The following is a 72,089-nucleotide window of genomic DNA, read 5'->3' as shown; positions in this document are numbered from 1 at the left end:
ACCTATTATATGGTGTCTCTTGGAGAATTTTTTAGGTGCTGATGAAAATAATGTATATTCTACAGTTGTTGGGTAGAATTTTCTGTAAATATCTGTTCAGTCCATTTGCTCTACAGTATTGTTTAAGTCCATTGTTTGTTTATTGATTTTTTTTTTGTCTTGATGACCTGTCTAGTGTTGTCAATGGAGTATTGAAGTCCCCCACTATTATTGTGTTGCTGGCTACCTCATTTCTTAGGTCTAATAGTAATTATTTTATATATTTGGGAGCTTCATTGTTAGGTGCATACATATTTGGGATTGCCATATTTTCCTGTTGGACTAATCCTTTTATCATTATTAATGTCCCTCTGAGGGAAGGTGTTCTCTTTCCCAGTCCACAAGGGGGTGTAGTTTTAAGGGCAAGAACTTCCTAGTGCCATGCCCACCTCCCATCTCTCCCCATCTGGGAGATTTAACGGTCTATATTTAAATTTCATGAGCACGGGAAGAAACTAAGTGTCAATCACTCTAGCGTAAGTTCTATGGAACCCCTTTCATTGGCCTGGGGTCTTAGAGAAGGTGGGGGTTCCTCCCAGGTTAAAAGTCCCCTTCTTCCACACCCTTTTGGACTCTATGTTTGGGTCCCCTTTCACAAACACTCCCTTCGTGGAAGCCGTCTTTCTCTCTACTGGATTTTCCCTCTGGAGTCCCCTTCCACATTATCTCATGGAAGCCTGTCTTCCTCTCCTAAACTCCATCTCTCTCTATTCCCTAACACTCATGGAAGCTGCTTTCCTCTCCTGGATTCCATCTTTCTGGATTCTCTCACTCAGTGTGAAAGTTAGCTGTTTATTTCTCTCTCCTTCTCCTGTTTCTCTCTCTCTTTAAATAAATCACTTTCTACAAACACTTTTGAGTCCAGCATTTATTGCGCACTGCGCCGTGGTCCCCTCTCTCGTTCTTGAGAGGGCAGGAGACCAAGAACCTGGAGAAACGTCCTCTTGGGGGAGCTAAGGGCACCCTGAACACCAATATTATATTCTTTATCTTTTTTTACTGTTGTTGCTTTGAAGTCTATTTTGTTTCATATAGGAATAGCTACTCCTGTTCACTTTTGATTTCCATTTGCATGAAATCTCTTTTTCCATCCTTTTACCTTAAGCTTATGTGAGTCCTTATGCATTAGATGAGTTCCTTGATGATAGCAAATACTTGGTTGTTGGAATTTATCCACTCTGTCATTCTGTATCTTTTAAGTGGGGCATTTAGGTCATTTACATTTAATGTTAGTATTGAGATGTGTGTTCTTTTCATCATGTTAGTTGTTGCCTGAATACCTTGTGGTGGTGTTTTTTTTTCCATTGTGTTACTGTTTTATAGGCCCTGTGAAATTTTATGCTTTGAGGAGGTTCCATTTTGGTGTATTTCCTTTTTTTTTTTTTTTTTTTTNTTTATGCTTTAGGGAAGTTCTATTTAGGTGTATATTGAGGTTTTTTTTCAAGATTTAGGACTCCTTTTAGCATTGCTTGTATAGTGCTGGCTTGGTAGTAGCAAATTCTCTCAGCATCTGTCTGAAAAAGACTTTATCTCTCCTTCATTGAAGTGTAGTTTTTCTGCATACAAAATTCTTGGCTGGCAATTATTTTGTTTGAGGAGGTTAAAGATTGGACTCCAACCTATTCTGGCTTGAGGGTTTCTACTGAGAAATCTACTGTTAATCAGATACGTTTTCCTTTGTAAGTTACCTGATGCTTTCGCCTCACAGATCTTAAGATTTTCTCCCTTGTCTTGACTTTGGATAACCTGATGATTATGTGCCCAGGTGATGTTCTTTTTGTGATGAATTTCCTGAGTATTCTTTGAGCTTGTATTTGGATGTCTAGATCTCTAGCAAGCACAGGGAAGTTTTCCTCAAATAAATTTTTCTGAACTTGTAGGTTTTTTTCGTCCTCATGAACACCAATTATTCTTATGTTTGGTCATTTAACGTAATCTCATATTTCTTGGAGGTTTTGTTCATTTTTAAAAATTTTTTTCTTGTCTGTATTGTATTGGGTTAATTCAAGAGGTTTGCCTTTGAGCTCTGAAGTTCTTATTTTACTTGTTCAATTCTATTATTGAAAATTTCCAGTGTATTTTGAATTTCTCTAAGTGTGTCTTTCATTTATAGAAGTTATGACTGTCTTTCCTTTATATTTATTTCTCTAAAGACTTTTTCAATCATATCCTATATTGTTTTTTAAATTTCTTTAAGCTTATTTTCACCTTTCTCTATTACCTCCTTGAGTAGCTTAATATTCAACCTCCTAAATTCTTCATCTGGCAATTCAGAATTCTTGGTTTGGATCACATAGCTAGTGTGATCTTTTGGGGTGTTATAGACCTTGTTTTTTTCATATTACCAGAATTACTTTTTTAGTTCTTTCTCATTTGGTTAGACTGTTTCAATAAAAGGATTTGGAACTCAAGGCCACTGTTCAGATTTTTATGTCCTAAGCAGTGATACCTTAATGTGGCACTCTCTCCCTTCCCCTAGGAATGATGCTTCCTGAGAGCTGGACTACAGTGGTTGTTATTATCCTTCTGAGTCTAGACACCCAGTGGGGCGATTGGGCTCTGGGCTGCTGCTGGGGAATGTCTGCAAAGAATCCTGTTACATGATTCATGTTTGGGTCTTCCCGTCATGAATACCAGCACCTGCTCCAGTGGAGGTGAGTGAAGTTGACTCTTTGGAATTCCTTGGTTGTAGTTTTGTTCAGTGTGCTGGGTTTCTCAAATGCTGGTTATGCTAGCAGTCAAGTTGTCACATGGACAGACTCAGGACCTCTGATTAGCCAGGATGTTGTAAGCCCTGAAATTAGCTGTTGTTTTCTTCCTTGGGGCAGGGTTGTTCTATTATGAGTTGTTCTAATGGCTTCAGTTGGTTGGCCTCTAGCCAGGAGATGGTGCTTTCGAGAGCACCAGCTGCCGTAGTAGAAAGGAGATACAAGCTTGCCCTACCTTGGCTAGAATAAGTGCTTGAGTTTCTTTGGTGATGAGCAGGGCTGTAGAGCTCCCAGGAGTTTATATCTTTTGTCTTCATCTACCAGGGCAGTAAACCATCAAGTTGGGGCAGGGTTAGGTGGGTCTGAACTCAAAGGCTCCTTGGACATGGCTTGCTGTGGCCACTGTAGGGGATGAGGGCTACTTCTCAGGCCAATGAAGTTATGTTCCAGTGAGGATTATCTCTGCTTCTGCTGCATCATAAAGATCACCAAGGAAATATGAGAAAGCCAGCAATGACAGTCCTCACCCTGCTCCCACATAGCCAGCAAGGCCAGTCTCCCTTCTGCCTGTGCCCCACCAGGCAGCTGTCCTGGGCTGAGATCTTGCCCCAGGCTACAAGCTTCCCTGCTGAGAAAGCAAGCAGGACTCTCAGGCCTTATCCCCTCTACCTTCCCACACTGTTAGCTGTGGCTTCTGCAGTCCTATCTGCACTTCCCTGGATTCCGCTGGGAAAACTTTGTACTCTGTCAAAATTATTAAAGTTTGGCTAGAAGCTTCCTTTACCCTGTGGCCCTCATCTCTTCTGCTGGCTACCTTCCCTTCCCTAAGAGCTGCTGTGACATAAAGCCAGGGATGGCTTCCCTGGGCTAGAGCTCGGGACCAGGAGTGCCTACAGGGCTCTTCCCGCTGCTTCTTCTACTTTTGTATTTTGCTTGGCTCCCTAAATCTGTTTCATCTCTAAGTAAGGTTACATCTTTCTTTCATGATCTGGATTTTTAGGTTCCCCAGTAGGGATGTGTGTTCAGAGGCAGACTTTTCCACCTCTCACACTTTGAGAACTCATAGCTTTTCAGCTGTCTTGAAGTTTGCAGCAGCAAGCCTCTTCTATCAAAGGGTGTGTGAATTATTTCAGTTTTCCTGGTATGTTCCTGCTGTAGTTCTTGGAGCAAAAGTTCATGATGTGAGCCTCCACATGCTGTTCTGTTCATCCAAGTGGGAGCTGCACATTAGTCCTGTCTCCTATCTGCCATTTTCCTCTCTTCCTTTTTGAATACCAGCCTTAACTCATTTTTATGTACTGATCTAATTCTGTTGGATAAGTGAACTTCTACTCTACAAATAATGGCTCAATATCATCATTTACCAACAAGTTTTTAAAAAGCACAGCTTATTAAATTTGTTAGCAAGGCCAATGTTATCTACAAAATAAAAAATTTGGATTAGATAATTTATCAGGTCCTTTTTAACTCATATACTCATATGTTTTGTAGTCACATATGTTTAGCTTGAGTGGCTTTGCTAGCTTTACTTTGCTTTATGACCACAGGTGTATACAGTATTGACCTTGCCTATCTATTTAACAATTGGAAAACAGAGAAAGAAGTAAGTTAAATAGACACAAACCATCTCCACTATTGGCACACCAACTGTTGATAAGTCATTTTCTCTTGTGAAGGAGAAAAATCTCTCTTTTTTATTCTTAGTTTTTTAATTAAGGAGTAATTTATATACAGTGAAATGCTCAGATCTTAAGAAAACAGTTCTGTGAGTTTTGTAAATATACACACCCATGTAACCTACACTTCAATCAAAATATTTGTATCATTTTCGTCACCTTAAAAAGTTCTTTTGTGCCCATTTAGTCAATTTCCTTTCCACCCTACAGGCAACCAATTTCCTGATTTTTTTTTTTTGTATGGATGAGTTTTTTTCTGAACACATTTGTTTTTTAAATTGCCATGCAATATTGTACAGAATATCAGAAAAACAAATAGTATTGCTTTTGGAGTTGAAGATTTAGGTCTAATTTGATAACACTTGGATTCATCTTTCAATGTAAAATCTAACTACTAGTCAAATAATACTATGCCAATTTCATGCATCTGTTGAATACTGATTTTTAAAATATCTTCTGAGAGAGGTAAACATGAGTCCAAAGACCTGGGGTTTCCAGGTTTTTTCACAAGATTTGCATGAATTTCCGTAAATAAAGAATTTCTAATGCCCTTTCTCTCTTATTCCTCATGTGCAAATTGAGAGAATCAGACTAATGGCTTCTGAGAAAGGCTTCTTCCAATTTAACACTCTTTGATGCTGTATTGTTTTCTCAGAGCAGTACATCTAAAACACATTATAAATCCAAAATAAAAGTCATTACATTTTTTAATGTCCTTTGGATTATGTGGAAGTTTATGTGGATGTTGTAGAATATGATACCTATGAAAGAAAAAAAATTAATTTCAGAGTCATTTGTTCAGTTAGTATGCATTTATTCATGTTTTTAATGGTATCACATGCCTTTAAACAATAACGGATGTTCTGATTATCTATTGCTGTGTAAGAAACTTCCCCTAAACTTGATGGCATCAAACAGTAATTTTTTAATATCTCAGTTCTGTGGGTTGACTGGATTCAGCAGGAAAGACTTCACTAGGGATTTCTTATGTGGTTGCCATCAAATAGCAGCTAGAGGTGGCTGGATTTAGAATAATCTGAAGGTGTCTTCACTCACACGTCTTGTGTTGGGGCTTGGCATGGCTGGAATAGCTGGAAAAAGTTGGGTATTTGTCCTCATGCAGCTTCCCTGTGTGGCTCACTGATCTTCCTCATGGCATGGGGTTTCAAAATGCTTAGACATTTTTTTGTTTTGTTTACGTAGTGGCTGGCTTTTCCCCAGAGTGAGTGATCTTAGCTAGAAAGAATCCTGCTGCTAGGCTACTGTGGGGCTAGCCTACAAAGAAGCCTAGTCATGAAATATCACCATCTCAACACTTCATTTATAATTTAGTCACTACATCGACCCAGATATAAAAGGATGGGAATTAGACTTCACTTTTGGATAGAAGGAGTAATAAAAAAAAATTACAGCCATTTTTAATCTAACATAAGGAAGTTTTTATTTTTAGATCTGTAGCCTGAGTCTCTCTCTTTTGTATGCTTAACAAACTTTAATCTCTAATTAATCATTTAATAGTTAACTCATCTATAAGTCAAAATTCTCATGATTTTTAGACATCGAATATTGACCAAGTTATCCCACCTATTTTAAATGTGAACTTTTTATCTGTAAAACCTGTCCTCTTTCCCTTTCAAAAGAATTATATGAGTCAGATGTGATAACATATATAAAAGTATAAAACTATGAAAAATCAAATGAATGAAATGTAAGTTATCATGAAATATAAGTTATCATCTTGGTTATTATTAAAATAATTTTGACTCCATTATTTTCCTGGAAAACAATGAAACAAAATAAATGTCTTCTTAAAGAAATTTCTCAAATCTGTTCTAGATACAGAACCTTTTTCCTTTGCCATGAAGACCATGCTTACAGAGCCCTTTCCTGACTTTGTGCTTAAAATGGACTCTGAGGCTAGGTTCAGTGGTTCACCCTTGCAGTTCAAGCACTTTGAGAGGCTGAGGCAGAAGGATCGCTTGAGGCTGGGGGTTCAAGACCAGCCCGGGCAACATAGTGAGACCCCCATCTCTAAATTTTTTTTTTTTTTAATTAGCCAGATGTGGTGGCATGAGTCCGTCGTTTCAGCTACTTGGGAGGCTGATGTGGGAGGATGGTTTGAGCCCAGGAGATTGAGGCTTCAATGAGCCATGATCATGCCTTATGCCACTGCACTCCAGCTTGGTGACAGTACAAGACTCGGCCTCAAAAAAAATAAAAATTAAAAATTAAAATAGCTTCTGACTCACTGTTGAGCCTACAATACTTAAAAAACATAATACTAGCTGGGCGCGGTGGCTCACGCCTGTAATCCCAGCACTTTGGGAGGCTGAGGCAGGTGGACCACGAGGTCAAGAGATTGAGACCATCCTGGCCATGGTGAAACCCTGTCTCTACTAAAAAATACAAAAATTAGCTGGGTTTGGTGGCATGCGCCTGTGGTCCCAGCTACTCAGGAGGCTGAGGTGAAAGAATCGCTTGAACCCAGGAGGCAGAGGCTGCAGTGAGCCAGGATTGCGCCACTGCACTCCAGCCTGGCCACAGAGCAAGACTCCATCTCAAAACAAACAAACAAACAAACAAACAAACAAACAAAAACAAAACACTCACTCTAATCTCCACCTGAAAAAATATTATATGTTCATTCATCTACTTATTTGTTTTCCATCTCTTCTGAACATGAGATCCTGTGGACAGAGACCCAGAGTTTCCTCAATGCTGATAAGAAACTGGCATATACAGGTAATAGATAATTAACAAACATTTTTGAATAAATGACTGGTATTGCTGTTGATCCATCTGGCATCCTAGTTTTGAAGTTTTTTTCCCTTTATAGCTCTTACAGCTTTTACTTATGTTTGCCCTTCAACAATATTATTACAGTTCATCTTGACGCTCGTCACTTCCTAAAGTGACTCCTTTTCTTAGTCTCCCCTCTCTAAGTATGGCCTCTTACAGCTAAGATAAAACCTTGGCAATCCTCTGAAATCGCTCTCTCTCTTTCCATGTTACTACTATTGTCTCAGGCCAGGGATTTATCAAAATCTCTTATCTAGTTTTCTTCTTCACTATTTTCTATAAGCATTAGTATCCTAAAATGTTGATTTTTGTAATATTATTCTGCTCTTGACAAAACTTTGGGTGGTTTATCCATGTCTATGGGACGAACTTCAGGCTCCTAAATCCTGTAGTCTTGTTGTGTCCCTGTCTAGTTTCTGTCCACCTTTTCCAGTTGCATGCACTTCCAACACTCCAACAATGAAAGCCCTCTAAACTGGTGTGTTTTCATCTTGAGTGGGCATATGAATTACCTAGAAATATCGTTAAAATGTAGATCCTGATTCAGAAGTTCAAGGATGGAGCTTGAGAGTCTGCATTTCTAGCAAGCTCCCAGGTGATGCCAGTGCCTCCACTCAAGCTTCTGTTGGGGTAGCAAGGCTCCATCACTGAGTGTAGATGCCACCTGCTTCCATCTGTCTGCCTCATGCTGTTTCCCGGCTTAGATGTTCGTCACTCACCTCCTGTCTCGTGAATTCCTATATTCTGCAGATCTAAATCAAACACTGTCTTCTTAAAGCCTGTTTTTTAAACCTTCTTCAGGAATAATTAATCATGTGTTTTCTTTTAATATTTTTAATTTTTGTGGGTACATAGTAGGTGTATATATTTATGGGGTATATGAGATGTTTTGATACAATCATGCAATGTGAGATAATCACATCATGGAGAATGGGGTGTCTATCTCCTCAAGCATTTATCCTTTGTCTTACAAACAATCAAATTATACTCTTTTAGTTATTTTAAAATGTAAAATTAAGTTATTATTGACTATAGTCACCCTGTGAAATCATCTGCCTTCTTATAGTATTTTGTTGACATTTGGTTGTATACATGCTTTTCTTCTTAAATTGTGCATTCCCTAGAGGCAGTGATGGTACCATCACAGTTTAGTTGGGAATAAAAACCTCATACTCAAAGAAGTTATTATATCATGCATAGAGCATATATTATATAAAGTATAAAATATATCTACAAAATCCCCTGGAAATATAGGAGTACCTGAAACAATTGCCATATGTCAATTATGTACTAGTTTACCACATTATTCTTAGTGCATAGCAGGTGTGCAATACAGATTCGTTGAAATGGTTTTGAAGAATTAAGTCCAAAAATGAACTACAAAAAAATACAACTCTTCTTGTCAGACATTTTGATTCTCTGTTGAAAAATTTGTTAGGCCATAAATTATCTTCCTGAAAATGTGTAATATTTACTATCTTATTTAATGATCCAAAAGTCTGTACTGAATCAGAAGTAGAAATGTTAAAGTAATTACATTGAGAAGTCAATTTAATGAATGCCCAGTATGTGAAAGCATTATTTATGTAATCTTTTTTATGGCCTAATTTATCACTTTTATTGTTCATTTACTTATGTTATCTAGTTCCGGAATGAATTATAATATCTATTCCCCTCCCCCATTTTTTCAAATATGAGTCCTTACAAAGCAACAAAAAGCTTTTATTTGAACAGAGTTTTTATACTTGTTAAAGTGAATCTATTTGATTCTTATATGCTTTGGATCATTTCCCTAGAGTCTTTCCTTAATTATATTACACATGTGTTAAACAAGCATTTGCTTTCTTGAAGCCCAACTTCTTTCAACTTGATCCTCCAGAGTGGCCACAGGACTCAAATTGTGCTGTTTACCATCACTTAATGCCTGTGGTCTTCAAAGCACAGAATTCTGAGTAGAAAAGCAAAGCCTTTGCATGGTGTAAATAATCGTATCTCACAAATAGCAGGGATAAGGTACAGCATGGTTGGCACCGGTCATGACGTGACATTGGCCAACCCCACCCTCTCTTCAGATGCAAAACAGGAAATAACAAATATCATTTGTTACTATCACAATGAAGCGTTCTTTCCTGTCAGAATATACAGAGAAAACTCTCCAAGGATGGAGTGTATGATTAAAACAACGAGAAATCTGATTTAGCTTTAGCTTCAAACTCTGTTAAGAACTTCCTGCACAATTTTGGCCTAAATTTTAGTACATTACATACTCAGTATGAAAACCTTTAACTGAAGCTTTGCAAAATGCTTCAAAATAGGCTTAGATCATCAACAAATCATACATGCCAACAGAATAATGACAGTTTCTAGTTCCAAGTTTATTGTGTTATAGAACTTTAGGGATCAAATGAATAAAAATTTACAAAGACACTACCAATTTTCTACTTGGAGTATGAACTGAATAATTTAAAAAGAAATATAATGGTAATCCAAATATTGCCCAAGGTGTTCTTAAACCTATTAAACAGAGATGAGTAAGAATGATTGATGATATTAAAGAGGAAGGGAGTCTTTTAAAGTAAACTCCAGCAAAGAAACATTAAAAAATAAATCAATCCTTTGGATTACGTGAATTTGTTTTCCAGCTTAGTTTATACTACAAGAAATTTTATTTCTTAAAAAATTAATATATTACTTAAAATAATGTCTGATATGCTACTTTATTTTAGAATTTGGGGTGGGTGTTGGGGATGAGGTGAGGTTGTCGTTTTTAATGGGGAAAAAATTCTCCTGGAGGCTTTAGTTTCCAAATGGATTTTGATTGAGAAGGACTTTGACTGCCTTACTCCCCAGTATAAACTGCTAATGTATCGATTTGGTTGGAAGAGATCTGGAATATCAAGCAAACTCTACTTTGTAAGCTTATGTTATGTCATGATGGCAACTGCGAATTATAGATCAGACAAGTTTGCATTTCCATAGGTAAATGGAAATTTTCCTTCATGAATTTGGACAGTGTGAGCCAGAGTCAATTCAACCCTGTCTGTGAATAAGTAGCTCAGTTTATTGAAGCATGATTCTTTAGTTTAGCCATAGTGATGGCTACTATCTATGCTGTGTGGGTAGCCAGCTAGCTTTGGTGTTTTTCATGGTAATGGGGCTCCCCATTCATGAACAACCATCCTAAAATTGTCCACAGTTGTTCTTTGCAAGGAACCAACAAAGAGAATTGTGGGCTGATTTGCATAACACATCTAGGCTTCTGTCTCTTGAGAATAAAAGCGTGTTCCCCTTTTAAATGGTGAATTTGAGGCTTTATCTTTGCATCTAAGGGATGGTAATAGTGAATATTATTATTATACATGGAAATCATTGGATTTTGTTTCTCCTGCTTAGATTTTTATTTGGATAATATGTTAAGGGTAAAGTACCCTAAAGCGAAGAAGAATGTGTGTTTCTGCTCTCCAGCCAAAGGGTGGTAAAGAGAAGGGCTTCTGGACCTGCAATAGAAATAACATAGAAAATTGCAGTTTCCCTTGGGACTGGGGGTGGTGATTAGCCCCTGAGACTAGTAACAGGAAGGCAGAAGAGAATAATGCCCTGCTTGGGAGTGGTTTTGTTTTTTGTTTGTTTTATTAATTCATTTACTAATGTAACTGCAGTTTAGGAAATACAGAGCTATTTGCTTTGTTAAGATTAAAAGTTTTCAATGAAAACACTGCAGCCACCTAAGAAAGTAAAAGCAGAGAAGGTAAAAGCAGCGGAACAAGAAATGAGCATGGCACAAGGCCATGTAATGCACCGGGAGAGTTTTCCGTGTCAGCAGGTAGAAGCAAGTGTCACACATCAGAGGCATCACTAATGCAGGGAGAAGAATATTCTGTCACCTCTCGTCACTTAGAGACCCAAGAGACTGAGATATCATGAGATATTTACACAGCATATTTGGACTGCATGGTTAATGCTTGTTGCTTTCAGTTAAATTTCTTCTTAAAGTACTGCATTGCGTTCTTTTCAGTAGAAGTTTTGGCCTATCCTACAGAAATTATTTTGCAGTTGCTGAGTGGAGGCTTCATATGAAAATAAAAGCCGCTTGAAAAAATCACCCAGTCCTTTGGGCCAAAGTCATCTTAACACTAGAATTAAATTATGCTAATATTAAGTGAAATTCAAGGTGTTTGTCCTATGTAATCCACTCATCTCTACTTCACTTTGCCTGCAGAAACAGTAGGACAGTAATTTTTATTAAAGAACAAACTAAAATGTAGGGTTCACTATAAAATCAATGAGATTACAGAAGATATCTTATGACCAATACAAACAAGTTGGTCTTTGAACCTTTTTCATTATGAATAGAAATGCTGAGTTCAAATTTCCCTGAGGTGGAATTTTGCTAGATTGATCTTTTCTTTATTTCTTTTGTCTTCTCTTCCTGTCCCTTTCAGTTCCTTCTTTCCTTCCTTTCTCTCCCTTTTTATTTTTTGTTTTCATTCTTTTTATTCTAATGTCAAGGTAAACATCCATTTTTGGTGATTTTTAAAATATATATATATATATTTTTTTCCTAAATAAGACATAAGCAATTTGATTCCTCACAATACATCCAGTCCTAACTTGTATTGAAAAGCTAGTTCTGAGGCTGGTGTTTTATATATTTGGTGAGCCTAATACCACGGATAGCCTCTGTGTGGATGCAGGGACCCTATTCTGAAAGTTTTGCTATAAATAGCCAATGAAATGATTGAACACTAAATGATGATAGATTCTTGATTAGCTTATTTTGTGGGAGGGGAGTGGAAGAGAGGAAAAATGATTTCTTTTTATGCCTACCCAGAGTATGCAATAACTATGTAATAACTGCAAGGCATTGCTTAAGGCTATTGAATTAAAATAACCGAAAAACACATGAAACGCCAGCGATGTTATGAGTCAGCAGTAGAAATGTTCCTTGTCAGTCATGGGAAGAATGCTGAACTTCAACCATCTCAAACTCATATAACCTCATTGGTGGTTCTTTTTGGCAGTGTTGGTCGAAAAAAAAAAAACAAAAAAATCTTGAAACATTGATCATGCTAGGTTAGATTTTACCAGGGATTTAATGTCACCACCACCTTCCACAGTGTTCATTCATGCTCAGCTGGGACAAATAATGGCCTAGCATGAATTGGTTTACAATCCTGGTGGACTCCTACAGAGATAATAAATCCAGAAATACTACTTGGATGGAAACATAGGATAATCACATGATGATTTTTTAATACATTCCATGGTCTCATGTATAAAAATAAAAAATGTGCAGGGCTTAGATATTCCTTTCTTGTATCAAATTAAATTGGATTTAATGCCTGGTTGTGTGTCATCCAGCTCAGACCCATTTGTTCAAGGCTGTGGAGTGCAGAGCTGGTGCAGATGAATGAATAGCTTTCTCATGACTTCACTCCCACTCTGCTGTCTCTTTTCCTGTCCTTTGTATTGTAATGGAGGACAGCTGTGGCAGTGAAGTGAATATTAACTAACCCCAGTGCCTCAGCAGATTGTGACTTTAATCCTGGCAAATACCACTAAAATCAAAATTTAATTACACTCAGAGTAGCTCTGTTAATGCCTAAAAAATATTTAGCAATTAGTGGTTGGCTTAATTAAGCAAACTGCCTTTCACAAAGCAACCTGAAAAGTCCTCCCAAGCCCTTCCCCCATCCCCTTTTTTTTATCCCTTAGACTAATTAGTCTGATGTAAACTCACAGCATTTCATTTACTGTTACTGAGTGTGCTGTTTAGCTGATCTAGGCTCTGAACTTAACAGCTTGTAATAGAAGGGAAGTTGTAAAAAGAAAGAAATTAGGTTCACTGCACACAGCTACTTAATAAAAAAAAATCCTTTTAATAAACACTAATCATTGCTAGTCATTTCCTCATTCATATATGTGTGTGTATATATATATATCAGAATGGCTTATTTCAGTTACAATATAAGTTATGGGAGGAAAACCAAATAACAAATATATTAATGAAGAATCATTTCTATCAAAATCATTACTCTGTGTCCATATAGACTGAAAAATATCATTTACTTATAAATTTGGAAGAGGCAGATACCTTTTTGTAAATGAAACAACCAAAGAAACAAAAAGCAAATGAAGAATGATGGAAAAGTCATTAAAATTTAAATTCCATTCTCTGATTGATGCATGATACCACCTGACCTAGTCTGTTACATGTTCATTCACTCATTCAAGCATCAGATATTTATTAATGATAAAATGTGACTTGGTGGGATGATACAAATATGTTATTGTAAATCTTTACATTGACACCTACAGAATGTCTTAAAATGCCACAACAGGATTATATATAATAATATAACCTATCTGTTGAGTATCATTTTCTACTTGAATTCTTAGAAAAGACCTTGCCACTAAATAATTGCAAGAATAAAACACAGTAACACTTCAAAAGGTCCCTTATTCAGCAAACTAAGAAAAGAAACAAGAATCATAAAATAACAACAAAAATATTGCCATTGAGAACCAAAACAGGTCCCAGAGCTATTAAGGAGCTTAAAGACCACCAAGTTCAACTCCATATTTTACAAAAGAAAAAACTGAAATTTAGAGAGTTTAAGTGATTTTCCAAAGCTATATGAAGAACTATTATCAAGTTCATCAGAAGGTCATCTGAGGCCCCTCTAGGCCCCCATTCCAGACATATTCCCTTTTATCTGATATTGGATACAATTATAGCAAGATGCATTATTTGATTTCCCAAACTGCAGCAGATTAGAAGCCACAAATTAGAGGCTGAAAGAGAATTTCTAGAGGCTTAGTGTTCAGATACTGTGAAATATGAGAACGCATGATAAAATTTGGAACCTGCTAAGCAAAAATTAATCTGGAAAGATGGTCTCTTGGTAACACTCAAATCCAGGGGACAAATAAATGTCACAAAAAAGTCTTAATTTTGCAGTGCAGAACTGCGCTGCCTTTGATCATCTTACTGAGTATGTGTAGGGGTGTTTGTGTGTGTGTGTGTGTGTGTGTGTGAGTGTGTGTGAGTGAGAGAGAGAGAGGAGAGAGATTTCCTTCTTCAGGGCTTTTAAGATAATACGAAAAAGATTGAGATAATAAGCTAATTTAGTTATTTTCTTTTTGAGGCTATCAAAAGAATATTTTTCTCTGCTCCTAGAAAGTGACCACTGAGAGTTTTAATGTAAGTGATATGTTCATTTTTCAATCTAGAAAATAAAAACCTGTAATCTCACCCATATGAGATGGTTTCACCTGTATGGAGTTCTTTAGACCTTCCTATTATTTCATATTTAAAGCTAATTTTTGAGAATTTTCATTGTTGCTTTAATTCAACAATTAGAGAGAAATGAAGACAGGAAGTATCACTTGTGTGTATGTGTCTAAAAGGATGTTAGGTACACCCACGCCTAACTGTCAGCAGTCTGCAACCTGGCACAATTCTGTACATTTCCATTTAATTGGCAGGCTATGTTTCAAGTCTCATGGTTGGCTGAGGATGAAGATGAAATTGCAGTTCATAGTACAGAAGAGGAAGTACATATGTGTTGTGATTGAGATACTTGTATTTTGACTGAAGAATTGTGCAGCATCTGGCAGGTGTATAAATCCTTCAGTGGCAGCAATTTAACTTTTTAATACTAGAGGAAATAGCATATTATATTTCAAAATTGATAGCTTTGAAAAAATGGGTATTAATATGATGATATAAGTGGATACAAAATCCTCTTATGGGTTTTCCAGGAATAATTGTACCTTAATGGTATATGCAACTTATGTTTCAAATTCTTTTGTCTATTAGTCACATACATATATCTTTATTTCTCCTTGAATGTATGCTGCATAACTATTAGCCAAATGTTCATTCACCATCAAATTCTGTTTCTTCAGTGTTTTTTCTCATTCAAAAGCACATAACAATTCTCCTTAATGATACAAATAACCCACTTCTAATGGACTATTATGCCTCTTTTCCATTCTTGAAAAGCATTATTGCTTTCAGGTTTTTAGTTAAATGCTATACAATTTCAAAATAGTATAATACACTTAAATGATCTTTAAGTTTCTCTTTAAAAGAACAGTAAGTATTAAAAGCCAAACAGAAAAATTGTCAAAGTCAATTCACCTCAATTCAATTGTCAAAACTTTTCATGTGGAAAATAAATGGAAATGTTCTTCTATTTCAAGGAAGCAAATTTGTGAGTACAGCATTCTCCTTTGACTCTGAAAATCATTTGTAAACAAAGAAGCTTGTCCAAGCTTGTTTTAAATTTGCAAAAAGTCAGCTGCATCCGTGAAATAGGCACTGAGCCTCAATATATTGGCTAATAGAGAAAGAACTGCCCTCTCTTGGAAGGTGTAATAAATCTTTCATGTTCTTAAGAATCGCTTCATGTTCATCAGCAAGAATTTATCTAATATGTGCTACTGACATAAATATATAACGTCACGTCTTCCCTACCTCGCATATTGCCTACCCCTGCAAACACACGCACATTCACATTCACACTCGTGTGCACACACACTGTCTCACCCCCAACCCTCTACCACTAATGCCCTAAGAATGAGAAGAGAGGCCAGACATGGTGGCTCATGCTTGTAATCCCAGCACTGTGGAGGCCAAGTTGATCACTTGAGATCAGGAGTTCCAGACCAGCCTGGCCAACATGGTGAAACCCCATCTCTACAAAAAATATAAAAAGTTAGCTGGGTGTGGTGGCATGCACCTGTAATCCCAACTACTTGGGAGGCCAAGGCAGGAGAATCACTTGAACCTGGGAGGCGGAGGTTGCAGTGAGCTGAGATCATGCCACTGTACTCCAGCCTGGGCAACAGAGTGAGACTCCATCTCTCTCTCTCACACCCACACACGCACGCATGCACACGCGTGCACACACACACACACAGAATGAGAAGAGACACTCTTAACTAAGTTCAGTATTTATTTCAATTTAAATTGCAAGATCATCTTGTTTATCTGTATGAATTTATTTCATATTTGATCGTAGCACAGGTAAAAGATCTTAATAGATGCCTGTAGTTGCCTAAAGTAAATGAAACTTCAACTTCTGCTCTTTAAGATCTGTAGAATAATAACTTTGGAAGGATACAAAGATCTCAACTTCTCATTCAGACAGATGAATTTTACCAATCAGAACAAGTAATTTTCAACCTTTCTTAAAGAATTAACATGATAATTATACCTAGTTGTTTCTTGTATCCATTTGGAACTGTTTCTATTTCCTTCTATGAGATTGTCCAGATAGTCAAGAACAGCTGGACACTCCCTATACAATAGTGATTGAGTTACCCCTTCTCTCTTGTTGGGTGAGTGGCCAGGGTTCATGTAATTCTTCCTTTTGGAACTTGAATGCTTTCCAAATCAGCTGTCCCCAACTGTCCTTTTAGGAGTCATCCTTCCCTGTAATGACCAAATAGTGTTTTGAGTGCCGATTCATAAAATACAGGAAGTATGATTGTTTACCAAGTCTCCTTCCCTGCTGAATTCCTGGGTCTCTCTGAGGAAAAGTTCCATTAACTGAATCTGAGTGATTACTAGTAATTTTTAAAAGCTTCCTAGCTCTGGTCACTGCCTTCTGAAGCACAGTAGCCTCCTTCTTCCAGGCTGCTAGACTTCATCCAACAACTTTTCACTCTCTAAGTAGAATTTAGGTAATATTTCCAAATTCCTGACATCGTAATTTTTAGGATTCTGGAACTAGAAATAAAAATTCCTGGAAATTCTCAGACAGTCTTAAAATAATAAGTTTTTTCCATTTTTCATAATATTTTTTCCTGTGCTTATGAGTGGTAACAATAAATTATGAACCATTTTCATATAAAAATTTAAGAGTTTTTATATAAAATATAATAATAAAAGCATGGATTTCACAGCATTGTATCTTTCAGTAACATAAAAATGATCTCCACGTGGGATGGAAATTCAAAATGATAGAAACATTAAAGAAAATAACACTTATATGAAATAAGTGCAAAAGCCAGTTAAATAATTGAAATGCCACATGTATTTAATAATTAGAAGTTATCTTTCTTAAGGTAAAATTTTAAAACTCACAAAGCATTAATTGCCTATTTACAGTCTTGGTCTTTTTTCATCTTTCCATTGTCAATTTTCACAAATATTCCAGTCCAGAAAAGTTTCATGTATTTTTCAAAGATGCTGGACAAATTTGTTAAGAATATGTCCACAAACTACATTAAGCATTAGGATATATGTTGCTTCATTAATCTCATTTTTTAATGATGCAAACATCTTGTTTGCTTGATATTGATTTGGATTTTGTCATTTAAATTAATAATGCTTTTGTCAATAGAGATTTTAGATCGATTTCTGAATTCCTGTTGTAATATTGCACAATAACATCTTTTTCTATGTGCATTCTTTTCTGTTTAAGTATTTACAAAAAACTCGACCATAGCACATTTCTGGGGAATGACAGAGAACATGTTTAAGTAGTATTCAAATAATACAACACTTAGATCTTCTAGCAAGGCTAATAGTAACACATAGAATGGTATGTCAAAATTACTAATTTAAGGACTTGCTTTGGTTCTAAACTTATTTCTTAGACCGCCATTGATAGGATTTGTATAAGATATGTTATGGAAATGAGCTCATTAATATTCATATTATTTGTGAAAATGACTCACGGTTTGCAACAGTCAGAGCCAGGAATGCACAACTACAAGTAAGAGTGACCAGATGAGAACTACCTCTCTCTAATGTGCTCCTCTTCTGGTTCCTGAAAATGTCAACCTTAACCCTTGACTCCCATGTCAGCATTCCCAGCTCTTGCTTTCAACTTGACAACAGTGATTTCTTTTGTTCAGTTCTGTCCTGATGTTGACTGTTAAGCTCCACATCGTATAGGAGGATTGAAATGCTTGTCTCTTGTTTTCTTGATTTTTTTGACTATTTGTTTTTCATAATTTAGGAGTAGAAAAATATATACATATTCTGAGATATACTGGGAAAGTGTTTCTACATAGGAAAAGTAAACACAAGTCATTTACATTCTTATTCCAAAGCTGTAAAATAGGGGTGTTGTACCTTGTTCATTTTTAATTTTTCTAATTTTTATATATTTAAAGTGTCAAATACGTAAAGATTAGAATAGTGTAAAGAACCTCTGTGCATATATCATCCAGTTTCGACAGTTACCAACACATGACCAATCTTTTTAAACTTACATATCTAGTCACTCCTCCACCCCCATTATTTATAACCCAGTATCAAAGACCTTAGCATAAGAGCAAAACTCTAAAATGTCTAGAGGAAAATTTTGTGACTTCGATTAGGTAATTTTTTTTCAGATGTGACATCTAAAATACAAGCAACAAAAGAAATAATAGCTAAATTGGACTTCATCACAATTAAAAATTTTTGTTTTTTAAAGGACAACATCAAGATAGTGGGAAAAAAACCTACACAGAATGGGGAAAATACTTGCAACACATATATCTGCTAACTTTATACAAATAATTCTTTCACTTTGACAATAAAAAGACAAATATCCCAATTAAAAGTGGGGAAAATAATTTGAATAGCCGTAGGTCCAAAAAATACATGTAAGTGACCAATAAGCTCATGAAAAGATGCTCAAAGTTATTAGTTACTAGATAGATACAAATCAAAACCACAATAAGATACCATTTCCTACCCACTAGGATGACTATAATGAAAAAGATGAACAAGTATTGACAAGGATGTGGAGAAATCAAAACTCTCATACATGTTGCGTAAAAATGTAAAATAATTCAACTGCTTTGGAAAACATTTTGTCAGTTTCTCACAAGATAAACATAGTGTTATCATACAGCCCAGAAATATCACTCCAAGGTATATAGTCAAGAGAATGGAAAACATATGTTCACACAAAAACTTGTACGTAAATGTTCATAGAAGCACTATTCATGATAGCCAAAAGGTGGAAACAACTCAAATGTCAATCAACTGATAAATGAACCAGCAAAACGTGGCAACCATGCAACATTATTCATCCATAAAAAGAAATGACGTATTGATACGTGCTACAACATGGACATTTCCAAATATTATACTATGTGAAAGAAGGCAGAATAAAAGGCCATGTGTTGTGATTTCATTTATATGAAATATCCAGAATATGTAAATCTCCATAGAGAAAGAAGTAGATTAATGGTCACCAGAGCCTGTGAGGAGAAGGAGTGAGGAGTGACAGCTTTTGAATAAAAGGTGGGATTTTTTAGGGGAGTGATGAGAATATTCTGGATTATATCTTGTGCAATGTTAAAACTATAATTAGTACTATGTATACAGGGTTGAGATTATATATGTGCACACACACACACACACACGCACGCACACACACACACACACAGTTACACATACATGGTTGACCCTTGAACAATATAGGGGTTAAAAATGCTGACCCTCCACACAGTCAAAAATTTATGTTTAATTTTGACCTTTCAGAAACTTACCTAGTAGCCTGTTGTTGATCAGAAGCCTTACGGATAACCTAAACAACTGATTAACACATATTTTGTATGTTGTATGTATTATATACTATATTCCTATAATAAAGTAATCTAGAGAAAAGAAAATGTTAGAGAGTTATAAGGAAGAGAAAATATATTTACTATTCATTAAGCAGAAGTGAGTCTTCATAAAGACCTTCAAGCTGGGCACAATGGCTCACATCTGTAATCCCAGCACTTTGGGAGACTGAGATGGGAAAATTGCTTGAGGCCTGGAGTTCAAGACCAGCCTGGGAAACATAGTGAGACTCCTTCTATACAATTTTTTTTAACTAAAAAAAAAAAATCTTTATCCTCATCATCTTCACATTGAGTAGGTTGAGGAGATGGAGGAAGAAGAAGGGTTGGTCTTACTATCTCAAGGGTGGCAGAGGTGGAAGAAAATCCATGTGTAAGTGGACCTGTGCAGTTCAAACTTATGTTGTTCAGGGGTCAACTATATATTTATAAAGAATTATATGTTTGCATATATATTCCTAGTTTTTGATCTTATCTGTTCACTTATTTATACAAATTAATGAATTATATAATATGTACTGGGTGATTATCCTATGTAATATATGTCCATCAATATGGAAATCTGGTATATATCATTCTTCATAAAATACCCAGTCTTGAGTATTTTATTAGAACAGAAGAAATTGACGAAGAAAGAAATTGATACAAGAAAAATGATGCTGTTGTTATAACAAATACCTAAAAATGTGGATGTGGCTTTGGAACATGGTAATGGGTAGAGGCTGAAACAGTTTCGAAGTAAATGCTGGAAAGAGTCTGCATTGCCATTAACAGAGCATGAAGTGTGATTCGATGAGGGCTCAGAAGGAAAGGAGAAGGGCAGAAAAAGCCTCAGTCTTAGAGATACCTAAGTGGTTGTGAACAGAACATTGGTAGAAATATGGACAGTAAAGATCATTCACATGGTGTTTTAAATGAAAATGAGGGATATTTTGCTGGAAACTGGAGGAAAGACCATCCTTACAAAGTGGCAAAGAAGTTGGCTGAATTGTGTCCATGTCCTAATTTAATATTGGGGTTCAGGGGTTCAGGGTGCCCTCAACTCCCCTGAGAGGACGTTTCTCCAGGTTCTTGGTCTCCTGCCCTCTCAAGAATGAGAAAGGGGACCATGGCGCAGTGCCCAGTAAATGCCAGACTCAAAAGTGTTTGTAGAAAGTGATTTATTTAAAGAGAGAGAGAAACAGGAGAAGGAGAGAGAAAGAAACAGCTAACTCTCACACTAAGTGAGAGAATCCAGAAAGATGGAATCTAGGAAAGAAAAGCATCTCCCACAATGAGTGGAAGAGAATAGAGAGAGAGATGGAGTTTAAGAGGGGAAAACAGGCTTCCACAAGACAGTGTGGAAGGGGATCCCAGAGGGGATATCCAGAAGAGAGAAAGATGGCTTCCACAAAGGGAGTGTTCGTGGAAGGGGACCCAAACATGGAGTCTGAAGGAGTGTGAAAGAAGGGGACTTTTAAGCTGGGAGGGAGCCCCACCTTCTCTAAGACCCCAGGCCAATGAAAGGAGTTCCTTAGAACTTCCGCTGGAGTGACTCTTAGTTTCTTCCCACGCCCACAAAATTTAAACATAAACCGTTAAATCTCCCAGATGGAGAGAGATGGGAGGAGGGCATGGCACTAGGAAGTTCTTGCCCTTAAAACTACGCCCCCTTGTGGACCTGGAAAGAGAGCACATTCTCTCATTCATGTTTTGTGGAAGGCCGAATTTAAGAGCAATAAACTAGGATATTCAGTAGAAGAAATCTCTGAGCAAAGTATTCAGCGAACTACATGGCTTCTCTCAACTGCTTATTGTAAAATTCAAGAGAGAAGTAAGTTAAAGACAGAATTTAAAAGAAAAAGGAAAGCAGAATATTAAGATTTGGAAAACTCTCAGCCTGGCCATGTAAAGTCTAAAAGAATGTGTTAAGGAAAGTAAACCAAGGTTGTATCCAAACAGCCCACAGATAAGAAGATTAGTATGAATAGAGGGAAGCCCTGGAAGGCCTTCTAGAGATTTTTGGGACTGCCAGTCTCATCACAGGCCCAGAGTGCTGGGACTTTTAGGGCAGAATTATTATAAGAGAGGGGCTCAGGGAGTTTATAGAACCTCAGAGATCAATTCCCAGGACTGCCTTAAGTCTCTGCTCCCTGCAGTCTGGTACAGGGCTCCTTGGTTGCCCAAGTTGTAGCTCAAGTGGGCCCAGGGATATAGAGACCATGAACTGAGGTAGTGTTCACACGGTGCTGATTCTGCATGCTCACAGGGTACACGAGCTGTGCAGGCATGGCTACCTTCACCTAGATTCCAAAGATGCCACAGAGAGCCCTTAGTAGGGCAATGCTTCTTGAAACCATGAGGGAAGGGCCACTCACAAAATTTCAAAACTGTAGAGCCACCAGCCAGCAACTCCAGCCTGGGAGAGATTGAAGGCACAAGACTCCAACCAGTATGAGCTGTGTCATGTGCTATTCTCAGCAAAGCCCTGGGGATGGAACTCCTAGGGATGTGGAGGTCCAACCCAGAAGATGGGGCACTGGAGTTAAAAAAGATTATTCTCAGACCTTGAGATTTAATATTTGCCCTGTTGAGTTTTGACCTTTATAGGGATCTATTATTTCCTTCTTTTTCCAATTTCTTCTTTTTGGAATGGAAATGGCTATCCTATGCCTGTTCCTCTGTTGTATTTTGGAAGCACACAACTTGTTTGATTTAACAGGCTCTCAGCTAGATAGCAATTTGCCTTATATGAATGACACAAAGCTTTGAGTCTCACCTGTAACTGATTTAGATGACGTGTAGATGAGACTTTGGACTCATTAATTGATTTTGGATTAATTAATGCAATTAATTAATTAATTTAATTTAATTGGGGATCCAGCGGAAGAGTGCCATGGTTGGAATGTTTTTATCCCTTCTAAAATTCATGTTTGAACTTAATCTCCAATATAACAGTACTAAGAAGTGTGGCTTTTAGGAGATGATTGGGTCATGCAGGCTTTGCTCTCATGAATGGGATTAGATGCTTTTGTAAGTGGGCTTGATGAAAGGAGTTTGCATTTCTTTAAATCCCTTCTGCTATGTGATGACAGCTACTTGGCACCATCTATAAGGAACAGGACTTCACCAGTCACTGAACCCGCTGGCACCTTTATCTTGCACTTCCCAGCCTCCAGATCTGTGAGAAATAAATTTCTATTTTTTAAAAGATAGACTGCCCACTCTTAGGTTTCTTGTTATAGTAGCACAAACAGATGAAGACAGTAGTTAAAGGTGGGACCATGATCTTTTTGTATGGGAGTATAAGTTCATGCAAGGAACGCACCACAAAAGTTTGTACTTTATAGGAACAGTAAATCACTGTTGAATAAATAAAGGCAGTATCTGAGTAGCCAATTTCCTGTGTCATCACAAAGATAGGCTTAGCTGTCACCATGGCTTCTTGTACCTGCAAATGTTATGGAGATTATTAGCTATTCAATAAACTGTGCTATTGGTAAAGTCTGTGTATAGCAAGGAAGTACTCTTTCATTTGTGAATGTATTCACTCCATATTTACCTCCTCCAAATTTGGCTTCTGTTTGTTCGAATGTGTAGACAAAAGTTGATATGACTTATTCTGTCACCTTTCCTGGAGATATTATTTATAGTTCATTAGTAGTTGGTAGATGACGCCAATTTGGCATACCAAGAAATAAATTCCCAGTACAAGTACTATAGACATTTGGTTGAAGAACATTTAGATTATCTCTGATATTTTCTCAAAATCAGTATCTCAGGTATTTTCTCAAAAATCATACATCAAAGAGGATGATTTACTTCTGGGGCAACACTGCAGGCAGTTCTGCCTTATCTCCACAATAACTATGAAAAGGAAACAGCAACAACAGACTCCAAAATTACCAATATTGCGTCATGAGTAAAAGTCACCATTTATGGAGTTAAACAGCCTTTGTTAAATTCTAGCTTCTACAAAAATGCAAAAATTATTCAGGTGTGGTGATGTGTGCCTGTAGTCCCAGTCACTTGGGAGGCCGAGGTGGGAGGATTGCTTGAGCCAGGGAGATTGAGGCTGCAGTGAACCATGATCGCATCAGGCACTCCAGCCTGAATGACAGAGTGAGACTCCATCTCAAAAAGAAAAAAATATTCCGGCCTCCGCTACCTTCTTGCTTGTGATTTCCTTCAAGGTACTTAACTTCTTCAGGCCACCTGTTCCTCATCTATAAAGTGAAAATGACAGTAACATCACTTTCATAGTGTTGGGAGGATTTAAACAGTCAATAAAGTTAATATACCAAGCATGTAGAACAGTGTACACAATAAATATTAGTTTTGTTATAGTTGTGTCTCTCTTTATTTTCATGTAGGAATTAATATAATATCTTTCTCATAAAAAGGGTTTAATTCACTGTGCTGACATATTTGGGACACTTTGAAATTCTTACTTCTCTGAAAATGATTCCAGTCTTTGCTTCTGTGCAGTGACCAGCATTTTGAGTGAGACTCCATTCTGTGTTTAATAAAAAGAAGTATTTTTACTAAGTAATCAGAAATCAGAGTACTTTGTGTATTTATTTCCATAAATTATTTTTTAAGTCACAAAAGCATAAAGTCACAGAGACAATTCAATACAACTATGGTGTTTAGGTTAAAAATAAAATGTTTGATTTGGAGTTGATCAAAATATAAAGATAAAATTCTACTACACATGTAAAAAGAGTGTCTTCTTGGATTAGTCCCTGAATAGTGTATGCAAAATAAGTGTAAGAAATTCCAAAGAAAATTAAACATAATAACTTTTATAGCAATTTATCTTTGAAATTAATTTTAGTAGCTCAATAGGAAAATGGAAGTTGTTTAGTTATCACTAATTGCTTACCATGTATCAGGCAATGTGCTAAGCACTTCACATGGATTATTTTATTTAATCACCAGAATGAACCTTTGAAGTAGATGCTATTAAAGCCTTATTATATGTGGAAAGGGGGCCTCAAAGGGATAAAGTCTCAGCCAAGATTCTCAGCAGAATCATTGACTCCCGCTCCTGGCTTCTAAAGCAGTTTGCTACAGTGTCCTGACAATTTTTTTTTTCTTATTGCGATGTAGTCAAATATATACATTTTTTTGTTTATATTTTATTTCTTGTTTAATAAGACCTTTCTGATCCAAAGATTATCATGTGTTCACTTTTGCTTACTTTAAACAAATTCTTATTTTATATTTAGATCAGAAAGTCATATAGAATTTTGTGTATGTGTTTGCAGTGTGTTGTAAAAATTTATTTATTTTTCCTTCAGTGAAAAACCAATTGTCCCAACAAGATTCTTTGAATTGTTAACCTATTTGTCAAATTCATTTAAAATGCCATTTTAATCTTAAGCAAATGTGTATATGTGTGCATGTGTGTGTGTGTGTGTGTGTTTCTGGACTTACTCCTTAACTCTAGTTGTCTGTTGGTATGCTTTTACTGTACTATTTTAACTGTAGGTTTTAAATATAATTTGCTATCAAGTAGAGGAAATCCTTAGCATTGTTCTTTTCATGTTTGTCTGGACTATTCTCACACGTGTTACAACCAGATGTGTTTTGAGAATGTACTCCTTGAAGGCAAGAGACCAATCAGATTCCTCTTTGGATTTTCTTGTTATTTATCTATTGTTTTCTCTGCTAAAGCCCATCCTTCTGCATTTTGTGCTGTGGTGTAAAATGCATTTGCTAGACTCAATATGAGTTGAATTGGCTCCCTGTTTGTGGGCATGAGGCACTGCAGGGTCATTTTCCATTTGGGTTTCCAGAAGCAAAAGACAGTGAAGGCTCTCATTTCCTGTTTCACCTGGTGTTCTCATCATGACCTGGTCCATGCCTTTCAGTGATCTGAGCACCAACTATGCCATGCCTGCTCAGTGGCTGATGCTCCAGTTGTGCCTCCAACCACCCCACTCTCTGCCTCCTAAAAACCAGCTGTGCTCTAATATGTTGCAGACTGAGCATCCATGGGGAGGTATCTCTTAGAGATCCCCATCCCCGCTGTGGGCATTTCCCTCAGAAGTAGTCGTGAGTCCAGTCTCACAGTTTCAAGCACCAATCCTATAGTGGCTTCTCCTTTTCAATCTTCTGCTTTCTGATAACATTACCACTTCCATTTCATTTCCCTAGCCTAAAAGCTGCTGACATCTTCCTATGCTTTTGAGCTCTTGTTGTCACCTTTCCTTCTTTGCTTTTTCAGAATTTCCATACCCATGTAACTAATCATCCCTATTCAGTATCCTCTATCAGCAATACCTAGTGTGGTTTTTGCTTTTCTGCCTTGTCTTTGACCTATTTACCTACAGTTCTTATTTCAATGCATATTAGTAGTAAATCTGATGTTTAAATTCAATCTTAAATCTAATTATCTATTGTAATTTTTTCTTAGTTCAGTATTTTGGGTAACATTTTGAATACTCAAATACTTCTATTTCATTATTTTTAATGGAATAATTCTAATAATTACAAAAACCTTTACTTTCTCCCTAAATTTTAATGATTCCAGATAGCTTTTTTTTTTAGCACTATAAACAGGCCAAAAGTTAAAATGGAAAATATTTGTTATTCAAAAGTATTTTCTATAAATATCAAAGTTGATTTTGTATCTCATCTTAGAATAAGACAATGTAAAGAAGAGCTTATTCCCTGTTTAGTTAATGGTTTAAAAAGATCCTTGTGGTAGTACCTACCAGCCAGACCAATTAAACTTTGACTTATGTATATTTATGAGGCAGCCACTTTAAAAATAAGAAAATAAGATACCTGTATGACTTAATGGGGTCTAAATACCATTAAGAAAAACTACTTTTAAGTTTAAAAGAGAACAGATGGAAGATTCACATGGTATTTTGGACATAATTCCAGCACAAATCAGAAATGTAAAAACAGAAAATAGGCCAAAAATTGGACCGAAATGTTAAAAAACAATTATGTGTACTGCACAAATTCCAGTAGTTTTATAAAAGTACATAACATGGTATTAAAGGGTGCATACTATCATATAATCCATATTTGTGTGTTTTACCTATATCTTAAACAGATATATATTTGTATATATACATAGCCAATCGCCTTCTTGACAGATGTATTAGCAGGTTTTGATGACTTGTGCAAAACATTAAGAAGTAATTAGGAGAGCATCCAAAGCTAGTCAGCACATTAATAGGTCCAGAAAGTTTATATTGGATTTCCTTATATTTGCTAGGTACTCTTATTTTCTGAAAATGGGTCAATTCTTTTAACAGTTACAAATCAGCTTAATGTGTAAAATAATCACACAGTGTCATGGATTCATGTAAAAAAGCCCTTCCTTCACTCTTTTGCTTCTTATTTGTAGACTGTTCTGGAAGAATGGAATGGATCAATTTCTGGTTATTGCTATAGCTGTAAAATCAGTTCAACATTTTAAATTGATCTGCTGTTCATTTCTTTACATTTCTACTAAAATCTTAAACAAGGTAAAGTTTAAAAACAAGTGAAAGAGATGTTTCAAAAATTATCCAGTAAATCTCTGCATTTGGAAATGTTAAAGTCAAAATTGTATATGATTATTAATGTGATCTAAAACATTCATATTACTTGGCATATTCTTATACTCAAAGTTGTTTATTAATTAGCTATAATTCAGTTAAAGCACACATTTCCTTAAAATTGCTTTACTTCTCCACTGACCACTAGCAGTAGAGAAAGGGTCACAATTTGAGAAAACCTGCCATGTCTACCAATGGCTCATAACACTGAGGAGTGAACCATGGAACGCAAGTAGAAATGAGATGTGGTGATTATCTGGCTAATTGTTATCAATGTAGTCTGCAGACAGTAATTCAGAAGAGGAAAAAACCTTTACGATTTAACATATTGAGTTTGTCTATTGATCAAATTAATTGGATGATTTCCAAATCTCCACTTTACTGAGTATTTTATTGACACAACCTTTGACCGAGAAGAATATAGATTTCAAAATGCCTGTTTTTATAGACAGGAAATCAATTTTGTTATTTTAATAAATATAATTGTTTGAGCAAAAGAGTTGGCTGAACAATGAAAGGATAGCTGCTATGATTGCTCGGTATGTATAGGACAGGAAAGTGGAACTGAACATGGAGGAAACAAATTTTCAACACTGATGGTGCTATGAGGAAATGGGCTTAAAACAAAAGAACCAATAGAATAATTTTGCATTTATGCAGAAATATTACATTATAAAAACAGAGTAGATTTTACTATTTATTTCTCCTTATTTTGCGGCATGTTTGAAATTTCTATAAAAATATAGTGGAAAAAAAGCTTCTCAGTGGTTTGGGAACCAAATAATTTAAAGATAATTAGTTTTCAGTCTGCAAAACTGGACCTAAAGCAACTTTTCAGGACCCTTCTCTTTTGTACAAAGTAAGAAATTTTACATTTTTGTAATTACCATTTTAAAAACATTAGTGAGTTAATGTGTATAGACATCAATTCACCGATTTTTAAAACAACACTATTAAGGCCAAACCTAAGGGAAACAGGCCCCACATTTAGTAAGTACTCACTATTTATCATTTATTACCTTATTCATTTCTGTCAATAACACTGTAAGAGAGATAATTCCCAAGATATAGAAGAAGTCAAATCTGTGGCTCCAAAAGATTAACGAATATGTCCAAATATGCTCACAAAATTAATGAAAATCTATTAACAACCTAGATGCTAAGTGTTTAACAGTAAGGAAACAGTTAAACAAATTCTGGCTTGCCCATTTAATGGACAATATTTTAAATATAATGATTACAAAGAATACTAATTACACTAGGGCATGTTTCGATACTAATTTAAAGTAAAAAGTCTATTCAGCATAAAACATGCCCATATGCATATGTAAAATTTTCTAGGAAAAAATACATTTAAAATTTTGGAGTTTGCCTCCAGATGGTGGGCTGTGAGAATTTAAAAATTTTTCCTGTAATTTTTGAATTTTCGGTAATAAACACCATTTACTTGTTTAATAAGGGAAAAGCCCTTAATTTTATACTTAAAAAAAAAAAAATCCCAGCTACCCCACCACCCCCACCGAGCCGCTCAGCTCCACACCTCTCACGGTGTCCACTGTGTGGCACTGCCTCCAGAGGATGGGACAAACATCACATCAGGGTCACACCATTTCCACTCAACAAACAAACAGGAGAATTCTTAGAGGAGAATGACACCAGGTAACTGCATCAAAACAACACTATTTGGACATAACAAAATACAGCTTCAAAACAGCATCTAGAATATTTTAAATTAGGCACATTTGTTTCTCTTTAAATTTTCCATTTTCATCTTCTCAAAACATTTATCCATCTCTAAACTTCAGCTTTCTAAGACCCACTTTAAATCTTTTTTGGAAAGAGGTGAACTGAGGATAAATAAACACCCTTAATGGAATAAAAAATATTCAGAATCAACCAATAACTCTTTGTAAGATGCCTAATGTATATTAAGCATTCTGGGAGAGAGGACAAGGGAAAAAAACCTTAAAATTTTTTTTTATGGAATTTAAAATGTAATATAAATTAAAATATAATTTTTTTTTCAAATCATGTCTTTTATTGGCAGTTGGTTTTATGAGGTCAACATCATCATGAATGGCTCTGAAAAATATTTTGTTATAATAAATGTGAGCCACATCTTCTACTCTTCTTCCTAAATATTCAAGTAACTAAATCCTTTAGACTGTTGGATCAAATGAGAGAATAACAAGATGAAAGATCTTTATCTCTAAATAGACCCAGATCATGAAGAAAGAAATATCTGTGAGTAAATAATAAATATAGTATCAAGATATGGCAAATAAAGAAATAAGTTACTTTCATATGTCAAAGCAACACTATTATATGCAGTACTTCAAATAATCATGATTTAAAGTAGAGCAGAGTTCATTTATTCAAAAACTATTCATTAATGTGTACTTTATGCGGACAGCATGCAGGACAACTAAAAATTAAAGTTGCATCCCTTGAACACCATAGAGTCTAATGAAAATAGAATGCTTAATAAAGAGAAATGATCACTCACAATTTGTGGGGGAAGTGGATCCTGAATACATTTTATCACATTTCAACTTGCTAAAGGGTTGTGCCTTTTTCTACCCACTTGATTGATAGCTCAGCTGAGCTTAAAATTTCAGATTGAAAATCATTTCAACTGGAATTTTGAACATGCCATTTTATTATCTTCTAGCATCCAGCCTTCATATGCGGATGTGGACAATTTTTAATCCTATTAAGATTTTTTTTCCCCATTGATTTATTTTATTGCATTTTAGGTTTTGGGGTACATGTGAAGAACATGCAAAATTGTTGCATAGGTACACACGTGGCAGTGTGATTTGCTGCCTTCCTCCCCATCACCTATATCTGGCATTTCTCGCCTTGCTATCTCTCCCCAGCTCCCCACCCCCCATCGTCCCTCCAAAACCGATTTGGCTTAACTTGGTAGCATAACCATGAATATATTTTCATTTAAAAAATGACTTTACTTAGCTTGACTGTTTGAATTCCTTTCTGTTGCTTAATTTCCAAACAAAAGATATTACTGTTGGTTTTAAATGACTGAATCATCTGAGAAGGGTCTCTCTGACACAGTGGACAATGTAGAGTAGACTTTAGATGTTTATTATACATTTTCATGTAATTCAGTAACAGATAAGACAAAATATGAATTTTATACTTTCACTTCAAAGAAACACTTTCTTTTTTTTTTTTTTTTTTTTTTTTTTTGAGACGGAGTTTCGCTCTTGTTACCCAGGCTGGAGTGCAATGGCGCGATCTCGGCTACCGCAACCTCCGCCTCCTGGGTTCAAGCAATTCTCCTGCCTCAGCCTCCTGAGTAGCTGGGACTACAGGCACGCGCCACCATGCCCAGCTGATTTTTCGTATTTTTAGTAGAGACGGGGTTTCACCATGTTGACCAGGATGGTCTCGATCTCTTGACCTCGTGATCCACCCGCCTCGGCCTCCCAAAATGCTGGGATTACAGGCTTGAGCCACCGCGCCCGGCCCAGAAACACTTTCTTAAGAAGACAGTGACCAAGTTGTCAGTAGGAGACTATATCAAGTCTATGCTGACTTTTTCAAGAGGGCATGGGTTAATCACTGAGAGCAGGCTTCTTAATCTGGAAACTCTCAGCTTTACCTCTTACTGATTTAGCTTCTCTGTGTCTCAGTTTCCTCTTTTGTAAAATTAGAAAAATAATGGCACTTCTCTTATCAAGTGGTTGTGATGGTATAGTAAGTTAACAGATAGAGAAGTTAACACACTGAAATGAATACTTAGAGAAGAAAATGCCCAATAAATTTTAGTGATTATTATGTTCTCACCTTGAAAGAACAAATACATACTCTATTCATTTCCTAGTGAATTATCATTATGTCTTAAAAACAACTTTCTAGGATGTAATTTTAAATTTAAAATGTTCATTTAATACTTTTGATCATTTTAGCATTCATTTCTTTTACTTGATTAAAAGAATATTATTACAATACCTCCATTAATGGAATGATTAGAAGTGAGAAAAATATACATAAACAGCTCTACATTATGGCAGAGGAGTAAATGCGAAAACTTTAAATTTAAATTATGTTATTATAAGCCTTGAAACTACACTGTACACAGATGACAACCATTAAGTTTGAACTTATCCAAAGATCTAACTTTAATTTAAATCTTTAAAAGCACTCTAAAAAATTGTAATGAATTTTCTGACTACTTCTCTTGTGGTAGATGTGATTCAACTACATTCAAGTACAATAAAAAAAAGCATATTTCAAAAGTAAGGTCTTGAGCAATATCTGGAAATACTTGCTTTTGAACGTAATTTGAGCATTCTTAAAATCCACAATCTAAACAGTCATATAAATGTGAACATTTATTTAAAAGCTTGGTTGATTAAGAGCAATAACATTAGAACTAAGCCAATGCTTTTAAATTCCATGTCTCCTCAAAAGTAAGCATATTTGTTCCAATGATATTTGTTCTGGGCCCTGGTAATTCATATCATCATGTAATTTTTTTAAATGCCCATATGCAAATATAATATAAACTATTTGCTATTTAGTAATGCTATTTTACATAATTAAGTCATCATGGTTTTATTTTTTCAACAGAAGAATGAAAGCATATCTATACTTTATAACAGATGACCAAACTGTATCAAATTGTGTTTCCAAATGGGAACAGAAGCATTGGTATGTGTACATTTTTATTAGAGCAGAAGTGAATCCAAAATACAATCTCTTGAGTTCAATTATAAAACCCATATGCTTGAGTGAATGCATGGTAAAAATGTGCAACTTCATTACACATTAGAGGCACTACAAATTTCAGCTTTGATTCAAAAACGCTCAGATTGCTAATGTGGCATATACTACTAAAAGGCTAGTATCATTGCTGTGTGGAGTGATGTAAACGGGCAAGTGAAAACATCTGTATTTTCTCTGCTCTAGGAACATGGTCTTTTAATCCAAGGGCATATTTGTGTAGAGGATAAAGCCTATAATAACAAGGAATGCTTATATTTTGGTTCCTAGTGAAGAATGAGAGCAAAGAAAAAATACACGGGGCCATTGGAATTAGACAAGTTATAGCTTAGCCACTAGTGCCAATATAAACATACTCTTAAGGTCATGAAGTATTCTTGCTCCTTTTCTCGGATAAATTAAAGATGAATATCTTTAGATGGGTCTTTAGAAAACTCAGATGTGTACTAAGTGAGAAGAGCAACCTCAAGTACCTGTAAAAGAAAAATGGCACAAATTTCATAAAATCTTTGGGTTTATAAATCTGAAGACTTGATGAGATATCAAGAAATGTCAAGATGAAAATGTATTTTAATTGTATACAAATGGTAACTAGGGAGCTAATTAATTCTAAATAATTAGGTTATGCTTAAAAGATATGTATTGAGTAATTCCTGTACTTAACAACTACCTCAAAGAACAAAAGTTTTAACTTTTGATCTTTTGTATTTCTAGAGGAAGCTATTTCATAAAGCAATAAACTAGAAGAAGATGAAGTTTGACAAACCCAAGTTCTAGCTCAATTAGCTGGCTTGGGAATCTGAAAAAGTTGAAATTCTCATTTGCCAATGTAGAAAGTAGACATACATTACCTCATAGAGTCATTGAAACTTACTGATAGATGCAAATTATTTGGAACTCATTAAAATGTTTGTTAATATGGCATGTATCACTTTATATTTTTTCTGTATTTATTCTTTAAGAGACTGTGGGGGACAGCCTTGAAAGCAGCCCCATGATCGTCACCTCCTGGTGTTCATGCCTTTTTATAATTCCCTTCCCATCATATGGGCAGAACATGTGACTTGCTTCTGACCAATGGATTGCAAAAAAGGGAGATGGAATGAAAATGATTACATGTATGTGATTCCGTAAGAGTATAACATTTGTCTTGCTAGAGCCTCTACATGACTGTCTTGGGAGAGGCAGGCTGCCGTAAGTCCCACAGCTGCAAGGAAATAAATTCTGCCCATAATCTGAAAGTTCTTGGAAGTAGACTTTTCCCCAGGTGAGCCTCTGATGAGAACGCGGTCCTGGATGACATTTTGAGTGCAGCCTTCTGAGACTCTAAGCAGAGAAGGACCCAGCTAAGTTGTGCCCAGATTCCTGACCCATGGAAACCTTGAGATTATAATTGTATGTCATTTTAACCTGCTAAATTTGTTACACAACAATAATAAGCTAATATACAGATATTACATGCATGTGTTTATTGGAAATGGCACATTTGTGTATTAATTTATACATTTAGTTGGATAAGTTTATGTAGCTCACAACCCTTTTCCTGTATAGTTGAGTTATTGCTACCATCTCAGCATAGGAATGGCCTCCAGGAATGCCCTGGTGCCTGCTGTGCAAATTCACTCAGCAGCTGATGACAGTGGGAAGGATTGGAGGACTGACCATGATGCTCAGTCCCATGAGTGGAGGAGAAATAACTTGTGAAATGTATAAAGCCAGAGTTAGTCTACAGAAAATCCATCAAAACCTTGTATCTCATATTTGAAATAAACCTGAAAAAAGAGTCCCCAAATTTGACAAATCTAACAAGTTGTGAAGCTGAGAGTACATTTCCTAAGCTAGAAATAAAAGGGATTTTTTGATCAACCATTTCAAGGGAGAAGTTGAATATCTTTCTATTCTCATTACAGAAAACAATATATCAAGATCAGTATTATATCAAGAAGCAGTAAGAAATGATGTAGCCAAACTGTAAGAGAACAAAATTATGGAGTTGCATTATTTTCTGTCCTCTCTTTATATTGGTGGTATTTTCGAGCTTTTAATATTGGTAATATTTTATGATTTATTTTTCATCCTAAATATTTACTTTCACATCCAATATAAAAATTATGATTATATTCCTTTTAAAATGAGGATCCAAAAATGCATAACCTTAGAGTTCCATAAAACCTAAATTCATCTCTACATGCAAAAAAAGAGAATATTTTTAAAATGATGCTAGCAGCTACAGTAAAATGAAGGCAGATAATGGTCCATTAGAATAGGCAACATAAAATCACTACTGATTAGACAAGAATAATTTTAGAGGGGTGGTATGACCAGAAAACAGAGGAAGAGAGTGGAAAATGATGAGAAGTGCTATAGCATGGTGACGGTGGGTATCCACAAGTTCTGTGAACAGTTTGGCAGTGAGATTTGGCAAACAGAGTAGGTGGCAGATGGAGGTGAATGTGAGGCCACTGGAGTTTTCTTTTCTGTTAGAAGTCTAACTTTGTATGTTGATAGGAATGCTCCAATAGAAAGGGAGAACTTTATAATTTAGTTTACACAGAGTAGCTGCATGTGGTAGCTATCCTTCAAGATGACCACTCCCAAGGATCCCATCTCTTGGCATTCACAACCTTGTGTGGGCCTCTTCCAGCTCCATCAGGGTTGGTTTGTGTGATTAGGGCTATACAACAGAAGTGGTGGGGTAGTAACTTCCAAAATTAGGTTATAATAGGATACAGCTCCTACTTGGTCTTTCTCTTTCTCTCCTCTCTCCTCTCTCTCTCTCTCTCTCTCTCTCTCTCTCCCTCTCTCTCTCTCCCTCTCTCTCTCATTATTTGTTCTGGGGAAAGCAAGCTGCCATCTTATGAACAACCCTATGGGGAGGCTTAAGTGGTGGAGAATTGAGAACTGAGACCTCCAATGAGAAACTGACCAATGGTCACATGCATGAGCTTGGAAGTGGATCCTCAGTCCCAGCCCATCCGTGCTATGATGGAAGTCCTAGCTGATAAGTTGGCTACAAAACTATGAGAGATCTCACTTAGATTCATTCCGATTAAGCCACTCTTGGATTCTTCACCCCTAGATACTGGAGATAGTAAATGTTTGTTGTTTTGAGCTGCAGTATTACAGAATAATCTGTTATGTAGCAATAGATAACTAATGCACCACAAGAGTACAGTCCTTGAGAACACACACTAGGAAGTGATATACAGCACAGTTGGATACACTGGGTGTTAATAGAGACAGGGATCTGCTTGTTTAACAGGAGAGAAGATAGAGCATATGGGTGTGGATGCAGGTAAGTTCATAGCTATGTCTATTACATTATTAGAAAATTTTATTTTTATCAGTTTCCTTTTCTCAAGTATGAAGCAAGATTTTAAATTGTGAATAATGTGAAGGGGCAGTAGAAGGGATTATACGCTTAAGAACTGCAGAGGTAAAAAACAAGAAATAGTCACCGTGCAGAATGAGAAAGAAAACTAAGTAGAAAAATATAATAGAACAAGGTTAGTCTTGAATTCTGTTTTCAGGTTTGTGTGTTGTATTTAAAGCAATTTCAGCCAACCAATTCTGTAATTTTTTTTTACCCCAGCAATATTTACTTGCTTGGAGAAAGCATAGAGAAAGTCTGGATTTAACTGATGTCACTGTTTGCTAAATGAATGCAATGGAGGGAGAGAGGACAGGGAATTGAAGGTATTTGCAAAGAAAGAATTTCAATGTTGGCACCTGGAATCTCACCAAGGAAAGAGAAGGAAGAACAGGAGGATGAGCAACAGTGAAAGAGTGGTGGTATAGTTGATGAACTGGAGCTCTTGCTAAGTGTGGTTGAACAAGGTAGTACCTGAGAGAAGAAGGTAAAAAGAGCTAAGCTAATGAAGGGGTGACTCATTTGAAGACAATAATTCAGGACATGGTAATGGAATGTGTGGCTAAGGTGAAGTAGGGCAGGGTGGGGAAATGTACTGAGGTTTTGCTAGGAGAGACTGATTAGAGACTAATAAGTTCAAGAGAAAACAACAACAACAGTGAATTCTTGAGCAGATAATACTTGCAGAAATGTGGGATGATTGACATTAGTTAACTACAAGAGTGAGAGGGCCAACACCAAGTAGTGCTCTGAGGAAATGGAGTTCAGAGTCTCAGTGGATGCCAAACCGTCTAGAAAATGGTTCTTGTTACCCTGTCACTGGAAATCAAACCTTAATCTAACGATCTTTTACTGAGAAAACTCACAAGCAAATGAAGTAAAGGGTAATTGGAGTCAGACCACACATTTCTTCCTCAGTTTCACCTTGCATGACAGCTTGGAAAGCAGATTGGACATAAAAAATGGTTATCTCAAGTCTCCATGCTTGAGAGTTCTGGGGGCTGCTGACCAGAGGTTTTCCTTATTATTATTATTATTATTTTGAGACTGAAGTCTCACTCTGTCGCCCAGGCTGGAGTGCAGTGGTGTGACCTTGGCTCACTGCAACCCCTGCCTCCCGGGTTCAAGCAGTTCTCCTGTCTCAGCCTCCAGAGTAGCTGGGTCTATAGCTGCATGCTACCATGCCCGGCTAGTTTTTTGTATTTTCAGTAGAGATAGGGTTTCACCATATTGGTCAGGCTGATCTTGAACTCCTGACCTCAGGAGATCCACCTACCTCGGCCTCCCAAAGTGCTTGGATTACAGGCGTGAGCCACTGTGACTGGCCATTATTATTATTTTGAGTAAGCCAGTGCCATTGCACTAAGCAGCAGCCCTGAGCATAGCCTAAAGTTGTTGATGTTGGTAACAATTTAGCCAGAATCTAATTAAAATGCTGCCTCTCCTAGACTTTACCATTTCCCAGCAAATGTGGGCTCTTCTACAGGTGGGAATGAGCACAATGGTCAACAACATAATCCAGCACTTGCTTAAGTCCATAGTAGGTGCTTAAAATGCTGTTGGATAATGAAGTCAATGTTAAGTGTGGATTGAGAAAGCGGATTTTCATTCTCATTGGGGACATATCAGAAGAGTCTAGGGATGAAAATATGTATAATTTCAAAAAACACATTGAATCTTATAATTTTACATTTAGAGAATAGAAACATATCTTTTTATTATAAAATAAAGTTATACAAAAAAGTGCAAGAATAATATAACAAATAACCATGTATATATTACCCACTTAAGAATTAGGAAGAATAGACGTAATTGAAACCCTCTGCACGTGAATCCAATCACTTCTTTTCAAGAAGTAGTAGTTTTCTCAGTCTTATTTATTATCCTCCAAGCTCTTTTTATAAGTTTTAAAATTATGTATCTAAAAACAAAATATTCTCTGGCTTTACATGTTTCTAAACTGTGCAAATGACTTCATACAGTATGTCCCATTCTGCAACTTATTTTCGTTGCCCTCATTATTACGTTTTTAGATTTATCCATGGTGTTGCATATAGCTCTGGATCATTCATATTGATGGATGAATAGCTGCTCTGGTTTGAATGTGATCCCCAAAAATCATGTGTTGGAAACTTGATCCTCAATGTGGAGCTGTTAGAAGGTGAGACCTTTAAGAGGTGTTTAGGTCAAGAGGTCTCTACCTGCACAAATGGATTAATGCTGTTGTCAAAGAAATGTGTTTGTCATAAAAAGATGAGTTGGCCTCTGCTTTCTCTTTTGCCCTCTTTTTACTTTTCTGCCTTCCACCAGGGATGATGCAACAGGAGGGTTCTCACAAGGTGCAACTGTTTGCTCTTGGACTTGCCAGCCTCCAGAATTGTGAAAATAAATTTCTATTCATTGTAAATTATCCAGTCTGTGATATTCTGATATGGCAGCATAAAATGGACTGAAATAATAGCATTCCACTGTCTGCATCTATCGTAATGCATATCTCAGCTCTCCTGTTGATGAATATTTATTTATAGTTTTTCTATAGTAACAGGGATGCTGCAATGAGCACTTTTAGAATTTATCTGGATGCACATGACTGTAGTGAAATTGCTGGTGCCTAGGCCATGTATATCTTATACTTTTTGATGTTTTGGTAAATTGTTCACTAAAGTGGTTATATCACTTTACATTCCCCTCCATAACAGTCTTTGTTGCTAGATATCCTCTCCAGTATTTTATAAATTTTAGTCCGATGGTTTTGAGATGGAACTTCATTATTTTAATTTGAAGTTCCCTGACAGCATCTAACTTTAACAAAAACAAACTCTAGAGAGCCGAGGTCAATAGTTTTTTTGTTTTCGTTTTGTTTTGTTTTATTTTTTAGCTAGTAGGGTAACTCAGTAGGCTGTCTCTGAGGTTCTCACTGTACCAGTGAAGGTAACATGCTCCCCTAGGCAGATGTATGAAATCTCCAAAGGTGAAACATAAGGTGTTTTGATCATCTAAAGATATCTTGGTTTTAAAAGGTAGAAAAATTCTAGGTAGGGAAAGCAAGGCCAAATGAAATCATATTAGTTCTATTACTACAGGATAAAACAAGAGCAAGATTGTGGCAATTAAAAAGTAAGAAGTGATTTAAGATGAAAGGGAGAGAATGAAAATGAAAAGAGTTTCTTGAAATTATGGGTATTACCGTGGTTTCTTTTGAGTCTGCCTATTTACATCTTATACTCAGCTTGCCTTTTACAGTCACGGGGTTATCCAATGATATCTTACTTAGGACAAATGGCTGCTAACAATAATCACAGAATCATAGAATTGTAGAATGCGTAGAAATCTTAGGAACTGTTTCATTTTATACATGAGAAACTGAAGTACAAAGAACAGTTATGCAGTCATATTAAACAGGTTTTAAATGAAATTATCAGAGGAAGAGATAACTAGGGCTCTCTACTTACTGATCCATGTTTACTGTGGGGTTAGACTGATTACCAATCATGATGAAATAAACTCCTTCTATAACTATAAAATGTTGGTTGAGAGCAGAGGCTTAAGATCACAGATGCCTGAGCTTGACTCCCAGCTCAGCAAATATGAAATGCATAATCTTGATCAAGTAATTTGACTTCCCCAGCCTTGGCGTTCTTATGTGTAAAACGCAGAAAGTTTTCATTTCTAGTTTTTCTAGTGTCGTGAAGAGTAGATGCCGTAATATCTCACTTTCTGGTACATGGTAAACAATTAACAAAGGGTAGATATTATATTTTTCTTTTAACCACTAAGTGTCTGAGACATAATTTAGTCATTTAATGTCCTAACATGAATTGCCAAGGGCACAAGGGGGTAAGTTTTGCTAGAGCTAAACAGGTGAGCAATGGCTGGTCTCCATCATAAAATGGCACTGGATGTCTTTAAGTATATTTTAAACCTGAATTTAGTAAGTTTTTAAATGCAATGCTCTCAAAGGTCCCCTATTTGCTTAGTTAGGTGTTTCCCTTCTAATGAATTATCTATTTTACAATACTTTGGAGTCTTCAGAGGAAGTGGAAGCAGAGTAGTTTTTCTGCCTATGTCTCTAATGTATTTCTTTATGGCTAGATTGAGATGATCGAATTTATCTATTTCCTTTCTACTCTAACCTTTTATTTCTAAACTCTAAAATATGCCTACCTCAATCTGTTCCATTATTTTTGAAAATGGAATGGTAGCCACTTAAAAATAATGCTTAGATGTGCCATCACTTTTACGTACCCCAATATGCCTTAACTTTTAATAACTAATCTTATCATTATTTTATCTTGCTTTTATGTCTATTGCCAGCTTGTTTCAAGATAGCTGACTCAGCACATGTATACACATTAGTTAACCTTTCTTTTCTACCAAAATTCTATTGAAAAAAAAAAACATGAAAGATAATGTCTATAGTCTGTAGAAAAAAATGAAAATTTCATCAGTGGGCAACTATACTGAGAAAGTTGTAAAAGCTCTAAGCTGACAGGTGAGATTTTCCCCTTGATCCAACAAAGCTAAAGAACTACTCATATGGTACAAATATAATGTAGTACTGCTAAAATGATAGGTTTTTTCAGGAGGACCATGAGTCAGAGCCAGGACTGGGGTGAGCTGAATGAGGTGAGTTTAATGTAAAATTTGAGAGGGTGTCCCCTCAAAACTTGATGATTAAGTTTAAATAATATTTTGAAAAATCAAAAGTAACACTAAAAAAATCAGAACTACTGATTTTTTGTTTTGCCTCATCCTCTGCAGTGGCTTGGCAGAGTACTATCAGTGATTTTGACTTATTTAAGACTTTGATACTTTGTTTATTACAGAATTCTGCATTACTTTTGGGTCTTTTGAAGTATTGCACTAGAGTATTATTTATGGTGATTACTGTGTGTTTTAGCTTAAGTTTTGTGCCCGAGGCAAGAACCTCACTCGTCTCATGAATCTCCCCTTGGTCTGGGCTGCAGCACCAGGAGTCCCCTTAAGATCAGAGGCAGCAGAAGTGGGCTCTGAGGCCATCTTTGGATATTTATTTAAAGGATTGTGAGTCTCTTTGCAAGAGCCCACTCTTAATGTGACTGGCTCTGATGTCTGACCTCAAGATAGAGCTTGGAGATACGTTATTTAAATAAGTGACAACTTGTCCATGGGAGAACTTACAGAATGGGCTTTGTGTTAGGGAGAGAAACAGAGGAGGGGTCTAAATATCTTTTGTAATAGATGAGATCACCTGTATGCCAAAGAAAAGATCCCTAGAAGCTTAAAAGAAAAGATCCCAAGTACCTTAAAAGAAAATCAACTGAAAATATGTTCCCACATACCAGGCCCTTTCCTGGTTATTTGCTACTGATTATTTGTAATAATCAGATGGCCTGTGAGCAGAACCCACATACCTTGCCTGGGGAACAGTGGTATTTACTTGAACTGGGGAAGCCTTCTTTAGTCCTTAGTATAGATCAATCACTATGAACATGAGAAAAGTCACATATTATAATGATATACATAACTATATAAAATGATAAACTCTCACCTTACAAAGTTGATACCAGAAATAGAAGAAAATTTTAAAATAGATGTTCATATCCCCAGAGATTTGAGAGGATACCAAATTCATAATATAAGAATAGGCTGCTGCATGCAAATGAGCTAGTCAGGGTTTGGAAAAAGTGCAAATTCCAGATAATTTCAATACAAAGCCAGAAGAATAGTGAAATAGGTAGATCATAACCTGAGTTTAAGTTTCATTAAAAAAAAAGGATAGCTTTATTCCTTATAGGATCTCTAGCACTTAGATGAGCTCAGTGCATGTTGATCTTATCTTGTCAGAGCAACAGGTTAGAGTTACTGTAGTACATAGTGCCATCGTTTTCAGGTATTCTCTACTCTACCTGTTGCCATGTGACATAAAGCATCATCTTATAGGGGAAGCTTATGTCCCAACCCCTTTGATATTAGGCTTGGCCATGTGACTTGCTTTGGCTAATGGGCAGTGAAATATACCACATTCAATTTGAAGTTTTAAGAGTCTTGAGTGCCTTAGTCTGGTATTTTTCTGTTGCAAAAGAATGGCATGTCTTTTTCAGATCTGCTCCTGTGCCTAGATGGAATGAAATATATATATATTTCATGTGTGTGTCTGTGTATATTATATATGTGTGTGTATGTGTGTGTGCGCGCGTGCACACACGCGTATGTGTATGTATGTCACAGAGCCACAGTCAACCTGTTACAATTGACGTAAAACCAAACAGAGAAATGAGCTTTTTGTGGTAACCCACTGAAGTCTGGAAGTTATTTGTCATCAGGCAAAGCTGATTAATAAAGTTACTGCTTGATTTTGATGTTGTTAGGAAAATTTATTCAGAACTTTTAAAATAATAATATGTAGTACTAACTAGAAAAAAATATAGTTAGAATTACCTATTTCAAAAACACAAGAATCAAAATATGACCAATCAAACAATAACTAGGAAATGAAAAACTAAAGAAGCAAATTAATAAGGAACAGAAAACAGAATAAGAGAAAAATAAGGGAAGCTAGTAGAAATAAAAACAAGCATTTTAGAAATAATATAAATGCATTGAAATTCCTTATTTAGATTATTAAGAAATAAAAATTAAAATCTGCTAATGTAATCACTGAATTTTTTGGTTTCAGATTATAACTCTTAGCATTCCAAAATTGTTTTAATGAAGATTTTAAAAATATTTATGTGACATTTGAATGCTTTAAAAAATGACAGTAGTCATTTTCATTATCCCAATCTATTTGCTTAAGATAAGGAAAAAAAATCCAGGCGTGGTGGCACATGCCTGTAATCCCAGTACTTTGGGAGGCTGAGGCAGGAAGATTTCTTGAGGTCAGGAGTTTGAGACCAGTATGTGCCAAAAGCAAGACCCCATCTGTACAAAAGATAAATTAGCCAGGTGCGGTGGTACACACCTATAGTCTTAGCTACTTGGGAGGCTGAGATGGGAGGATCACTTGAGTCCAGGAGTTCAAGGCTGCAGTGAACTATGATCATGCTACTGCACTCCAGCCTGAGTGACAGAGTGAGAACTCATCTCAAAAAAAAAAAATAATAAATAAATAAATAAAAGAAAAAGGCAAAAAAAATGTGTATAAGTACAAGTACACACACACACACACATTTATATCCTGGAAAATCTCTGAAGAAGGAATGTTTTCCCTATGATTATCTTTCATATTATGTAATTGAATGTGGAATGTGACTGATTAACCGGCATAAGGTTTTCGGAGATACTGAGAAGTAGAGAGGAAACAATTGCCTTTTCTTGGTTAAGAGTGGAATTACATTCCTCAAATCCCTCTTACCCTGGCAAAAACAAAAAACAAGCAAAATTCACATATGCATAAAAAAAGAGTTCTCACTCCTCTGGCATAACAAAACAGAAAAAAAATACACTTTTTTTTTTTTTGTCAACAGTTTTCCAGTCTCCACTTATATTTAGAATGACTGCATAAGGTACTGACATAATTAGTAGCATCCCTGTTCACTCTCAAAACTGCCCTGGTTAGGTTGATAAATTCTTATAATTCATGCACCAGCCATACGAGGATTGATTACTGCGTATGTAATAAATGACAATATAACCGCAGAGATTTTAGCCAGAGAGCTTTACTCTTATTCCTAATAATGCGTTATAGAATCCTGGAGGATTCAGAGGAAAATGGTGAGTACACAAATTGAGTCATTCATTGACCTATAATCTAGATCTATTACTGTCATTAAGTTTCTGTTTTAGTTTAGCCATCTATAAAACAGAGATAATACATAATTTTAGTAACTTCCTAATGTTCCACTAAAAGTTGGATAATATAGAAAAGAGCCCATCTTGAGTATGATATAGGGCTTTAAACATGTTAAATACATTATAATTGTCTGATAATCATTTTTTTATGCAGCCCCAAGGTACCATTACATTCTCTGGTCATCTAAACATTATTTAGAACATTTGGAGTACTTAGCATTGTCTTTTTCTCTTTGATAACCCTGTATATAGATATATCAAGGTCATCATATCTTGAGGCGATAATGTAATCTACCATTTACATAGGGTAGTATTATCTTTAAAGCTAATTTTTTGAGCTTAACTTTTACAAAAGGAGAAATCATGTGACATTATTTCATTCCTGTGATTTCCTTAGAACATCTTTCTTCAGATATAACCTGCAGAAAAGTCAGTAAGACCATTTTACCCCCTTTAAAGTCTGTTTCTTCCAACATAGATGTAGCCCACAAACAGCTCAAAGTTTAGTCGCCAACAAAAGACATGATGAGAAATTTCTCTAATTTTCCTAGAAATGAATTGTTTACAGTATTCAGTGATTTCTTATGATGATGAAATACACCCCATCTTTATTAATGACTTTTAAATTAGAAATATGTAATAAAAGTCACAATGAGAATCAGATTTTAATTTTAATTTCCCTACTAGGCCTAAATCTTCAAAGTCTTAAATTTTTATTGTCGAAGTTTCCATATACCTACATAGCATGGCTCTATAAACTTAATGAACAGTCTGTTTTAACATGAGTTTTAAATTGTTTACATTTTAAATTCAGAACATTAGCATCTGAGGTGAGAGTTGATTTCACTGGACTCTGTCTTTGGTAAGGCCATTTGTTCGTTTACTTGAAGAGTACAGTTCTTTCAATTTTGTCTCATCCTGAATACTTTTGCAAGAAAGTAAACAGGGCAGAAATATGCAGAGATAAGTCATGTTTACCTTGTTCTTGACCCTGCACAGATCACTGGTTTTACTAGTTACAAAAAACTATTTGTGTTATATGAATAAGGATACCACTTTTCAACATAATTTTTTAGACTGATATATGACAGGGCCTTTTAAAATATACCATTGTGTGTAATGATAGGGCAAGCTATTGGGGCTGATAAAACTCTCCAGAAAGTCTGAAGTAATCATCTTAATTGTTGATGTATACAGAGCCAGAGAAGAATCTTTCCATATGGCATCAGTTCAAAGGAGTACAAAGCCAGATAGAAATACTACTGTCGTAAGATAGGCATTTCACCATTTAGTAAGGTCAAAGAAAAGGCAACCAATCAGCCACCCAACAGCAAGACAAATTTTCAAAAGTAGTTAGTCCCCAAGAGTAATAACATTGAGCAAATTGTCTTCAAAACTCAGGCTCTTCCCTGGTAAATCTATGGCTGAGAACAAAATCTATGAACTGTCTCTGGTGCACTAGAGAATGCTTTAAAATATGGCATCCTTAGCAATGAAGGATGTTATTACATCATTTTTGCTGCAGTGCAGCTAATGAGAGGAAGGTAAATGTTGCCCCTGAAAGTGTTAATTCTGCATCTCCACTTGCACCTAATTAACACCAGGAAAGCCTTAGGCAAAAGGGAAAATAGGACTCCTGGGATTAAGTAATCTCGTCTCTGACTCCAAATAAACCCAAAGATTACCTGTCAAACAGATAGAAAAAAGTAGCAGTTAGGATTTGCAATCTGATTTTTAAACCCTTCTTCGGGGAAATAGATGTAAAGGCAGAAGAAAAGGAATTTGTTTCAGTTAAGCTTTATATTTCTAGTGGGCTGTTAAATCAGATTCACAACCTCTAAGACATCTAGCAAGTATTTGCTTTTGCATTTAGTAAAATTTCACAATTTGGACTAAGGAAAAATAACATGAATTTTGAATTAAACAGTGCCTTCAAAAAAACAATGAAGACTTGCAACCAGGTAATAGAATGTGGCCTCAGAGGATTTAAATAATAATGGCTCATAGTTAATTTAGTACTTGCTTATAAAGGCAAGAAATGACAGCTTATCGTCAGCTTCGAGAAGGGCTATCATACAGAAAAGAGAGCCAACCTGTTTTACACTGCTCCAGAAGGCACCATTAAAATCCTTTAGTTGAGGTTTCAGCGAGTTGATGATTTTGGCTCTCTACTGAATATGAATTTACTGTTTCCCACGAAGAAAAGAGCCTCCTGTCATGTAAAGTAGTCCAACTACCCATTGACCATCTGTAAGGGATGCTGTGTAAAGAATTCTTTCATTTGGTAAGATTTTGAATTAAATCGGTACTTTTAACTTTTTTTGGCAACAGAAATTTTGAAAAATTGATATCTTAGTTGGATGAAAAAGATGAAACGATTCCTTGGCAAGTAAGAATTTTCACTGTTTGGGAAGAATATATCTCCACTCCACCACCTATTGGGGTCCTTATGCTTCACTGAAAGCAGAGTGAAAACTTACTCTCTGATTGAAAATAATGGTTTCAAAGTACTAGGGATGATTATTTAGCTGAAAACAAACAAACAAAAAAACCCAAAAAGCCTAAGACTTACTGAAAACGTACTTCATAAACTTATAGATCCATTCTTCAAAGTAAAAAAAGCTGTCAACTTCAAGTTATTAGGGAACTAAATGAGCATTTGGAACTAATGACTATGTCACAAACTGGATTACAGACGTAGAGATTTTTCTAAACAAAGGCTTGGTAATTATGGCAGTCAGCTCCAAGGCGGCCCCCAGTGAATTTCATCTTCTGATATTTATGCTTTAGCTTAGTCTCCCACATTGAGTCAGTAGAATACTATGGGTTCCTGTGTTTTTTATCTGAGGCTAGGTCATAAAAGAAGCCACAGCTTCCAACTTGGCCTATTGGATCATCTGCTCCGGAGGACACCAGTGCCATGCCGTGAGGTCACTTATGCAGCTGCGTGGAGAAGCTCAGCAGCAAGGAGCTTTGGCCTCCCACAAACGGCATGGCCTTGGAAGCAGATCCTCTAGTGTGGCCTAATCCTCAAAAGAGCACACTTAGCCAAACTCTGACTAAAACTTTACGAGGCTTCCCAGCCAAAATAGCTCAGCTAAGCTGCTCTGAAATTCCTGACCCCTAGAAACTGTGAGATAATAAGTAATTACTATTTTAAGATACAATGTTGTGTGATGATTTGTTATGCAGAAATAAAACCCAAAACATTAATATATGAGTTTTCACTTAGAAATTTTCTTCTAGACACATTAACTATGTTCATGATGTTAGAGGAGAGATGGCCTCAAAGACTTATAAGCTCCATGACAGCATGAGGTTACATTTGTTTTTTTCACCCTTATATTCACAGTAGCTATCACAGTTCTTAGAAAAAGTTTATGTAGGTTCAATAAAATTTTGTTGGATAGATGAAAAAATATACAAGATATATATTTTGAAGAATTTAAAACAATGAGGTCAAATTGAGTCATTTATTAGTTGTTTTATTATAAACCTCATATTTCTATTTGAAAAAAGCAAAAGCTTTTTTGAGGAAAGAGGTAGAGAATTTTCCTAAATTATTAATTGTTTCTATAAAATATAAATAACATTTGTATTATAGTCAAGGAAGGCCTTTTTAACGTGATGTGATTTAAACCCAAAGCTGTACAGCAACATATGTTCTTCCCTCTGCCTGAAATGTACCTCGCTTCCTTTCTCCAGGCTAAATTCCCTTATCCTTTAAGACTTAGTGTGGTTGTTACATTCATCTGCAGACTTTCCTGATTCTTTTTGTCTGTATTTGGCGTCATACTCCATTTGAAAGAAAGGCATACTCAACTTTCTTTTTCAAAAGAGCTTTATTATTTTTATAAAAAATAATTCATGCTTACTTAAGAAGAGTGAAATAATATATGACAATGATTATTGTATTAGTTTGTTCTCACACTGCTATAATGGACTGCCTGAGACTGGGTAAGTTATAAAGGAAAGAGGTTTAATTGACTCACAGTTCAGCATGGCTGGGGAGGCCACAGGAAACATACAATCATGGCAGAAGGGGAAGCAAACACACCCTTCTTCACATGATGGCAGGAAGGACAAGTACAAGCAGAGGAAATGCCAGATGCTTATAAAACCATCAGATCTAATGAGAAGTCATTCACTATCACAAGAACACCATGGGATAAACTGCCCCCATGATTCAATTATCTCCACCTGGTCCGCCCCATGACACATGGGGATTCTGGGAACTACAATTCAAGATGAGATTTGGTTAGGAACACAGCCAAACCATATCAACAATTAAATTATTTCCTTTATGTTACTAAAGTACTTAAATGTATCAAGTTTAAGTCTCACACCAATAGGTCTAGAAGCAGAAAAAGGTGCATCTACAGGTTCTTGCAAGGTGTTTATAGAAAAAAACCACATTCTAAATACATAGTCTTAGAGGACATTTTTAAGATGAGGCCTCACCTTAATGCAAAGATTTGTTTCTTTCTTTGTGCCTTGTAATCTTCCCTTCTACTGTTGGTATACTGATTTAACTCTAATAAGTGTATTATTTCAATCATATTTTAGGGAAATCTTCATTTTTGTAATATCAGTGACATTTCTGCATCTGAACCTGTGTCTAGCCTTAGGTGAATTCACAAACAGGACATTCTGTAAGTTGGAACGACTATTTTCCTATACATGTAAGTTGTACACATTGATTACATGACTTGTCTGTCTACTACCATGAAGTAAAGGATGAATATTCAAGATGCCATAATTATTTAGGTCAACAAACATTTATTGGACATTTGCTAAATGTGAGGCATTGTGCTAGGTACTCAGCTTGGAAAGATGAAGAAGATAAATTCCTTACTCCCAAAGAACTTAGAATTTAAGAACTGAAGAGTAATGTATCAACCAAGGCTGCATGGCCTTTGTTTTAAAGATTCTTTACATGCTTGCACATTCTTTAAGATATAAGTCTAGGACATGGAAATTCTGCCGTCTCAGAAAAATGCTCAGAATATTTTCTAGCTAGATTATGTGGACTCATTGACAACAGCAGAGAAGCCTTGACTCAAGCATAGTAGACTATTTGAATGCTTTGAACTCATTCAGCATACTGATGTAAAAACTTGAACTCTTTCAGGTATTTAAGTGACCGTTTATTGTAATAAACATGAAAGTTTGAATTTGATAGCAAAAACTAGTCAGACAAAGGCTGTCCTTGTCTAATATAGATAGCCAAGACCATAATAAAGACCAGAGACACTTGTACATCCTTAATGTATTTCTAAGAAGGTCATTGTGAGCTGCCCGGAACACATTTTAACTCTGAATGGGCTTATCAATATTCCACATATTTGGCCTGAATAAGTGGCTCCTTCTTTTAGCTGGGGCATTCCTAGACACAGCATTATAAAGCAGACAGTTGAAAGGTAAAGTCATCATAGCACAGTTGTCTGTCTGGACAAGGTCAGAAGTCAGAAATAGGCAAAGAAAATGTTAGAGCTGTGAGCAGTGTGAAATGTGTATTTCTCTTGGAAGCACTTAATGAAAGGCAGGGTGGATAGGGAAGCAGGTAAAATAAAGCATTGCTAATACTTCAATCTGGTGTAGCATCTACATTTTAAAATAAACCAACTACCAGGACTCAGGACTATTACAAACTACAATTAAAAAAAATTCCAAGTGTATTTCTAACTAAAACATATGTAATTAAAAATATTTCCATTTGTTCTGTGGAACTGCATGTCAAACACACACACACACACACACACACACACACACACACACACACACACATGAGAAATGCTACAGGAGCATGCCTGTTTCTTATTTAGAAAACTGTGTTTAGCAGAGGAAAAGAAATCAATAATGCCTGTATTTTCCAGTATGACAAAGCTGATAATTGTTCTTAAATGGGCTCTTTGTACTCAAGGCTTATGATTCCAATTTGTCATGAGTGATAACTTGCATCAGCAGCTAGAAAAGAGAAAGTTTCAGAGAAGACAAAAAATCTCTTATTTCACAGCCATATTGATGTGCACATTACTTTCATTCTTTCACCTAAATTGAATGTTAAATGTAAAATAGGATAACTGAATAAGTAGCTTGTCAGGAAGAAAAAGGTAGCATGAGTCCTGATCACTATAAGGGGAAGTATATTAAACAAATAAATAATATCATTACAAGCCATTGTAGATCTACAAAGTATTTCTTATGTGGTTTACTTAAGGATAGTATAGTCATTTAAGCTGCAAAGAATAGCTACAGAAGGAAGCATATCTATTCTACTTAAATTCTATAGAATTTTCAGTAACAAGAAAACTACAGATTTCCTTTCTGATGTTCAATGTGGAAGTAAAGAGCCTCGTTCTTTTAGCTATTAAATACCATATCTTTTTATCACTGAGTCTTCCTCTTTTATTTATTTATAGATGTGAAAGAGCAGGTAGAATTATGCACCACAGGTATCTGAGAATTTCAGTTTTAGAAGGAACAGTAAGGTTGGTGCCATCCAACTGGGCTATGCTATAGGCAAGACTCACAGAGGTAAAATGAGTGTCCGAAACCAGGAGCAAATCCAGGGCCAGAATCTGGGGCTTTTCCCATTATCCTAGGCTTGATCTAAGGTCAGAATGTCGAAGCCAATGCACATACAGTTTTGCAGTTCTAGCAACAGGGCTAGATAAAACTACACTTGTTCTGGTGCACACCAGTGAGACCATCCGAGGTCACTAGTTCTGCTTTCCAAGCTCTGCAGGTTACACAACTGAAACCCAATTAAACCGCAAGGAGTGGGGAAACATGAAAAATGAATCATTGACTGTTTAGGGTGAAATAAAAAGACAAGGATTTCTGAGTCAGCTGAAACTTTCATCAGCCACAGGGCATACCCTGTGAGGAAAGGAAGTCACATGGGCCCAATGAGATGCCTCTGTCATTTTGTTTCTCCAGATTGTGCTTTCTTGAGTAGATACTGAATTAAAAATTGCCTAATCTTAACGTGGAGCTGTTTGGCAAAGATAGGATTTTAAAACAGAGAGAAGGGAATTAGATCTTGCACCAAATAATCTACACCCCCACAAGCGGGTGCACCGTATTTCAAGCTATTCGGGTTGGCTGAGCAAGGTCCTGCATTTTTGTCAATTTCCTTTAATTAATCTTGTCATAAGTCCTATAGTGAGGTGGATGAACTTTCAAACATTAAACAGTGGAATTACTCACCGGGTGGCTTTTCCCAAACACTCCAACCCCAATTAAAGAGCTGTATTTGGTTTGGGTTTCCTCAAATGGCGCTCCTGTTAACACTCATCAAACACAGGAAAAATAAAACAGCAATTTAACTGTGCCGGCAGTGTGAAAGGCTTGTGCAAATAATCAGCACATTTCTAACTGGTTAGTAATAGGCAGAGTGCAAAAAACAAATGACCAGATTTATACCACTGGGCAGGTCTGAAAGCAACATTACAGCTGAAATATATTCATTTACAATTTAAAGCAAGCCTTTCAGTGAATAATTGTTTACGTAATAGTGAAGAGTGCTTGTGCTGCACAACTGGGATCCATTTACAATGTGTTAACCAAATAATGCATGTTTACAAAAGATTTAGAGTTTGTTTTTGGAGAAAAGAATCGTGGTACCCATGCCAACAAAAGCAGAGCAGTATGTACAGTTAGTAAATCTTTTCTTTCCTGCAAAATTAGCGTCAAGTTGCTTGAGCCCGTAAACTACGTCAGCATAAGTCACTCTCATTAAATGGATGTGTGAAGGTAGTATTCTTAAACAGCAGGTTGCTCCATTCTAATTTTTTTTTTTTTAAATCAGTCAAATAATGAGGTGGGGGTAGAGTTGCTTAACCAGGCCAAGGGAAAAAGAAAGCGGAATCATCTTAAAACGGCCATCCCGGATTTAATAGCCTACAACAAAACCCTAAGCAGGTCAACTTCATGGTTCAGCAGTTCCTAAAAGCCTTGTCTACTTCTCCAAAGCTTATCGGTGACGGCTGGTGTATAAGAGCTCCCAATGAGGACTGATTTACAGCACTGAAGGGCTTTGCAGTGACAAAGGAGGGCCAGGGTCCTCGAGTGCTTTCTGTATTTTTTAGATCCCAGAAGATGATGTGTTTCTGTGATAGGAATCTCTTACACTTTACCAGTGACATAAACAGGTCACAGTGCCTGCAAAAGCTTATGCAGGAGTCAGGAGCAGTCTCTCTCTCTCTTTTTTTCTGGGTCAGAGTCAGATTTTATCGAGTCAAGCTATCTAATTGAACACAAACCATGTGATAGGACCCAAACAGAGTGCATTAAAAATGAAAGAGAAGGGCCCAGGTTTGTCTCAGGCTAGTGCTGTTACATGGGTAAGTTTCAGACATCCCCTGAATACGAAATGAATTGCTTTTCTCCCTGCCTTGGCAAAAGTCAGTCTTTCAGGGGGAAAAAATAGTTGAGAGTAAAACAAACAAAGACACACATGCACACAAATCTAGTTTCATGCTACATGTATCTGTTGTGAAGCCATATGCTGGCTAAATAGGGAAAGTCAGGTGAGTTAGTCTCGTGGCAGCCTGATTTAAACCATGGCTACACAAACCAGAGCCCTGTCCAGATCTCAGGAAAGTGAATTATATATAATAACACTTACAGTTTCCTACTGCTATTAGATTTGCCTTCTTACATAAATGCTTAAGTTATGATAAAAAACAGGGCCATGTCAGTTCCTTTCAGTCTCAGCACATTTGCTATTAGCATAAGAAATGCTGCTTATGGCAGAGCTAGTCGGGCTTGAAATTTCTGAATTAATGGATTTGATTTCCTCTTGAGACAAACCATCAGCCTTGCAGTAATGGAAATAGATATAGTTGGTAAAACAAATAAAAAGCTGGCATGCAGATAAAATGGGTTTCGGTTTAAAATAGTAATGTTGTAATTGAAGTGAACAATTACAGGGTTGCTCCTAGGCACAAAAGAAATACCATGAAAATGAAGTAATGTTTTTGTTAAGTATAGTCATTTCATGAAAATGTAGAGCTGCAGATGTCATTGTCTGCCAAAGGGAAAACTATACTTATTCCTCTATACAAAGATCTTTTAATAACATTTGGCTAATTTTAATAATAATTGCTAATATTAACCCTATATTTCACTGGGAGTTTGAAGACAAAGGCTCCCTCCCCCGCCCTGTTCTTTCCCCATCTTGGTAGTGAGCCAGGGAGAGCAAGTTCCTGTAAAAAGCCATTGGCAATGAGCTATCAGAAATCCCCACCCCCAGCAGCAGCCTACTCTTTTTTAATGTCTTATTTCTCTTTCTTTGTCAAGCATCTGTTATCAGGAATGGAGCCTGTTAGCTGGCAACTGGAGGTGCAGGAGGCACTGGAATAAAGAGGAGATGGAGAGTGGGAGCACCAGGCAGGACAGGAAAGTGGGCTCTGGAATGTTCACATTTGATCCCCTGCACATTCTTCTTCTTCCTCTTCTTTTTTTTTCCTTTAGTCTGTTTCAACGTGTCTGTGAACCATATGAAATTCAGAATAGAAACTTCCATTTTTAGAACGTGAAATCTTTTCATGTTCATACACACACAAACGGAGGCAGCCAAGGCCACGGGATATCACAAGAAACATAAGTGTCTCATTGACTCTGAAAAGACAGTGACACAAATACACTTTCACAAAATGCTCAGCTGGGTCCCAGCCCGCCACTTGGCCCTTTCTCCCACTCCTCCGTTTTATTGCATTGCAGAAAGAGACATGCACAGTGTATCCTCCTCAGGTTTTAGTAATTAAAACAATATTGTAGCTCTTTGAAGTTTTATTTGGAAATATACTGCACTTTGTTCCCTCCAATGCTGCCTAGCTCATACAGCCTATTTGGCATCTCTTTATCCAAGGGAAATGCTTTCCCCAGGGTTGGTTTTTTTTTTTTTTTTTTTTTTTTTTTTGGCATCACAGCCTTGAAGAAGACACAGAGTAGCAAGAAAATGAAAGTCCCCCTTAACAAAGGATTGAGCTGTGACTTCTTAAGAGAAAAGGTGAAATCGACCGGCTGTGTGTCTTGGAGTGAAACAGAAGGGCTGCTTCCCTTTTTACTCACCGCCAGTTAGAATAATTCATTTCCTAAGGCAGCCTACCTGTGACAGTCACAGGTGACCTCCCAGCCTGCTAAGCTCGAATGATTTCCCCTTCCCATTGCCCGAGTGCAACTCCTGCCAGAAGACAAATGTACTGCAAGCCGAAGACATATCTGTAGTGCGGAGGAAAAGCAGCCTGTCTACATATGTCATTTTAAAGCCTCGCGCGCGGAGATTTTACTGCTTTCTTCACACTCTCACACTTACATAAATACACCCACACAGTACAGGCAAGTTCCCCAGACTCCCAAGCATTTCTCTCCCATTAGGAGACATTTTAAAACAAATTAGCACCCTCCCCAAAAGCCTATTGGCCTAAATGTGTTTATTACTTTGTGTGCTATTTGAAAAACTCTTCCTAAAGGCGTCAAACAAGACTGGGGAGTTCCTACAGAATTAAGCACACCCTTCGTCTGTTGAGGAATATACACATCTGACATAGACTGAAATCTCTCTTTTTTTTTCCCTCTTGACACAGCGGCTGGTGACACATAAATGTACTTTTTCCTTTGACAGAGTAATAAAAATCTCATTATCTCTGAATAGGCAGCAATTTCGTTATCTAATCTTTTTACCAAAAGGTTAGTTAATTAATCAGAAACAAATCCTGATGATTATTTCAATAGAATTAGAAAGACAAATCACCAGAGTACAGCTAAATAGGGCAGGCCTGCGGTTTCACCTGCTCATTGCCATGCAGGCCCCGTGACTGTCAGGGCTCCTCCAGGCAGACAGCCTTTGGAGCAGCAGCCAGCAGATGGCTGCGCCGAGCGGCCAGCCTGCCTCCGCTCCAATGCCTGTGATCCCATTACCTCACTGAATCCGTTACCAGGGTAACTGTTAAATTGCTGTGAAAGGCATGGTAATAAAGTAACCTGTCACATTGGCAATAAAAGGAGCAGAATTTTCCTGTTCACTGAACTTTGCAGCTCATCAATACTCACTTGATGGAGAAATTCACCGCTACTCCTGGGTCAGCCACAGGAATCTTTCCATAAGGCTTCTGAAATGCAAACGAAAGTTTATGTAAACATGAGAAAAGATAGAATTAAAAGCTGGATTCCTAGCTGCACAGAGCGAATGCTTCTTTTTCTGTGGAAGGGCTCTGGGAGCTTGAAGAACATGAGATTGCTCCCTTTGTTGTTGTTGTTTTTTAATTTAAAGCATGCTAGATAAAAATAACCTTTGCTGGGGAAAGACAGCTGTGATTAATTCAAGACTGGGAAAACAAAGCACAAGGAAAAAAATCCTTTGTTCCTAAAATCTGTCTTTCTTTTTCAGATCCTATCTTATTGGCTGTTTTCATTAAAGGGTCAGGCTGCTTTAAAAAATAATTTGGCTTTGAGCGTTTTCTTTTTTTTAAAGAATGGATAGCCTTGGTTTTCAGAAGCTTAAGGAGTTGAAAACAATAAGTCCCCCTCCTCCAGCCCACCCCAACAGTTAGGGCCCATCAGTTGCAACTGTGAAGAGATGAATGTGTTCTGAATGTATGGTGTGGTTCTGTCTCCCTCTCCTTCTGTAAATGCCCTTCGAAGGTTTCTATGTCATGGATTCTAGCCGTGACACTATCAGGTATAAGATTTACTAAAATTACTTGAGTGTGGTTCTTTGAATTAAGAAAGGAGAATAGCCAAATACTTTCTCAGTATAATGAATAAGAAATGAGTAGAAAACCCTATTTACCTCAATTACATTTTGCAGCCAGACCTACGAACATGCATGGAAAGTGGGAGTTGGGTGTATCTATCCAGCCCTCATTACTAGGCATTTGCAGACTTCAGGCTTTTGGCTCCATTTGGTGCTGTCATTAATTAGACAGTATTAACCTTAGAATACTTTGGAGCTTGCCCATTGAAATAACTCTGGGCACACTCCTTTTTCTCCCTCCCTCCCTTTCACTTGCAAGTGCCTGCAGCTTGTTATTAAAAAACTGACAGTATTTCTTTGACCAGCCAGCAGCAGACATAAACCGTACTTCTAGTTGTAGCTGCAATCCATGAAAAGAAATGCCTCCAAGCAAGAATCATCCTCATTACAGGGTGCTCAGCATGGAATGACTGCAGAGCCTCACCGGCTGGCCACATCAGATACAGCCTTCGATTGGCACCTTCGATGAGGTAGCAGTGTGCCACGCATTGAAAAGTGGATGAATTTTGAGTTAGAATCAGGAAAATGAAGGCTATGGCTTCATGGTATCCAAATTTGTTTAAAAATTGAAAATGTTTTTCTATCCTGTTGAAAGCAATTCTTAAATATAAAGTCACAACATGCATATATACATACACAAACACACAATGTGAATTGAATTGTAAAATGTGTATTCTACTACTGTATTTAAAGTGTTCCCTGTAATTATACTTCTCACCCTTCTGCATTTTGATAAGTTTCCTGAGGAGAGAAAGAAGTAGAATTACAGAGGTAATTACTGTGAACACCCCTCCACTCCCCCGAGTCCTATGCTGCCATCACGTTGGGTTTTCCTTGGGTGTCAGGGAAGGAGGCTGGCTTTTTCTACACCAGAGATTTTCAACTAAATGTGGAAGAATAAGAACTAGTATATATAATAACCAAAAATGAGCTAGATCTTTAGATCAGGTGCTGTAAATACCAATGGTGCCAGAAGAGCTACGTAAATGTGTGAGGTGGGTTGGATGTGAGAAAATGGAAGATGGTGGCTTTGTCATCAATTGGATAATCTATTTCTTCTTTAAAGGGGTCAGTATTATTTAACTGCCATCTACTCTTTCCATGTAGCAAAGGAGAGTCTCCTGTTATCACATCTTTTGACTTTTCAAGAAAGCCCCAGACAAAAACTTGAATCCAATTATATTAGTTGGCTGGAGCAGCCATAACGAAAGTGTTACAACTGAGTAGCTCACACCAGCGGTCCCCAATCTTTTTGGAGCCAAGAACTGGTTTTGTGGAATACAATATTTTCATGGCCAAGGTGGGGGTCAGCAGGTGGTTTTGGAATGAAACTGTTATATCTCAGATCATCAAGCATTAGTTAGATTCCCACAAGGAGCACACAACTTAGATCCCTCTCATGCACAGCTCACGATGAGAATTTAATGCCCCCACTGATCTTACAGGAGATGGAGCTCAGGTTACGGTAACGTTTGCTCCCCCGCCACTCACCTCTTGCTGTGCAGCCAGTTGCTAACAGGCCATGGGTACTGGTTCAGGTCCACGGCCCAGGGTTGGGGACCCCTGGCCTAAACAACAGAAATTTATTTTCTCACAATATTGGACTCTGGAAGTCCGAGATCAAGGTTTCAGCTGGGTTGGTTTTGTCTGAGGCCTCTCTCCCTGGCGTGCAGATGTCTTCTCTCTGTGTTTTCACATGGGTTTCCTTCTGTGTCTTTTTTCTGCTCTCCTCTTGTAAAAACACCAGGCATGTTGGATTAGAGCCCACTCTAATGACCTCATTTTAATTCAATTAGTTCTTTAAAGACCCTATCTCCAAATACAATAATGTTCTGAGGTACTAAAGGTTAGAACTTCATATACATTTTGGAAGGACACACAATTCATCCCATAACGTCAGTGTAGAGCAGGCAAAACTGTGTTCCAAGGTCAATCTTGGCAATGGTAATAATGGTGCATTGTTTACAATGTGAAAGGTATGGTCGTGGGCCTTTTAAATGTGCTAACTTACTGAATTCTCATAGCATCCTTATGAGGTAGGAAATATGATTATTCCAATTTTATGGTGATACATGAAGGCACAGGGAAATTAAATAGTTTACTTATGCAGCATCTGGTGATGCTGGGATTGAAGTCCAAGCAGTATCTAGCTCGTAGTTTCTGTTTTAGCTGGGTCGGAGCTTTCATGGTGAGAAATGACCTACTATGACTTTGAACCTGTAGAGTGGAGGCACTTAAGAGCTAAAAGTTAGAGTTTTGTAATTGCTAGAAATGCAAATCATCCTTATCAAATCAGGTTTACAAAAAGGTTCTGTGGATGCACATCTATTCTAACACAATGGGTTTGGCCATTCTGCTGAATCAACAGGATTTCTGCTGAATCCACTGGATTTGAAATAACAAAGTACTCCTTATCATCTAGAGAAGCTTCAGAGACTGAAAGACAGCAAAATTCCTTAAATTAATAATTTGGAGCCAAAGATATCAGCAAGAGTCTCTTGAGTATCTGAGATAATTACTAGGACAAAGTCTGGAAATTTCTGGAAATGCTGTAATTTGTGTTTGTTTTGGTAAGTGTTGTTGCTACTTATCTCTTCAGCCACCATTAGTATAAACATTAAAACTGAAAAAAGAAAAGATTTCATCTGTTTTTCAGATCTATAAAGGAAGAGTAATCTGGAGAGGTCAGTTCCTAATTAGGGCTAGTTTGGGAGACCAGGACCCTGAAACTCAGTGGTAACTCCAAAGAGTAAAAATCTACCCAGGAGCTAAACATGAAAGATTGGGAGGTTTGCATTTTAAAACTGGTAGCTGAGGTTTAATCAGGTGAGGACACCTCTGTGCACCTTTCAGACATCTTCTCATTATTTTTCCTCTTTTTGTCACTTTTCTCTCTCCTTTTTTTCCTCTCTCTCTTTCATAGTTATGTGGAAGGGTAAAGCATAAGAAAAAAATGGGTTTATTCACATTTTTCTCTTCCTGTTCCAATGAAATGAAGTAATTTCTCCACAAGGCCCATTATACCTAGTTAATTGATTTTCTTAATCAGACATTTTGGAAAAACAATTGAGCTTTGTGAACTTCTGGATGTTTTTCTCACTGGAGATTTGAGAGGCACACACCCACTGTTCTTTGTATTTCTAGACTATGTAATTGGAGCATATATCGAGACAGATTTTTCATACCTTTTATTTGCATGTAATTTTCCTCGAGTGATTTTTTTTCTTACTTTTTGTGTGCTTACGCTAGGCATTACAGGGAATGATTCTGTTTGGAGACTGTCAAACATAGCAATTTGAGGCTGTAATGCCTAAAACTGTTATCACAGGTCCAAATGAAACTATATTATATAATTGTGATGTGTACCAACTTAGAGCAAGCTCTCTTTTTCTTAATGTAAAAAAAGACATTTGATTTGCTAACCAATTATGTGATCATCATAATCAGCATTTGTTTTAACTTGGCTGAAATCATGTCCAAAACCAAAGAGAAGCAAGTATGAAGAGAGTGGGGATACAGAAGGCAACAAAAAAATTTTTAAAAATTTATTTATTGTACTTTAGATTCTGGGGTACATGTGCAGATCATGCAAGATTGTTGCCTAGGTACATTCATTGCAAGGTGGTTTGTTGTCACCATCCCCCCATCACCTATACCTGACATTTCTCCCCATGTTATCCCTCCTCCACCCTCCTTCCCACTATCCCTCCCATAGCCCCCCAAAACAGACCACAGTGTGTGATGCTCTCCTCTTTGTGTCCAAGTATCCTCATTGTTCAACACTAGCCTATGAGTGAAAACATGTGGTGTTTGATTTTCTGTTCTTGTGTCAGTTTGCTGAGAATCATGGTTTCCAGATTCATCCATGTCCCTACAAAGGACACAAACTCATTGTTTTTTATGGCTGCATAGTATTCTATGGTGTATGTGTGCCACATTTTCCCTGTCCAGTCTATCATCGATGGGCATTTGGGTTGGTTCCAGGTCTTTGCTATTGTAAACAGTGCCGCAGTGAACATGCGTGTGCATGTGCCTTTAAAATAGAATGATTTATAGTCCTTTGGGTATATATCCAGTAATGGGATTGCTGGGTCAAATGTAATTTCTATTTCTAGATCCTTGAGGAATTGCCACACTGTCTTCCACAATGGTTGAACTAATTTATACCCCCACCAACATTGTAAAAGTGTTCCTATTTCTCCACATCCTCTGTAGCATCTGCTGTCTCCAGATTTTTTAATGATCGCCATTCTAACTGGTGTGAGATGGTATCTCAATGTGGTTTTGATTTGCATTTTTCTAATGACCAGGGATGATGAGCATTTTTTCATATGTTTGTTGGCCTCATGTATGTCTTCTTTTGAAAAAGTGTCTGTTCATACCCTTTGCCCACTTTTGGATGGGCTTGTTTGTTTTTTTCTTGTAAATCTGTTTTAGTTCTTTGTAGATTCTGGATATTAGCCCTTTGTCATATGGGTAGATTCCAAAAAATTTTTCCCATTCTCTTAGTTGCCAGTTTGCTTTAATGATTGCTTGTTTTGCTGTACAGAAGCTCTGAAGTTCAATTAGATCCCTTTTGTCTATTTTGGCTTTTGTTGTCATTGCTTTTGGTGTTTCAGTCATGAAGTTCTTGCCTATGCCTATATCCTGAATGGTTTTGCCTAGGTTTTCTTCTAGGGTGTTTATGGTATTAGGTCTTATGTGTAAGCCTTTAATCCATCTGGAGTTAATTTTAGTGTAAGGTGTCAGGAAGGGGTCTAGTTTCTGCTTTCTGCACATGACTAGCCAATTTTCCCAACACCATTTATTGAACAGGGGATCCTTTCCCCATTGCTTGTTTTTGTCAGGTTTGTCAAAGATCAGATGGTTGTAGATGTGTGGTATTGCTCCAGAGGCCTCTGTTCTGTTCCATTGGTTTATGTCTCTGTTTTGATACCAGTACCATGCTGTTTTGATTGCTGTAGCCTTGTACTATAGCTTGAAGTCTGTCAGCATGATGCTGCCAGCTTTGTTCTTTTTGCTTAGGATTGTCTTGGCTATGCGGGCTCTTTTTTGGTTCCAGATGAAGTTTACAGTGTTTTTTTTTTTCCAGTTCTGTGAAGATAGTCATTGGTAGTTTGATGGGGATAGCATTAAATCTATAAATTACTTTGTGTAGTACGGCCATTTTCACAATATTGATTCTTCCTAACCATGAGCATGGAATGTTTTTCCATCTGTTGTGTCTTCTCTTATTTCCTTGGGCAGTGGTTTGTAGTTCTTCTTGAAGAGGTCCTTTACCTCCTTTGTTAGTTGTATTCCTAGGTATTTTATTCTTCTTGTAGCAATTGTGAATGGGAGTTTGCTCATGATTTGGTTCTCTGTTTGTCTGTTATTGGTGTATAGGAATGCTTGTGATTTCTGCACATCGATTTTGTATCCTGAGACTTTGCTGAAGTTATCAGCATAAGGAGAGCTTGGGCTGAGAGTGTGGGGTCTTCTCAATATACAATCATGTTGTCTGCAAATAGAGACAATTTGACTTCCTTCTTTCCTAATTGAATATCCTTTATTTCATTTTCTTGCCTGATTACTCTGGCCAGAACTTCCAATCCTATATTGAATAAGAGTGGAGAGAGAAGGTATCCTTGTTTAGTGCCAGATTTCAAAGGGAATGCTTCCAGTTTTTGCCCATTCAGTATGATACTGCCAGTGGGTTTGTTGTAAATATCTTTTATTATATTGTGATAGGTTCCATTGATACCTAGTTTATTGAGAGTTTTTAGCATGAAGCACTGTTGAATTTTGTTGAAGACCTTCTCTGCATTTATTGAGATAATCATGTGGTTTTTGTCTTTGGTTCTGTTTATGTGGTGGATTACCTTTACAGACTTGCAGATGTTGAACCAGCCTTGCATCCCTGGGGTGAAGCCTACTTGACCATGATGGATAAGCTTTTTGATGTGCTGTTGCAATTGGTTTACCAGTATTTTATTGAAGATTTTTGCATCTATGTTCATCATGGAGATTGGCCTGAAGTTTGTTTATTTGTTGAATCTCTGCTGGGTTTTGGTATCAGGATGATGTTGGTCTCATAAAATGAGTTGGGGAGGATTCCCTCTTTATGTATTGTTTGGAATAATTTCAGAATAATTGGTACCAGCTCCTCTTTATTCATCTAGTAGACATTGGCTGTGAACCTGTCTCGATCTGGACTTTCTTTGGTTGGTAAGCTGTTAATTGTTGCCTCAACTTCAGCCCTTGTAATTGATCAATTCACAGTTTCAACTTCTTTCTGGTTTAGGCTTGGGAGGGTGAAGGTGTCCATGAATTTATCCATTTCTTCCAGTTGTACTGGTTTGTGTGCATAGTGTTGTTAGTAGTAATCTCTGGTGGTAGTTTGTATTTCTGTGGAATCGGTGGTGATGTCCCCTTTATTGTTTTTTATTGCATCTATTTGATTCTTCTTTCTTTTCTTTTTTATTAATCTGGCTAGTGGTCTGTCTGTTTTGTTGATCTTTTTGAAAAACCAGCTCTTGGATTTATAGATTTTTTGAAGGTTTTTTTTATGTCTCTACTTCCTTCATTTCTGCTCTGATCTTCGTTATTTCTTGTCTTCTGCTAGCTTTTGAGTTTTTTTGATCTTGCTCCTCTAGCTCTTTCAATTTTGATGATAGGGTGTTAATTTTAGATCTTTCCTTGTTTCTCGTGTGGGCATTTATTGCTATACATTTCTCGTTGGTTTCTAAGAACATCTTTATTTCTCCCTTCATTTCATTGTTTATCTAGTCAACATTCAGGAGCCAGTTGTTCAGTTTCCATGAAGTTCTGTGGTTTTGAATTAATTTCTTAATCCTGAGATCTAATTTGTTTGTACTGTGGTCTGAGAGACTGTTTGTTATGATTTCTGTTTTTTTGCATTTGTTGAGGAGTGATTTACTTCCAATTATGTGGTCAATTTTACAATAAGTGCTATGTGGTGCTGAGAAGAATGTATATTCTGTGGCTGTGGGGTGGAGAGTTCTGTAGATGTCTATTAGGTCCACTTGTTCCAGTTCTGCATTCAAATCCTGTATACCCTTGTTGATTTTCTGTCTCACTGATCTGTCTAATGTTGACAGTGGAGAGTTAAAGTCTCCCACTATTATTGTGTGATAGTGTGGGTCATTTAGAACTTCCTTTATGTATCTGGGTGCTCCTGTATTGAGTGCATATATGTTTAGGATAGTTAGCTCTTCTTATTACATTGATCCTTTCACCATTATTTAGTGTCCTTCTTTGTCTCTTCTGGTCATTGTTGGTTTAAAGTCGATTTTATCTGAGACTAAAATTGTAACCCCTGTTTTTTTTTTTTTTTTTTTTTTTTTTTTTTTTTTTNCTTTGTCCCTTTCCATCTTTGTTGGTTTATAGTCTATTTTATCAAAGAGTAGGATTGCAACTCCTGCTTTTTTTTTGCTCTCCATTTGCTTGGTAGATCTTCTTCCATCCCTTTCTTTTGAGTCTATGTGTGTCTTTGCTTGTGAGATGGGTCTCATGAATACAGCACACTGATGGTTCTTGGCTTTCTACCCAGTTTGCCAGTCTATGTCTTTTGATTGTGGCATTTAGGCCATTTACATTTAACCTTAATATTGTTACGTGTAAATTTGATTCTGCCATTTTGTTACTGGTTGTTTATTTTGCCCGTTGGTCAATGCAGTTTCCTCATTGCATCATTTGTCTTTACCATTTGGTTCATTTTTGCAGTGTCTGGAACTGGATGTTTTTTTCTGTGTTTAGTGCTTCCTTCAGGAGCTCTTGTAAGGCAGGTCTGATGGTGACATAATCTCTCAGTAATTGCTTGTCCATAAAGGATTTTATTTCTCCTTCGCTTATGAAGCTTAGTTTGGCTGGATAGGAGATTCTGGTTTGAAAGTTCTTTTCTTTAAGGATGTTGAATATTGGTCCCCACTCTCTTCAGGCTTGTAGGGTTTCTGCCAAGAGATCTGCTGTGAGTCTGATGGGCTTTCCTTTGTGGGTGACCTGAACTTTCTCTTTGTCTGCCCTTAGCACTTTTTTCTTCATTTCAGCTATGGTGAATCTGACGATTGTGTGCCTTATAGCTGCTCTTGTTGAGGAGTATCTCTGTGGTGTTCTTCGTATTTCCTGTATTTGAATGTTGGCCTGCTTCACTGGGTTGGGGAAGTTCTCCAACATAATATTTTGAAGAGTGTTTTCCAGCTTGGATTCATTTTCCCCGTCCTCTTTAGGTACACCAATCAAGCACAGATTAGGCCTTTTCACATATTCTGGTGTTTCTTGGAGGCTTTATTTCTTTTCACTCTTTTTCTTGCCTTCTCTTTCTATTTCATTGAATTGATCTTCAATCTCTGATATCCTTTGTTCTTTTCCTCCTCTGATTGTATATTTTAATATAGCGTGCCTTTCAGCTCACTAATCCTTTCCTCTGCTTGATCAGTTTGGCTATTGAAACTTTTGGATGCCTCACGAAGTTCTCATACTGTGTTTTTCAGCTCCATGAAGTCATTTATGTTCTTCTCTAGGCTGGTTATTCTAGTTAGCATTTCATTTAATCTTTTTTTAAGGTACTTAGTCTCTTTGCATTGGGTTAAAACATGCTCTTTTAGCTCAGAGAAGTTTGTTATTACCCATCTTCTGAGGCCTGCTTCTGTCAGTTCATCAAAATTGTTTTCTGACCTGCGTTGTTGCTGTGCTGGTGAGTTGTTGTGATCTCTCTGGGGAGGAGAGGTGTTCCGGACTTTGATGTTTTCATCCTTTTTGCGCTGATTTCCTCCAATCTTCTCTGAGTGGACGTCCCTTCTTTTAAAGTTGGGGTTATTTCTCCTTTATGAGGCTTTTTTTTTTTTTTTTTTAAACACAAGTGTCAGTGTGCCACTTGAGACAGTCTGTCCATTGTCTGCCTGTGGAGGTGCTGCTGGGCTGTCTCAGTCTCAGCCCAGGCTGCTATTTATTCTTCACTTGCTTTCTGTACTGCTGGAGTTAGCCCCACCTTCCCGGTGGTGGGCTCTTTTCCTCTGCCGAGCCCCCTGTTCCCAGATGGAGGATGTGTTAACTGCAAAACTCGACCGGGAGAGGGAATCAGGTTGCTGGATTTTGTTGGGGAGGGCCTGTCTGGTCGTATCCCCCTCCCCACTTTCAACTCTCCCTTCTGTGGGATGGGCAATTCCTGTTCTCAAGCTTTCTTGGTATTAGTCCAAATCTCCGCCCTTGTCTGCACTAACAAGGCACTGGTCTGGCTGGGGCTGCAGGTCTGGGCTGTTGCCTGGGTCTGTGACTCCAGGTGGTTCTAAGCAAGGCAGCGTTTTCCTGGTCTGTGTGCTGCTGAAGTCTCAGAGCGAATTGCTCTATCTGATTCAGAGAACCAAGGAGGTGATGCCACCCCCATCCTCCGTACCTGAGACACTTTCCAGGGGGGAGCAGTGCCCTGCCTTGCCTCAGCTGGAAGCCTTTGGCCTGCTTTCGCTGCCTTTTTGGTGGGTTGATATTGCTGTTCAACCAGTCCCTTTAAAACAAAACCGGTACCTTGCTCAGAGATGTGGGTATCGCTCTGGTTCTGTCTCACTCGTTGGTAGCTGCACTCTGGAGAAGCTTCCTTTCGGCCATCTTCCCCTGACTCTCCCTGAAGGGATCAAATAAAACAATTTTGATATGATGTATTAATCTAAGAAATACAGAGATGTTATTGAATTACTTTTTTTCCCTCAGATTCTCTTTGAATCAAGATGTGATTTAAAAAAACTATTTACTAGCACTTAATATATTTAAATTTCCAAGATTATTCTCCTAGTCTATTCTTTTTCCTCCTAGTTACTCTTACTGCAATTTGGTGGCAATTAGAAGGTGACAAATTAACTCTAGTACTTTGGAATAATGGTGATGCTAAAACATCTCAGCTTCTCTGTCACCAGTTTTCAAAACAAAATAGTTATGATTGCAAGGGAGTGACTGAAAGAACACATTCATGTATGTATGTGTGTATGGTAAAAGTATTGGGGCATGTGTTATATTATTTGATTAGTTCTGGGTAGCAGGAATCTGGGTAATTTTTAAAAACTCTGTTTATTTCTTATTTTCAATCACTAGATATAAACATAAATATAGATGACTACTTCATCTCTATCTCCAGCTTCAACATCTTGAAGCGACCAGCTCTTATCATCTCTAATCTACATATTCTTACATGGGAGTTTAGGTAAACTCAAAGATCCCAAGCTGAACTGGTTATAATGTCCCCAGATTTCTCTAGTTCCCATGTTTCTACTTATATAGTTATTTTCCTTTCAGCTGTTCAAATCCAAAGGCTGGCAAATCTCACTCTCGCTTTCTGGTCTCTTGCTTCTCACAAGTAATGAGTCAAGTCTAATGGGTACCATCACCTCATAGTCCATAGCTCACAGACTTCCCCTCTGTTATCTGTAGGACTAATACCAAGTCCTCTGTCATTTCTTATGCTAACTCTCACAATAAGCAATCAATTAATTAATCAGCTAGCTCTTAAAACTTATTTTTCCTCTCAGGTTAAGACATTTGTAAAGTTTTAGACACAGTTCGGTCACAACCTCCAATTGAGGGTAAACATATTATCAGATAGAGGATTTTTCTTAGATGTGCTAACTAATAGTAAATAATTTTCCAATCTGTGAATTATTTTTGTGGAAACTATAGTCATTTTGAGCCATAATCTTCATACAGGATGATTAAGTCTGCATAAAAATTCCAAGTAGTGCCAATTTGCCATACCTGGTATTATAAACATGCTTTTTTTTTTTTTTTTTTTTGTTTTCCACTTTTCACTATAATTTAAGATAATTGAATGAAAGATTGAAGGAATTATTTTATAAAACTTATCAATACAGCCAAACCTAGTAAGCATTGTAACTGAAACCATGTTGATGTTCAATGGGCTTGATAAAGGAAGATGAATTTGTTGAAACTTAACCGTGAATGAAAAATGAATTGTGACATGGCAAACATTCCCCACATAAATTTCTAGGGTCAGCTTTGTAACTGAGTACCTGATCAATGCAAGTTTTACTTTAAAGAGCCAAATGGATCCAGTCATGCATAGCTTTCTTCATCTCTAAGCAGTTCACAATAAGGTATTTTTTTTAAAAGTGTATTTTATATGGACCACACTTACAATCTTTTTGTTAAAAAGAAAATTAGGTCATTGAAATATTCAGAAACTGAATTGTTATGTAATAATCAAATGTAGATATTCTAGGCACTTCCTGTGTCTCTAGGGGCTATTAAGAAGGCAAAAAGAAATTTACATAAAAACATCAAAGAAACATATACTGACTTTCCTGCTTCAGAGTCCACCAACATCTGAACTGAGCAAAGCCATAAAAGATAGGAGAACTTCCACACTGATTAAAACTTAGCTAAGGAGACTATTGTTTGTGAATTCCATTCTACCTGAAATTCTCTACATTTTGCATTCAAATTTAAACATAAATATGATTTACAAAACAATTAAAATATTCAAATGCAATGTATGTTCTCTTTTTCTCCTTCTAACATAGAAACAAAAGTCTTTAAAATTTTTGAAATTCAGTCTGGTGATGATTATTGAATTAAGACCGTATTTAGAACGTTTTTAAAATTTAGTAACATTTTCTATTTCTGTTTTACAATCAGATGTTCAGAATGGGAAAATAAAGTTTTGTGTTTTTTTTCCTCAAAAAACAAAACAACAAAACACATATGGGTCTTCTGGGAAGATAGCCTTACTATCCTTATTTATGAATAATTTTTTTGAAGGAAAACAGTAGCAAACTCTAAATGATAATTTGATCTTCAGGCTGTGAACTAACTCTGCCCAGACTATCTTCCATTAACATATATACATATATTTTGAGATGGAGTCTCGCTTTGTCACTGGCTGCAACCTCCGCATCCTGGGTTCAAGTGATTCCCCTGGCTTAGCCTACTGAGTAGTTGGGACTACAGGTGCATGCCACCACGCCCAGCTAATGTTTGTATTTTTAATAGAGACATGGTTTCACCATGTTGACTAGGATGGTCTCGATCTCTTGACCTCCTGATTCACCTACCTCAGCCTACCAAAGTGCTACTGGGATTACAGGCATAAGCCACCGTGGCTGGTCTCCATTAACATATATTTTTAATTTCACATTGTAAGGATGGTGACAACAAAGCTTTTTATCTTGAAATATAATGTTCTATCATAGTAACCTAACTTGAAAATTAGTGGAGACTTTTGCTGTGTTCAAGTAGTTCTTTGTGTTAGCTTTGGAAAATGTTGGTTGGCAGCTATATTTTTGCAGTCTTATTTATATATAATAGAGCAAGTAGAAGATCATAGAAATCTAAGCTAGGAGCCATTTCTACCTGTATGAAGATATCTCATATATTCCTTGAATTTAGATAAGTAGTATGTATTCTATATGTTAGTAAAGCAATTAAAAACAACATTTTTCTGCTTTTGACTTTTTATTTAAAAATATGCTTAGGAAATAATCAATAGCAAGATCACAGAAGGAAAAAAGTCAATAAAGCCGCTAATGATTTTAAATAAGTGGTATAATTTTGAGTGTAAATACAAAATACATTTTTAAATCACATACATGGAAAAGTGTCCATATTTCATATTTACCATACTGTGTTAATTTATATTTGTGTTTTCAATCTAGAAATGAAAGTGCATACAAAGCCTTAGGCTGAAAAGTTCTCATTATTAGCAATGATAGTAAGGATTGTTCATAGTATTCAATATTGAACAGAAAAATATCTTAGATTTTTATTGTCTCTGCTGTTTCTGCAACACAAATGCAAGCTACCTAAAGAAATGAGATGTGTCAAGTAGTGCTTTAAACACAGCCTCTTGAAAACATAGGGAATGATTATTTCTGCAAGTTTCAGTTTGCAGCAGCAACATATGCAGTGGCAGCTGAGCACTGGAGCTTGGAGACCAGGGATCTTTTGGAACCCAATAAAGAAACTGTGACTTGCATGCAAAGTGCTGAAGAGTCACTTTTCCCTGGTTCTAAATTATGCTGAGACTTCAAGGGGATAAAAAAGACAAAGAAATATATTGTATTCCCAACCTGATGATCTTTAACAGAAAGCTAAGCAAATTAAGATGAAATTAATTATATGAAAAATATCCCCACCTAATTTTTTCAAATAACATTGAAAAATTCTTCTTTTCTGCAGCAGGCAGTGTAGTGTCAGCTACATTTATTTTCTCATTAAAAAATATCATTTTTATTGTGTCTTGTCGGCATTATCAAAAGATTCAACACTATGATGAAAGATCAAGGAGAAAATTTATTCCTCAGGTGTTGACTCTGTTCCCAAGTCACTCAAGCATTGCTGCATTGCTCTGTGGCAGCCTCAGAACACTCAATTCAATTATAAGCTGCAGCCATGAGGGATCATGTTTTAATCTGTGTATAAACAAAGGAATAAAATAAAAACATCACATTTACAAATTCTAAAGGTGCTGTATTTTTTTATAATCTGAAACCAGGAATTATTGCAATCATTTACTTGATTCCCATAACGGGAAGAAATAGGGCACATCTGCATGTAAAGCCAGGCATTCTCACTACAAATGACATACAATTAATGTGAAAATCACCACCCACTAGAAGCAAAAGGAAGACATCTAAAAATGCCATACGGTCGTGTATTTAACAATAGCTGTCATGTATTAAAAGACACACGTTTTCACATTATTGCTTTTCCAAAGAACATGATTCATTTTGTTTCCTGAAAATAAGAAGAGAATCAGAAAAAGTGTGCTGAGCTTTCTAGCCATGGTCTAGCCCCATTTTTGGTAGGTTTCTGGAATCTAAATGCAGGACCATAATTCTGCATGTCATGTCATGTTTTTTTTTTTTTTTTTTTTTTTTGGAACGTAAAAATTGCTTTGGGGAAGAATGGTTGCCACAGTCAGTGTGCTAGTATCTAGATGTAAACAATAACCCATAAAATCCTCTCACAATCTAATGACTTGTAACCCACCTGCCAGCTACCTGAATCATTTAGTATACCTCAATAAAAACTGTATTACTTTAACACTAAATGTGATTAAGGTTTTATGCTGGTACTTAATTATAGCTCTCTGCATTTTGTTGTTGTTGTGTTTCCTATGAGTATCAGTTTTGCATATTTTGAAAAACAGCAAGCTAATATCCAGGAAGAGATATTAGAAATTGTATAACCTAGCCCAGGGGTCCCCAGTCCCAGTGGGCTGGTATGAACGGGGCTGCACAGCAGGAGGTGAGCAGCGCCTCCTGTTAGATCAGCAATGGCATTAGATTCTCATAGGAGTACCAAACCTATTGTGAACTGTGCATGTGAGAGTTGCCTGCTCCTTCTGAGAATCTAAACTAATGCTTGATGATCTGAGGATCTGAGGTATAAGTTTCATCTCTAAAGTACCCGCCCCCCAGCCCCACATCCCACCCCTACCTCCCTCTACCTTCCATGGAAAAAATGTCTTCAACGAAACCATTCCCTCATGCCAAAAAACTGGGGACCACTGATATTGTCTATAAATAATGATGATATTTTTCAAATTTGTGGGACAAACACAAACCTCTTACTGACCTCTATGTCCTTGCAACATTCCAAGAGAAGGAGAATTCTTCTACCAGAAAATGATCAGCCTGCAGTGTTGACATACTGGTATTTGTCCATAGGGGACTGAGGAGTCTAATTTTTATATGACCTTTCTTTCCAGGAGGGGTATATTTAGTTAATTTATCATAGAAAAAAGTCTATAGAACCAGATAGATGCATAGCCAGATGACCTTTTATTGTCCTTCAAACAGGTAAAAATGGGCAGTAATTCCTGTTACTAGGAAATAATCAATCTTTTTTTTTTTTTTTTAAGAATAGGATTAATGTTATTGTGAGCTTTCATCTGTAACAGAGAAGCGATAATTCATTCATGTTTGAAAGATACTCCCTCAATGTTTAAATCAATAATCAGCCAAATGGGAAGATTGCAGCCATGCTTGGTGCAGACTTACTACCATTAGTGCTTATCTTTTTGGACCAGAAGAACTTAGCTGTGTTGGTCATGGGTCTTACTTAGGGTTAGTCAAACCATTTAGCTGGGCTATATTTACTAAAGTCTGATAGGCAACAGAATGAGACCAATACATGTCAAAAATTCACATTTGAAGTGAATCTCAACCATGGCTGAGGCTTACATTTGGTTCCTTCTCAACTGTAAAGAAATGGAACAACATCTGGGGAGATTATCCAGTGATATCCCACTGTAAATTATTGTATTAAAGGAATGCACATTAAACAACTGTATTTAAAAGGGGGGAAAATTCAGTTCTCTTCACTGTGTAGAAATGGAAAATATTTCACCTCAGTATCTATTTCTCTTATATGTGTATGAGATAATGCTAATACTTATGCTCAATAAATTATATGAATGACATAAATTAATATAGGCATAAATGAATACTAATGCCTAGAGAAAATGAGTGATTTGACTTGCTTTATTGATTGGTTTACAAATTATGTTTACTGCCATATAGCAATTGTGGCTGCTTTGAACATGGCCAGTTAATTTGCTACATTAATCTGATGGTAACAGAGCTTAATTTCTCTGAGTCTTATCCAAAGTAAACACATCTGAATTTTCCACTACAGTGGTAGTTCTGAAATGTTCCCACTTCAGCAAAACTATTAATATCTACTGCCCAAAAACATAATTATAGCAATAATTCTCCACTAAGAAATTTAATTACTACTTTCAGGTACTAGAGCACAACTTTAAGTACAACTTAAACTTTCAACATGGCTCAAAAATTTCAAAAATCACTGCTTAAAGAAAACCATATAACTCAAAAGTAGCTATTCAAGATCTTGCTATAAATAAGTGCTCTATGTCTGTCTTATCACCACATAGAGTTAGGATAGAGGTGTGTTGCTGGTGAAGTGTGGTGTAAAATTGACTCCAGTATATGAAAGGCAACTTTTATTGAAAATTGGAGATAACCTCTGAAAATCTTTAGTTACAAACAATCTGAGACCTCTGCCCATTTTGTTGAAAGCTTCTGTATTATATGCACCACAGGAGATATATTGACATCAAAAATGGAAATCCTTGAGCCTTGCTCAGTTAGTACAGAAAATGCAATCCAACTTTCTTTAGTTGATGTTTCATTAATAAAAATGGAAAAGAAAGCTTCCATGAACTTGTAATTAGTTTACTATGCAAAGTGTTGACAAAAACTCAAGTTCAACACTCTGGATTTCCCCCATGCTTGGCTGAATGAGAACAGTTCCTGGTGGCAATCATGCTGGGTCATGAAACTAATTGTGCTTTGCGAGGGTGAAAATTCTCAATTTCTGAGCAGGGGACACTGCTGCATGATGGATGAATGTTAGAAATGCGGGATGCCGTGCTGTTTCATCTCTGCCACTGGATATTTATTCTGACTCGGCTTCTAAATTATTCATTTTCTTTAAGCAATCAATATTAATAATCTGATTTGCTCCCTGGCATTTTTAGTCACACTTCTGTTTAACTGACTGTAAATAAAGGTCACTTGGAGGCTTCCTGCTGCTGTTCAGAAGGTCCTTGCCTAATTAATTCCCGACACTTTTTTCCCTATGACTGTGATTAGCAGTTGCAATCAGGTTGAGCAATTAGCTGCCTCCTTGCACTGTGATTTGCTCAGTACGGCCCCCAAGATGAGGCTCCATTCGGTCATTCAGTCTTTACTCTAAAAAGAAGCTTGAGTAGGGAGAGTTTATTTTTCACTTCAAGGTTTACAAATTTGCAGATAATTATAGAGAAGATTATTAAGCCCATCTGCCAGCTGCTTTAGTCATCTCCCTGTTTAGGGTCCTCAAATCCTGAGCACCTTGGGAAGAGTGCAGCTTGCTGGTGTTCTGGAACTAGAAAGGTTGGGGTTGCAATCCAGGCCTCCCCTTTTACAAGCTCTTTGACCTTGGGCAAGTTATTTAGTATCCCTGTCAATTAAGGGAAGTCTTCCCTCAGGGTTTATAGCGAATATTAAATGATGCTAAATTTCACAAATGGATTTAACCAATGTTTATTAAGAATCTGAAAGTTCCAGGTATAGGCTGTTT

At 36.7% G+C, this 72,089-nt stretch overlaps 1 long non-coding RNA gene across 1 annotated transcript; it reads right to left on the bottom strand.

The window, feature by feature from the left end:
* Positions 1–23,926: 23,926 nt before the first annotated feature.
* Positions 23,927–28,970, bottom strand: LOC119467291. The gene is made up of 3 exons (XR_005195828.1): positions 28,883–28,970; positions 24,232–24,296; positions 23,927–24,006 (listed from the first exon to the last, which is right to left on the bottom strand). It is a non-coding gene; the product is annotated as an uncharacterized LOC119467291 (long non-coding RNA).
* Between the last annotated feature and the right edge of the window lie 43,119 nt (positions 28,971–72,089).

The sequence above is a fragment of the Cebus imitator genome, unplaced genomic scaffold, assembly GCF_001604975.1.
Source record: "Cebus imitator isolate Cc_AM_T3 unplaced genomic scaffold, Cebus_imitator-1.0 Scaffold275, whole genome shotgun sequence".
NCBI lineage: Eukaryota > Metazoa > Chordata > Mammalia > Primates > Cebidae > Cebus > Cebus imitator.
The sequence above is the reverse complement of the archived record's forward strand: the minus strand, read 5'-3'. Positions and strand labels throughout refer to the sequence as shown.